Source organism: Lathyrus oleraceus, chromosome 7 (assembly GCF_024323335.1).
Source record: "Lathyrus oleraceus cultivar Zhongwan6 chromosome 7, CAAS_Psat_ZW6_1.0, whole genome shotgun sequence".
Lineage (NCBI taxonomy): Eukaryota > Viridiplantae > Streptophyta > Magnoliopsida > Fabales > Fabaceae > Lathyrus > Lathyrus oleraceus.
This window is the reverse complement of record NC_066585.1, coordinates 203,194,584-203,266,672: the sequence shown is the minus strand read 5'-3', so window position 1 is coordinate 203,266,672 and position 72,089 is coordinate 203,194,584. Positions and strand designations below refer to the sequence as shown.

The 72,089-nt window shown below is 36.1% G+C and overlaps 3 protein-coding genes across 4 annotated transcripts; 1 reads left to right on the top strand and 2 right to left on the bottom strand.

Annotated features, from left to right (window-relative positions):
• Window positions 1-44,707: 44,707 nt before the first annotated feature.
• On the bottom strand, window positions 44,708-45,169 carry LOC127102931 (uncharacterized). Its single transcript, XM_051040247.1, has one exon. It carries the CDS (start codon window positions 45,167-45,169, stop codon window positions 44,708-44,710), a length of 462 nt encoding a protein of 153 aa, XP_050896204.1.
• A 5,613-nt stretch (window positions 45,170-50,782) lies between these two features.
• On the bottom strand, window positions 50,783-51,503 carry LOC127100390 (pathogenesis-related genes transcriptional activator PTI5-like). The gene has a single exon (XM_051037540.1). It carries the CDS (start codon window positions 51,315-51,317, stop codon window positions 50,868-50,870), a length of 450 nt encoding a protein of 149 aa, XP_050893497.1. The 5' UTR covers window positions 51,318-51,503; the 3' UTR covers window positions 50,783-50,867.
• Window positions 51,504-57,960: 6,457 nt separating this feature from the next.
• On the top strand, window positions 57,961-59,860 carry LOC127100389 (rac-like GTP-binding protein RAC13). Of its 2 annotated transcripts, none has more exons than XM_051037539.1 (8): window positions 57,961-58,125; window positions 58,215-58,337; window positions 58,441-58,528; window positions 58,731-58,840; window positions 58,918-58,981; window positions 59,214-59,278; window positions 59,388-59,453; window positions 59,544-59,860. In XM_051037539.1, the coding sequence occupies exons 2-8, from the start codon at window positions 58,239-58,241 to the stop codon at window positions 59,640-59,642; spliced, it is 591 nt and encodes a 196-aa protein (XP_050893496.1). In that variant the 5' UTR covers window positions 57,961-58,125; window positions 58,215-58,238; the 3' UTR covers window positions 59,643-59,860. The 2 variants fall into 2 exon arrangements, with proteins under 2 accessions (XP_050893496.1, XP_050893495.1); XM_051037538.1 differs by having other exon boundaries at window positions 57,963-58,129.
• The last annotated feature ends 12,229 nt before the right edge of the window (window positions 59,861-72,089 follow it).

The following is a 72,089-nucleotide window of genomic DNA, read 5'->3' as shown; positions in this document are numbered from 1 at the left end:
GTGATGACATTAATTCCATACTTTGAGGAGATTACATTTGAACATATCCCGCGAGAAGAGAATCAGTTGGCAGACGCATTGGCTACCATGTCATCTATGTTCAGAGTCAGATGGGACGGTGAAGCTCCCAGGATCGCTATTGAACGATTAGATGAACCAGCATATTGTCATGAACTTAACACTGAGGGAGCACAGGAGAAACCTTGGTTCCACGAAGTAAAGAGATATTTAGAAGCTCAGGAATACCCTGAAGGGGCATCCATCAATGACAGGAAATTCCTGAGGAAGTTCTCCGCTAAATTCTTTCTGAGTAATGGAGTATTATACAAACGTAATCATGATTCAACTTTTCTTCGCTGTGTGGATAAAAAAGAAGCAGAAAGGATTATGGAAGACATGCATGACGGTATTTTCGGGACCCATTCTAGTGGACATACAATGGCCAAGAAGATTCTGAGATCAGGGTATTATTGGTCTACCATGGAAACTGATTGCCACAGTCACTCCAGAACCTGTCACAAGTGCCAGATCTACGCGGATAAAGTACATGTGCCTCCTGCTCCTTTAAACGTGTTGACAGCCCCTTGGCCCTTTGCCATGTGGGGCATTGATATGATTGGGGAGATTAAACCTACTGCTTCTAATGGACATCGCTTCATCCTCGTTGCTATTGATTACTTTACAAAGTGGGTAGAGGCAGCCTCATTCGCTTCTGTCACCAAGAATGTGGTGGCACGATTCATCAAAAATAACCTCATTTGTCGATACGGCATCCCCGAAAGAATTATCACTGACAATGGTACTAACTTGAACAACAAGATGATTACGGAACTCTGCACGCAGTTCAAAGTAAAACACCATAACTCTTCTCCGTACCGGCCAAAGATGAACGGCGTCGTGGAGGCTGCTAATAAGAATATCAAGAAGATCATACAAAAGATGACAGTAACGTACAAAGACTGGCATGAGATGTTACCATTCGCTCTTCATGGTTATCGCACTTCAGTGCGCACTTCGACAGGGGCAACTCCGTTCTCTTTAGTCTACGGAACGGAAGTCGTTTTACCGGTGGAAGTTCAGATTCCCTCTCTAAGAATCATGAAAGAGACAAGCTTAGATGAGGATGAATAGATTCAGACTCGACTCGATCAGATAAATTTGATTGATGAAAAAAGACTCGCGGCTATTTGTCATGGGCAGATATATCAGAAGCGCATGACCCAGGCATTCAACAAAAAGGTCAAGAGACGAGTGTACCAAATCGGCGACTTAGTTATCAAGCGTATCATTCTACCACAAGGTGATCCCAGGGGCAAATGGACTCCCACATACGAAGGGCCATTTGTAGTTAAGAAGGTATTCTCTGGTGGAGCCATGATACTTTCTACGATGGATGGTGAAGATTTCCCGCATCCGGTGAACGCGGACATAGTTAAAAAATACTACGCATAAAAGACCCGCTAGGTCGACGTGTCTAGGCAAAAGTAAGGGCATCCCGGCGAGCCGAAAAGGGTTCGGGCAAAAATTAGGGATAAACATATAAAAATGTACACCCGGCAAGTCGAAAACCTGAAAAGGCGGCTTGGGCAAAAAGGGGTATCCTGGTGGACTGAAAACCTGAAAAGGCGGTCCAGGCAAAATTTAGGGATCAAAGCGTATGACTATGTCCCGTTCTCAGACAGCTGCATCCAAGTTCAAAGGACTGAACAAGCTAATCACTTCTATCCAACAGCAGGAGATGAGAGGCTTGAAGACATAATGGCAGTAGGGGAATTAAAGTCAATAGGACGTTTTCGGCATAGCTTTCTCTTTGTTTTCTTGACAATTTCCTCTTACTAGGATTCTGTCTCCGTGTATACAAATTGCCTGTTTATAGGCCCTCTTTCAAATCAATATAATTTTATTTCCAAAAAGATGCTTTTTCTGTTTTGTTTGCATAAACGTCCATTGATTTATTTTGAATTGATATGTGCATTTGAATATGATCGATGTGTACCAAAATGCATGCATAAAATAGAAATAGCAATCACTACGAGACTTCAGGATCGTGGAGAAGGTCTAACCATGCTTTCCAATGAATCCGTTGCTAATTCTATTCCCCAGCAAAGCCAGTTATTCCCCAAAAGCAATTGGCATTACTAGACAAATTGGTAATCTCTTCCACCCCCAGCCAGGCTTCTGTTAAATATTTCTACCCTCAGACAGAATCAAGTATCCCCAGCTAAGAAAGGATCACCGATACCAGTATCTCCAACCAGAAGACTGAGGTTTATTTCCCTAGTGGAGTCCTCGGGAAGAACTTTCCAGATGCATAATTCATTCATTACAACATTTCACAGCATACGCATGCATACATCGTTCGCAGTTATTTTCGAAAGCATAAAACATCTCATGCATCATGACATGGCATGAAGCTAACTTTATTTTTCAGGTTAATTATTCCCCTGATACAGTCAAAACAAAGGTCCATTCAGACGGACATCCTCATCAATTACGTTCAGGATTCAACTACATCTTTCAGATATACTCCATGTCAACATTCATTGCAAATACAACATATACAAATACTATCAGATATAGCCTAACGTACGGTTCATTCTGATTCAGCTCAACATATGACTCTTTCAACTCAGATGCGATCTAACGTACGATCCATTCCGACCTTCAACAACTCCAATACGGTCTAGCATACGACCCATTTGGACCTTCAAGGCCTCAAATGCTACCTAGCGTATGGTACATTCTGAAGTGTAGTCTGGCGTATGACTACCCCCTTCATCATCAGGTACAGCCTAACGGACGGCTCAGTCTACAACTCAGATACGATCTAGCATATGATCCATTCTGATCCTTCACCCCCAGTAACGATACAGCCTAACGGACGGCTCGTTCCGCAACTCAGATACGATCTAGCGTACGATCCATTCTGATCCTTTATCCCCAGCAGTGTATGACTCATTCGGATTCTTATCTCATTTTGATTCGGCACAACATATTACTCCTCCAACAATACGGTCTAGCGTACGACCCATTCGGATCTTCATTCCTCAGATACTACCTAGCGTACGGTACATCCCGAGGTGTAGTCTAGCGTACGACTACTTTTCGTCAGATACAGCCTAACAGACGACCCATTCTGCAACTCAGATACGATCTAGCGTATGATCCATTCTGATTTGTTATCCCCAGCGGCGTATGACCCATTCTAACTCCCCAGTGAAGTCGACGGCCTAATGAATGACTCACTATACGGTTTAGCGTATGACCCAGTGACACCCCTGCCTTCGGATATCGTCTAATGCACGACGCACTCTGAAGCCCTCATCATCAAACTGCCTGGATGGCATCTTTAAGCCCATCTCCATCAAGACTAATTGACAAATGCAAATTTTTGGGCATTCTAGTGTTCAATAATCTTCCACCTCCAGACCACGAATGGCATACATGCCATCCTAACTCTCTTGGTTCAAGAATATTGAACAGGGGCAGCTGTCATACCCCAAAATTTGCCCATTAATATTTCAAGACATTTTTCAGGGCACTCCGACTCATTTTTATGACACTGATCTTAAAGGAACAAAGGCCCAGCTCACGAGTGGCCCAATCCAGAAAATGGCCCAAACTGGCCTGCTCGCTAGGCGAGCAAATCCTTCGCCTAGCGAACGTTCGCTACACGCTCGCCTAGCGAACGTTCGCTACACGCTCGCCTAGCGAATGTTCGCTACACGCTCGCCTAGCGAAGCTGGCAAATAACAGAAAATTCTGGGCTTCATTCTGAGCCCATTAGGTCACCACGATCACTATAAATACTGGTACTTCAGCCACGAAAATGGACAGACCAAGACGGACAGAGAAGGACGGATAGAAACCCTGGCATAGAAACCCTGCTAATCCAGAGAATTCAGAAGGAGGAAACCCTGAAGGCAGCTCATCCGCACCGGAGCTACCGCCGCCTAACTCAATCCGGTATCCAGAGTGATCAGTCCCTTTCAACATCGCAATTGCAAACAGGTTTGCGCATCACCACTGTTTTATGCTTCCAATCGGTATTCTTTACATGCATAATGCATTATGATTAAAGTTTTGACGTGTAATTTGATTTCACATGCGAGTCTAAGTATGCCTGAATATCCTGAATGTTTGTCCATGCTATTCATGCAACTATATGCCATAAAGTTCAAGGTTCCGGAAATAGTGTTGTTGTCAAATTCAAAACCCGTAGACGCTCGCTAGCACATCGCTAAGCGAGCCCGTAGCGAGTCCTCGCTAAGCCTTCGCTAGGCGAGGCAGGGGCGAACGTACCAGTAGCTGTTTTTGTGTTTTGTCTTATGTTTGTCTTATTATAATCATGCATTATTTGGCCTTATGACTGTTGTGTTCATTTTGTAGTGCAATTTCCAATTGCACTTTATCTCGGTATTCTCACCCGTGTGTTTGAATTGTGTAAAGCTCGCATATTCCCGAAGAAACGGCCGGCTAGGTATTCCACTTTATTTGTGGGATACCCTCATGGAGATGTATTCCGAATTGCTTAATTAACTTTAATGTGGAGATACATCCTAATGGACCAATTAATATGAATGTGCATCCTAATTTCCTAATTAATTTTAATGTGGAGGTTCATCCTAATTGATTGTAATACAGAAATTCATCTTAAAATATTGCCTTTGAATATGTGATCTTGGACCTCTCTTTGTTGCCTTCGATATTACGGTATAACGGTCGTGTCCCGCGAATGTAGGGATACACTTAGCAAAGACCCTTCGGTTAAATCATCATAAAATAAATCATGGTCCCTCGGATGTTGCCTTCGAAAATACGATTTTGTCCCTCGATGACCCTTCGGTGTAGCCTACGGTTAAATGATGATCGTCCCTTCGAATGCTAAGGTATCCTTACAACTGTTGCCTTCAATGACCTATCGATGACCCTACAATGACCCTTTTACATCCAAAGGATAAAACTACTTACTTCTCAATAGTAAGGACAGTTTTACCCTCATAAGGATAGGAAATGCCCATAACGACCTTAGGAAGGTATAACTCTCAATTACTGGATCGTAACCTAAAACATTTTCCACCCCTCACACTTTGCAAGTCCTAGAAAATCACCACTTGGTATACATTCATACTAGAATCATTACCAAGTTATATTTTTCTAAACTGTTTTTTTCAAAATCAAACGAGATAAATACTTTGTATACATTCATACGAGAATCATTACAAAGTTAAACTCTCTTTTCGAAACATTTTTAAACAATTCACCAACACTTTTCAGACAAAAATATAAGTGATCCAGCAATTAAGAGCCCATGGATAACCATGGATACAAAGGGTTCTAATACCTTCCCTTTGTATAATGTACCTCCCGAACCCAAAATCTATTGAGGTCTTTCCTGTTCTTTTCCACCTTTCCTTATTGGATAAAAGAAAAGTCGGTGGCGACTCTTGCTATCCGCGACATTGCGATAAAAAGCAAAATACCCCAAGTCAGTTCACCGTATGACAGTTATGTATATCATATAAAATGTAGCCTTTTCATACCCTCTCTATAACCAAGAAATATGACTTTCCTAGCTTTAGAGTCAAAATTTGTCTGTTGTGCTTGTAAAGTGGTGGCAAAACATAAACAACCAAAAGCTTTCAAATGAATTAGGGATGGAAGTTGATGGAAAAAATTTCATAAGGACACTTAGATTGCAGTAAGGAAGTGGGAAGCCTATTGATAATGTGAACATCACGCTGAATACAAAATTTCCACATATTCAAGGGAATATTTGAATGAAAGAATAAAGACCTAGCAACATTAAGAATATGTTGGTGTTGTCTTTCCACCACCCAATTTTGTTAAGGTGTCTCAACACAAGTCTTTTGGTGGATAATGCATTTGGATAAAAGAAAATCAGTCATGACAACAAACTTTGTGCCACTATCATATCTTAAACACTTAAGGGTTGTATGAAACTGATTTTCTATGTATGCCACAAATTGAATAAGGCTGATTTTGATTTGGTATTTAATTTTGAGAAAGATTACCTAAGTGTATCTTTTATAATCATCTACTAATGTTAGAAAAAATTTGTGTCCTAAAGTGGAAATAGTAGAGAAGATCCCCCACAAATCAGCATGTAGAATATCAAAAGAAGTAGAAGAGTAAGTAAGACTAGTAGGAAATGGAAGCTTTCTTTGTTTAGCAAAGTGACATAAGTCGCAAGGAAAAATATTATTTTTACATGGAATAAAAGGGAAAACTTTTGAAATAGTTTGTAATCCTATATTTGATATATGACCTAATATTAAGTGTCAAAGGTTATAAGAATTATTTACAACAGATGAATGGGTAAAATGGTGGTATGCGTAATCAAGAACGTAGAGTCCCCTTTGCAAGTTAGCTATACCAATTATTTTCTCGGAATGAATGCATGATGTGACATGTATTAGCATTAAATTATACAAAACAATTATTGTTATCAACTAGTTTGGCAAGAGATCAATTTAACATAAAATATAGGAATGTAAAGTACATTAGGCAAGGTTAATAAGGGAGATATATCAACAATACTAAAAATGGAGGCAACTACTTGTGAACCATCAGGTAAGATAACAAGAATATGGACTGTATTTTTGCATTCAATGAAGGATGAAAAATTAAAAGAGAAGTGATCAGTAGCACCCGTATCTAAGATGCAAAGGTTAGGGTTCTTACCACTGACATTGGATGAGTGTGAATTCAGGATAAAGGGTGAATTGGAAATAAAATTGACTGTGGGAGTAAGCTTGGATTGTTGAAGCAATGATAGGATGTTGTTGTACTTCTCCCGAGTAAAACTAAAAAAGGATGTTGAGCCTTTAGGAGAAGCTTTTGATTCATTGTTAACTGTACCAACTGTTTTGAAGTAATTGTAGTGCCCTGAGCCTTGCTTTTACCTTTGTAACCTGGTGGAAATCCATGCTTAAGAAATCATGTTTCAATAGTGTGATTTTTCATATGACAATGAGTACAATTTCTGTTATGACCTTTTTGACCATTGTATCCTTGAGCCTTTCCTATGAAACTGCTTTTACCATATTTTCCATTGTGATTTCCTTCATGAACTTGAACTTGCAAAGCAATAGCTTATTCATTGTTGCCAATGTTGGGAATCATAGTATATATAGACTATTCATCTCTCTTTCTTATTGATTAACAAGAGAAAAGGTTTTATTAGTGTCAGGTAATGGATTCATCATCATAATCTGTGACTTAGAGTGTGTGATTTTTTCATTCAATCCCTTGAGGAATCATATGACATAGTCTTGCTCCCTATACTTCAAAACATATGCAATTGCATCACAAGAACAAATAGGAATTGGGAGATAATTTTCTAACTCGTCCTAGATAACCTTCAATTGAGTAAAATAGTTTGAAACATCGAGAATACCTTGGAAATTATTTTATAAATCTTCTTGAATATCTGAGATGCAGAAAATGTCACTGTGAGAAAACCGAATATGCAAATTTTCCCAAACACCAAATGCACTATCAATCTAGAGCATTGATTTTGCAATAGACTCAGAAATTGAGTGTTGAGTCCATGCATAAACATTGTATTACAATAAATACAAGGCACATAAAGAGGATATGAAAAGGGAGGTTTAGTTAGGGTTCCATCGAAGAACTTTTCCTTGTTCTTGGATATCAGCGTAATTTGCATCGATTGATCCCAAGTGTGATAGTTATTGTCATTAAGCAGTAGAGTAACACAAACGGGTGATGGGTTCTCGTTAGAATGTAGTTAGTAGGGGTTAGTAGAATTGGTTGAAAAATTAGTAAAGCTCTAGTACGCCATTGAAGAATCAAGAATGCAATTGGTGAAGAAACTACAAAAAGGAAAAGGAGAAATGAAGTAACAAATTGAAACTTCAAGAGATTGCAGTGAAGAAGAAAATTGCATATGAAACACTGTAAGACCTCAATTTTGACCCTAAGATCCCTCATGTTATCTCATCATAGGCATTAACATTGGGATCACACCTTGGCATCCTCCTTACCCCACCATTCATTGGGTTTGCATTGGGAGAGATCACCAAGCACTTTTGATTGCATCATACTTTGTTTTTCATTATTTACTAACCAAAATACCAAAAATATATCAGTGTATAGTTTGTTGCTTTTGTAGGTAGTGTGTATGCTCACCTATGCTCCATCAAGCACATATCTAGGGTTTGAGACCCTCAATACAAGGAGCACAATCAAGAATTAGTTCAAATTGTCTCTAGACATAATATATGGATCCCCATTTTCTTCACATATCATTTTGGTCAAGAAATCATCAAGAGTTTGAAGTTTGTTTGCCTTGGAAACCCTAATTCATCTGGGTATCTTGTGTGACTTCTCCAACAAGTTTCTTCAACAATTGATCAATTATTTCAAGGGATACTTCACCTTACATCATCTCAAGAATATATGATCATCCACGATTCCCGAAAGTCAAGAGAATGTCAAGCTAGCAAGATGGTTCATGGTGGTTGACCAGAGAAAGTCAACTGGTCAAAACTGGGGTTCCCTAGACCATATCTCCTACAAGTTTTGTCATATGAAAATGATTCCAAGAGAAAAGTTACTCAAAATGACATTACAAACAAATTTCATGTTTAAGTCAAGAGCTATTTTTGCTTGGAAAGTCATTTTTTATGGTGAAATATTATAGGTCATTTTGTTTGAACCCTAGTTTGGAGGTCAACTTCCCAAGACCATAACTTGCTCATTGTTCATGATATGAAAGCCATTCGAGTTCCATGATACAATTCAAGATGTCTACTTCAACTTTGATGTTTGGAAGAAGTTCAATCCAACTTGCAAATTCATGTGCCAAGAGGAAACATTATAGGTCATTTTGGGCCAATACCATTAAACAAGTGATTTTCCTCAACTTATAGAATGCATAACTCCTTCATGCCAAATCCAAATGAGGTCAAATTTGTGACTAAATTGAAGAGGTATGAAAGAGCTACAACTTTTATGAATAAATGTTTCTCATTTTAAGTTCATAGAAAAAGTTATTCAAGGTGGAAGAAGTGAACATTTGACTTGGGACTTAGAATTTTTTTTAATATGTTTGATTTCCCAAACTTCCACCTCAAAATTCATCATGATCCAAACTTCAAATGAAAAAGTGTTCAACATGAAAGTTGTTCCCCTTTATCTCACCTTTCCAAAAAGTCCAAGATCATCTCATTTGACCAAAGAATGAAGGACTTGCGCATGGGTCCAACATGAAGAACCATTTGGATGATTTACACTTCCACTTTTTGTACACGATTGCATGGCTTTGTAACATGGTTTCAGCATGATTCACACTCAATTTTGGACCTAATTGCATCACTTGATGGGCCTATCACACGCGCATGCAAGCATGTAAAGAGAATTTCACAAAACTGCCAAATTTGGAAGTGTGTAGAAATCAATCTCATGGCCTAAAAATAAGACCCTCATTGCTCAGAATTAAGGACCCCATGCCCAAGCTTTGAACCTGCAATCCCAAAACCTCGCCATTGAAGGATAAGCTTGAAGATTTTCTTTGAAAATCGAGTTTCAAATCTCCATCTATTTTGAGATTAAAAATCCAAGAGTCCATACCTTTCATTGATCCTAATCACTTCTAACAAGCATCTGAAGCAAGGCCAAGCATAATTGAAAGCAAGATCATGCCAATTTGAAGCTCCATTGAAGGTGAATTTTCAGAATTTTCATCTTTACGATTCTCCCTCAATTCTTCACCATTCTTGTTGATTTTTGGTTGTCTTAAGTCCTATTAATGTAGGCAAGAAGATTGAGTTTCTTTAAGGTTAAATCAAAGCAACTTAGTTCATGATCCTCAAAATTCAAATCCCTGTATCTTTTTATATACTTGGAATTGAAGAAAATTGAGGCCAGATTCGTGCTCCTGTGCATTTTTCCTTCAAATTAGTGTATTCACTTTTCATTTTCCATTGAGTTGAGCTTGGACCAGACCGGTGGTGCTCACCGGAGAAGATGACCGGAGCTAGGGCTCCGGTGGTGGGCTGGATCAATCCAGGCCATCTGATCTGTTTGAATTGTTTTAATCTCACGCGTCCAATCTGATTACCATGCCTGCAACATGTTTGACTAAGGTCTTTGTGGAATGCGCGCTCCTGGCCATCTGATTTGCCACATCAATTAATGAGGGAGATCAGATGGCCCTTGTTTTTTTGATTTTTTTGATTTTTCCATTTAATCATTTTATTTTGATTAATTCATATTAATTTCATTTTTAATCCAAAAAATATGAGACTTTCACCAAAAAAATTCAAATATTTTTCTCTTTCATTTTGTGAATTAAAATTATTTTTTGGATTAATTTTGATATTTTTCATGATTTAATTGTTTTGGGCATATTTTTAATTGTTTAAAAATACTTCTGACTTTCAAAAATTATGAATTTTTTTGTCTAAGGTCCTTTGACCTTGTTTGACCTAGGACAAATCTCTTGGCCATTTATTTGATGTTTTGAAGAGGTTTTAGGTTTTTGACCAAACATAATTCAATATAAATGCATTTTAATTTGATTTTTAATTGATTAATTGTGTAGAAATTATGTTGAGCCATCTTCTCTTGACTTGTGAAGTTTGACTATGTGTTTGGGCTTGGTCAAGGTTGATTTGATTTTTGTTGGATTAAAATCATTGAATTTAGGGGATTGATGAAATGTATATTTCATCTCCCAAAATGAATGAATGATTTTAATTTGATAAAAAGTCCTCCCATGACCAATTTGTGTTTGTCTCAATTTCCCTCCCTCTTTATCTTCAATCCCATTCTTTCCCATCCCTTCCATTGACCAATGAAGTCTCAATATCCTAAGGCTAATTGGTTCATCAATAACTTTGTGTTAGATGAACCAATACAAGTATGGATGAGATATGTCCATCCTTTGATCTTTTTTCTTTTTGTGTGTGGTATGTTTTAGGAGTATGGTTCATTATACTATATCTCTAACATGCATTAACACCAAAATTTCTATTGCCCGGCCTCAGATAGTTATGACTTCTACATAAGTCAAATTACGATTGCTTAACATAGCGCTAAAATTTGACCCTAAAGGCATAACATTCTAGTAAGTGAGATTGTAAGTCTCCCCCCTTTCATGGTATTGTGTGGAAACTTGGACTTTTTTCCTTCCTTTGGAAGATGTCTTGGTTCAAGGATCCATGCTTGTGAATAGAGGGTTGAGTGTTCTCCAAAGAATGACTTAATCAATTGAAAAGCAAAACACCACTAACATCTAATCGACTAACATGTGACTAACTTTTATTATTCTTGCTTTTAATTTCAAGTCATTTACTTTATGCAATTTAAATTCAAGCCATTTACCATTTCATTTGTCATTTACATATCATTTAACTTGTTTATGTTTATGTCATTTTCACTTTGCTCACTTGAGCCATATATTGTGATTGTATATATTTATTTGTGATTTTTTCTTGTGTTTGTGGTCTTAGGACCTTAAAATACTTAATAAACAACAAAAACCCTGAAAAATGTTTGTGTGGACTGTTGGATTTGATCTGAACTCTTGGACTTAGAACTAGGCAACATTCCCTATGCAAAAGGACTTGGCCAATGCCAATATTTCTGAAACCAAGTTATTGTGATTTGAGCTTTCATCTGATGCAAGTATTGGGATCCACGTGAATTCATCTGCTACATGGTCTTGATACAACTGTTACTTTGAACTTGTGTTTAATACCTTATTCCGAGCCAATCAAGGAGTATGTCATCTGATACATGAGAAGAAGAAGACTATGAAGTTGTTTACTTAGATATGGCTATCTTTATTTGATGCCTTGCTCTTCATTTTTCTACTTGCTTATTGGTATTGCTTGATTTAAAGTCCAAAGGGAAAGTGGGTTTCTATATGACATTCTTGTCTATTGGATTGTATCTCATTGGTCAGATCTTTTCAACTCTTAACTTTTAAATTTCTGCTTATGATTAGTCTCTTCATCTCCTCCCACTTCTTAAATTTCAAATCTCTCCCCCCTTTCAAAAATTTATTTGCTTGTGATTTATAAACTTAGACCTTATTGCAAATTAGAAACTTTGACCTTATGCCATCGTATTTTTAAACTCTTTTCTCAACCAAACTTGTAAATGAATCTAATCATATTGACTTAAAATTTCAAAAGACAAAAATAACTAACACTCATTCAAACTTTTGGGCCCTTTGTGCCTCTTTTAAATTTAAACTTTTGTTAAAAGCAATCCACTCATTTTGAAATTGTTACCACGAACTACGAGGTTTTGATCTCTCATTTTTATGTTGGCACGTAGGCACAAGTCCAAAGGTGTCTAACACAAAAATATAATTAATGAATTTTTTTCTCATCCACACACTCTATTTGTTTCAAACATCTTTTATACCAAAATCATATACACACATAAAAAAAGGCTCCATAGGAGTACCTATGACACTTTGGGTGCTAACACCTTCCCTCGGTGTAACAAACCCCCTTACCTGTAATCTCTGGCATTTTATTAGTTTTGATTTGAAAACTTCTTATCTTTAGGTTTTATTCGTACTTTTTCCTTTTCCTTTGGAAACAATAAAAGCACGGTGGTGACTCTGGTTTTATTGACGTTAAGTTTATCCATAGCTTAATGGTCACAAATTTACCGCTACAAACATTACTATAAATAATACATTTCATGGAGAAGCTTTCATCCCAGCTATTGAAAAACCGAGGTCAAATGACCTGTAACGTGCCATTTATTATTTTATTTTTAAGTCAATCTTTTACCTCGGTTTTTCTAAAAACTGACATAACAAGTTGCTCAGGGTTTGAGTTTCGACTCTTAACGCCTGCAATTTTATGTTTTATTTAGAACTAAAAAGGAACCTTATTTTTTTTTATAGATTTTTCGTTGGATATGTTCCCTCGGTTTTTAAGAAAGTCGAGATAAAAACTCTCTAAACAATTTTTTTATTCTTTCAGATTTAATGTTAAATATCATTCACTTTTTGCGCCCTAGCTAGAAAACAAAAGGAACATTATTCTTCTCCAACAAATGAAACTGAAACATTATTCTTCTCTAACGAAAGAAACTGAAACACCATTATTCTCCAAGGAGGAACGAAACTGGAACACTATTCTTTGAGTCTCTCATCACATTTCAGATATGTACAAATTTTCAATTACTATTATTGTTGTTTGTTGTTGTTGTTGATGATGTTTTTGTTGTTTCTGTCATCGTCATTGTTGTTGTTGTTGTTTATATTATGGTTGTTATTGTCGTCGTTTTTGTTGTTGTTATTATGGTTTTTGAGACTTATGCGGTTCATTTTTGTTGGTTATGTACTACTTTTTATTTTATTTTCAGAAGTTGTATAAGATTAATTATGGATCGTAACTGGATGAAAGTCACTAGATTAAGTAAAGAGTATGAGAATGGAGTGATTCAATTTCTTGAGTTCGTGAAAAAAGAAACCTTCATCATGATAAGGGGAGTTTTTGGTGTCCTTGTAAAATTTTCCAAAATATGCAAAACATCTAAGGGATGATATATTCAATCATTTAGGTTGTGGTGAAATTATTCAAAATTACACGAAATGGGTATGGCATGGTGAAGTGACAAAAAAGACCTTTGTCACACACAGTTGAAGCTGATGATGAATTTATGAATGATACTCTAGAAAACATGATTCATGATATTGGAGTAGATGCTTTCAAGAAAGCTAGTGTGATAGATACTTTGCAAAGAGACATGGAAGAATCGTTGTATCTGACATGCAAAAGTTTTACAAGATTGTCAGTTATAGTAAGACTATTTAATCTTAAGGAAAGAGGTGGGTGGATGGATATAAGTTTCACTAAATTGATTGAATTGTTGAAAGAAATGCTTCTAAAAGGTAAGACGTTGTCGAACCGTAGTTATGAGGCCAAGAAGATATTGTGCCCAATGGATTTGGACTATGTCAAAATACATGCATGTAATAATGATTGCATATTATATAGGAAATAGTATGAAAACTTGAAGGAGTGCCCATGATGTGAGGATTCACGTGATAACCACATAATATTCCATATTTTCCGACTCAATCCACTTAGAATTTGATGTTATTTTGTCACCTTTTGTAGTCTTATGCTAATAGTTTATGTATGTTTCAGGTACTTTACAGGTAGGAGTCGGTACACGATAAAACAGGATGAAAACTGCCAAAAATGGAGGAGAAATAAAGAAAATGCACTAGTGCCGACCTCCATGGCGTCCGCCATGACGTAGTAGCCATGGGGCGCCAACCAGTTTGAAGGAAATACAAATAAAGTAGGCACTGAAGTTGATGGTGTTCTCCATCAGGGACATGGTATTCTCCATGACCACCCAACTAGCTACGTTCACCATTCCACACTCATGGCGTTTGCCATGAGGCCATGGCGTCCGCCATGGGCTTCTAGAGCTGGAAAAAATAGCAACTAACTTTCCCAGTCTCCTCCTACTTCAACAAAATTTTCTCCACGACTCCCACACGAATTGGCTCACTTTTCAATAATTTGAACATTATATATAATCTTAGTTTTTAGGTTTTCCATATCCAAGTTTTTAGAATTCAAGTAGGCAGAAAAAATACTCATTAAAAACACTTATTTTCCCACATCAAGTGATAATGGCACCCTAGAGTTAGGATTTGAAGAATTGTTGACTTTGCTTGGATAATTTGTTTTGTAATCGTGCACCCATATTAATTTCATAATTTTCATTTACAAGTTTTCCGTTTCCAATTCCACGATTCTCTATTTACAATACATATTCCTTTATTATTTTAATTCTGCATTTTATAGTTTCAACACATAGTATTAAAATTATTAGCCTTCATTGTTTTAGTAATTCAATTCCTATTGTTTTGATCACAAGTTTTACATGCATAATTGTCTACTAGTATCACTTGCATAAATATATATAATTGAATTAACATGTACAGTACTGATACATTCATATTGCATGCTAGTTACTACTACTACTCACGATAATCATTAAATCATTATGTTTAGATTTCTATTTGGTATGCATAGTAAATATAATATGAATATTATGTCAAATCTGTCCAGCTAAACCATTTAGGGTCTAGAATGTGAGGACCGTCGTTTCGATGATACTCGCATCTAAGTTAGAAATAAATTGGGACTCGTTTTTGGGATTGATTTTATAATGTTTTAAAATGAAATTAGTTATCGCGAAAGCGCTAAACTTAGAGATATCGGTTCCATTTCGAAAGAAAGGAACCCGTATCTGAGCTAGAAAATAAATATCAGATTTTAAATTAAAACAATTACGACAACAATGCTTATTTTAACATGCAAAAGTAATCATTTTCAAAAATAGAGTTTAGAAGAATAAATGTGTTGCGACAACAGGCATTTGTAAGTTTAAACTCTGGTGTTACGCGAGCGACAGTCGATATCGCCTTTAAACTTGTTTTTCGCTCAAAATGACTTTTTAATTAAGTAGAAGTTCTTGATTTTTAAAAACATAAGTTTTATATTTTAACACGCTAAACCGCGACAGCGGAAATATAGATATTTTAATAAAGCTCGGTTCCGATTTAGCGAACGTAAACGGTTTATTTAAATTAAGTTTCTTCCTATTAAAGAAAAATATTGTTCTGATTTAATTAATCAATCCGACTTAGCTGTGAGTACTATTGATTGATACAAGCCATATTTCGGTCTCGCTTTTATTAAATATTTTAAACCAACTTGCTTTACCTTCTTCTTTAATTTTCCTTCTCATCTAAATCTGATTAGCCTTAAATTTACATAGCGACTGTGATTAGTGATAAGATTGTTGATTATTCTGTGGGTTCGACAACCTTTTATATTACCCCGATACATTCGGTGCACTTGCGGAAAGCATCGTAGAGAAGGAACACATCATCAAGCTACAAGCAAAACGACAATGGTGTTGAAGACGATGACGCTGTAACTAGAAAGGGTGTTCCTTCCAAGGTGGTGTGGTACCTATCAATAATTCAAAGATTCAAGAGATTGTTTGCTAATATAAATGATGCAAAGAATACTAGATGGCATGCAGATGAAAGAGTGTGTGATGGAAATATTCGCCATGTAGCTAATTCATTGCAATGGAAGAAAATTGATTTCTTGTTTCCAAAATTTTCCCTTGAACCGAGGAACCTTAGGCTTGGACTTGCCACCGACAAAATGAACCCTTTTGGTGATTTGAGTACTAACCATACATCATGACTTATTCTTCTCATAATTTACAACCTATCTCCATGGTTGTGTATGAAGTGTAAATATATGTTGTTATTAATGATGATTTTGGGTCTAAGACAACCAGGGAGAAACATAGATGTTTATTTAACGTCATTTATTGAAGATTTAAAACTTTTATGAGAGGAAGGAGATATTGATGATGCGTATACATGTGATAACTTTAAGCTAAGTGTCATGTTGATTTTCACAATTAATGACTTTCTTGCATACTGTAATTTGCATGGGTACATCGTCAAGGGACATAAAGCATGTCCTATATGTCAATTTGGTACATGCCATCACCAATTACGAAATGGAAAATAGATTGTTTATCTCGGGCATGGAAAATTTTAAGACCTAATCATCCATACTATAGATTGCAGTAGACTTTTAATGGAGAATGGAGTTTGATATCGCTTCAAAGCCCTTAACTGGGAAGGAAATTTATAAAAGATAACAACACATTAATGTTGTCTTTGGAAAGAAACAAAAAGGTTCCATGGAGAAAAATATTCGGAAAAAGAGGTCGGTGTTCTTTGATCTTCCATATTGATCTAGTCTTAATGTAAGACATTATCTTGATGTGATGCATGTGGAGAAAAATGTATGTGATAGTTTGATTGGAACACTTCTCAATATTAAAGGCAAGACAAAAGATACTAAGAAATCTAGTGACGATACGGTGGTGGTGGATATATGACAAGAATTAGCCCCAAAAGAAATAGGAAATATAATATATTTTCCCCCAGTTTCTCACACTCTGTCTAAAAAAGACATTATTTTTTTGAGATTGTTTGCATGGTTTCAAAGTTCCCCAAGGGTACTCATCAAATGTGAAGGAACTTGTGTCAAAGAACGGTCACAATTTAGTTGGCTTAAAATCTCATGATTTTCATGTCTTGATGCAACAATTTCTACCAATGGCTATCCGTGGCATTTTACCAAGGAATGTAAGGGTAACTATAACAAAATTATGCTTATTCTTCAATGTTTAATGTAGTAAAGTCACTTATCCTTGAAATTTATATGAGTTGGAAGATGAGACTGTAATTATCTTTTGTCAATTAGAGATGTTTTTCCCTCCATCATTCTTTGACATTATGGTTCACTTAATTGTTCATCTAGTAAGGGATATTAGAATTTATGGTCCCGTTTATTTACAGTGGATGTATTTGGTAAAGCAATACGTGAAGATCTTTAAAGGGTATACAAATAATCATAATCATTTGGAGGCTTCGATCATTGAACGATACATCATAGGAGAAACTATTGAGTTTGTACAAACTATTTGTCAGAAGCGAACTCTATAGGAATTCTCGAGTCTCGTCATGATGGAAGATATGATGGTAGAGATACTCAATGTTTAAATGTTAAGAATTTTAGCCGAGATGTATTTCTTCAAGCACATTTTTATATATTGCATAACATGGATGAAGTTCAACCTTACTTGACCTCTCACAAAAGTCTTATAAAAGAAAATTTTCCTCGAATGAATGAAAGATGATTGTTGATAGAGCATAACAAAGCTTTCATAACTTGGTCTAATGAAAGTGTTTCTAAAGAGAGTAGTGCATTAGAGACAATTAAATTGTTGTCTTGTATGCCTAAGTTTAATGTAATTACTTGGAGTGCATACAACATTATTAAATTTTAATTTTATACAAAATCAAAGGATGATCGTAGCACCATGCAAAATAGTGGGGTTATGCTTGAAGTTGAATCCATGTGCTTCTCTAGTTTTAAAGTTAACAATCATGTACTAGCATCTAGAGCGTACTTTTGGGTCATTGAGGAGATTTTAGAGATTGATTATGTTGCTTTTAAAGTGTCTTTATTTAAGTGCAAGTGAATTAACAGTGACATTGGTGTAGAAATCATAGAATTAGGATTCACACGGGTTGATCTTGGAAAGGCGACTTATATGCACGAACCATTCATCATGGCATCACAAGCAAAGTAAGTTTTTTATGTCATTGATTCTTCTAACACTAGTTGTTCAATTGTTCTTCACGGGATTTAAGTGCAAGTTTTTTAGTACTAATGAAAATCAAGATTTTAACTATGAGCCCCCTTACTTCGCAACACATGTAAGTCATTCATCTGAAGAAAATGATTAAGATGATGTGCATGATATTCGTCGTGATCATAAGGAGGAGATATGGGAAAAGTAGTAAGTAAATGTTTTATATCATTTAGTAATTTATAATTATTCATTTTACTCATTTTTATTTCTTTTACTGAATATTTAATGTTGTTGTTGATTATCCTAATTGATTTCAAATGTTGTTCAAATTATAGGTGTTTAACGATCAGTGACAAATCTTAGCATATAACTTTTGAACAACCAACAAGACTTTTTATTTTGGTTATAGTTTTGTTGGTTAATCGTTTGTTTTAGTTTTGTTGTAAAATTATAAGGTGTGTGTCATTTTAGCTTCGCATTTGGTGTAAACAATGAATATTTGTGGTACAATGTTTTTGTTTGAGAAATTGACAAAATATACAATATTTTTGTTTTTTAAAAATTTGTTGTGATATTATTTTGTAATATAGGTACAAACGAAAGTATAAAAAAATTTAATGTTATCTCCTCGGTTTTTACTTATAACCGAGGTAAAAATATTGTGTTATTACCTCAGTTATACACAAAAATGAGATTTAATATTAGCGCGCCACCCAATTATGAAAATAATAAAAATGCAGATGATGCGGTTCGAAATCATATACATATAACTTTACTCCTCGATTTTTAAATAACCGAGAGATAAAGTCAGTGGCAGAGCCAGATAAAAAAATTTGGGATGGCCGCTAACGTAAAATAAAGATTATAAATAAAATGTAAATAGTATTTTAATTAAAACATTAAAGTTAAAATAAATACAAAGTTAATTACTAAAAATTTAAATTACATGACTTAAAACTACCTTAAAGTAATGCTTTACGCGTTCCGAGTGACTTGAAATCGTCAATAATTGACTCCGAACTAATACTTGCACTAATCTCCCTTTTAATATATACTGTCATGCTATCTCCAAGAAACTCATCATCCATCTTGTTTCTCAACTTAGTCTTAATAATTTTCATTGCTGAAAAAGACCTCTCAGTTGTGGCCGTAGAAACGGGAAGAGTCATGATAAGACGAAGTAGTCTATCAATCAAGAAGTAAGTTTCAGCCTGTCCAGATGCAACCAAACATGAACATAGTTCTTGAATAGTTGATAAATTATTCAAGCTTGATGCTTGACGAGCAACAAATAGAAAATGTTGGAGTTGAAATTGCAAATTATTCTTCTCTTGATCACTAAAATCCATAGGATAATATTTTTCAACTAAAAAACAAATAGTATCAATGCTAAAAGCTTTATATCCATCCTTAGGAGATAAAGAACAAGAAAGAGTTAACAAATTTATTGCCTGCTCACTGAATCTGCTATTCAACTCTTGTAACTGTTTGTCAATGGTAGTGAAAAAGATTTCAACTTTAAAGTAATGTTGAATTGTGACTTGATTCTCTTCAAGACGGGAGCGTACAAATCTTGTTGTTGAATGAACATCATTAAGATTAGGAATCTCAATACCATGCTTTTCACAAAAAGATACCACTTTAGTAAACAATATATCCCAACCATTTTCTCTCAAACCTTGAATAAGATGTTTTGTTGAACGAACCAAGTTCATAGCATTAACTACATCTTGATTTTTTTTTGTAAGGCTTGACAAAGCATATCTGTTATTCCCATGATTTCTTTCATCAAGTGCAAAATAAATATAAAATCAAATGCCTTCAAGTAATTGTAACAACTATCTGCATCTCCATGTGTAGCATAACTCCCTCTATCTTTTGCAATTTTTTTAAAAACTAAACAAGTTGCTTCATACATGTTTATCAAGCTAGAAATTGAATCGTAATGTGAACCCAACGAGTATCTCCAGCTCGTTTCAATCTACCAACTTGATTTGCACCTTTACTAGTTACAATCTCATCAATATCTAACAAATAAGCAATTTCTTCTAATTGGGCAGCTTGTAACTCATCATGATGCTCTGTAAAAGAACAAACAACATTCACAACAAAGATCAGCTTCTCAAAAAATTTATGAACAGGTTTGACTTCTCTTGATGATGTAACTAATGCAAGTTGCAATCGATGAGCAAAACAATGAACATTATATGCATAAGGACAATCCTTCATAAAGAGGGCTTGTAAACCATTCCATTCTCCTCTCATATTGCTAGCACCATCATACCATTGGCCACGAATGTTAGAAACATCAAGGTTATGTCGAAAAAGTATATCACATATTGCTTCCTTAAGAGTTAAAGATGTGGTGTCTTTAACATGTGCCACATCAAAAAATCTCTCTTGTATTAAACCAACTTTATCAACAAATCTTAATACAAGAGTCATTGGTTCCTTTTTTGACTCATCACGAGCTTCATCAACAACGATACAAAATTTGGAATCACCAATTTCCTCACGAATACTCTTTTTCACCCTACTAGAAAGAATTTGCAAGAGCTCTTTTTGAATTTGATGTGAAGTATACTTGCAATTTTGTGGAGCATTTTCCAACACAACTTTTGCAACTTCATCATTGTAGGATGCTAAAAGTTTCAATAACTCAAGAAAGTTACCTTGATTTCTTGATTTGCTACTTTCGTCGTGACCCCTAAAAGCACAAGCTTGTAGTGTTAACCAACGAACAGTGTCAATTGAAGTCTTGAGTCGTAACCGATTATTCATTCTTTGACTTGAACTTTGCACTTGAATAACATTTCTAATATGACCATCTTGATTCAACAAGTCTTGACAAGCTTTCATTGCATTGTTGTGTGGTGAGCAAGGATCCTTCCCTATGTGTTTAAGAAAGGAACAATGTTTTCCATTCCTAACTTTCTTCCAATTTCTAAAACCCATAGAAATAAAGACAAGTGATCTGGGACGTCCACTTAGTTTTTTGCTAAAAAGGTAACATGGTAAGCAATATGCGGCATCTTCAGATGGTGAATATTCTAACCATGATGGAAATATGCTAAACCAAGTATGTTGAAACCTTCTTAGATGATCCTCGTTACCGGACAAAGGATATTTTTCTAAATGAATTTGATATGGACCCCATTTTAGATAAGCTCTTCGTATTGCATCCACTTGATTTGGTGGATATTGCCAAATCGGAGGACGCTTTCCAGGATCATGTTCCAAAGAATTTTCAAAACCATGATGCTCTTCAATTGTTGGATTCTCAAGAACTGTTTCAGATTCGGATGTCGGGATTATAATTTCTTCATCTCTCTCTTCTCTTTCAATTTCACATGCTTTCCTTTTGAAAAAAGAATCAATTTTCCTATTATTCATCTTTACTCCTCCTATAATATCATATCAGATCCAAAAATCAATTTAGAGAACATAAAAATTAAAAGAGAAAAAAATTAATAAACTTAATTAATCAACTTTAATCCGTTTTCAAATACTGGTAACTTCACTATTAAAAATTAGCAGCAACAATTATTAAATAAACCTTATTACAGTGTATAACTATATTTTTAAATTACAGCGTTATGAATTGGCTTAATAAACCTCATATAGATTATTTTAACACATCAAGAAAGAAGAACCCTAAAAATCTCAAAAACACAAATCAAGCAATCACTTTAATTTGTTACTTTTTATAAAAGAAGAATGAATAAAAAAATTTACCTGTTAGATGCCGATCACTTTAATCTGTTCCGATTCCGGTGCCGATAGCAAACCCATATGAGAAAGAAATGGAATGTATGAGTTTTTTACCTTATCTGTATTTTAACCTAACTTTGAATGAAAAATAAAAAATAAAAATTAATTTTAATTTAAAATAAGAATGTTTTAGTAATTTAATATATATGAATTAAAAAAAATAAAAAGTTGAGGCGTGGCCGTGGCCTTCCCACATCCACCATCGGTTCCACTACGGGATAAAGTGACATTTTTGTTATGATACATTTTCTTACCTCGGTTCTGTAGTCAAAATTAAATGTATTTCACATCCCACATTAAATACATTTTTTGTAATAATAAAAAATGCATATGTGAACTAACAATGGTTACCGGAGCTCATTCACATCACTGAAACAATTAATGTTTTCACGCTCTCCATTATTTATTTTTAATTCCAATTTCTCCTCCTATTTTAACATTTTTTATCGATCAACGTGATATAAGAGCTTAGAGTTTAATATATATATATATATATATATATATATATATATATATATATATATATATATATATATATATATATATATATATATATATATATATATATATATATATTTCCAATAAAAGAATAATCTCATCTCACCAACTGCGTAACTAACTATAGAGTATATACTTAAGATTAATACTCTACACATTTAAGCTAATAATAAGCGCTGGTACAAATGACATCGTTGTTAATTATTTTACCGTTCCAATACGAAGAAGAAGCTATAACGTCGTAAATTACAGTCACTTCTTGCTTCAGCATGTCATAGATTTCATACAAGGTAAATAAATATTTCCATTATAAGCTCTTTTTGGCGTTTTGTCACTATATTCAATGACTTTTTCCATACCAAGGAAAACATATATGGTGAAGGTAGCTGTTTTTCCCTTCCTAGCTTAATTCTCATATACCTAAAAAAATACAGTGAAAGTAGCTCTGATTGGGTGTATGGTAGCTTTGACAACTAATGAAAGCATCAAGAATTCTAACCTAACAAAAATTGAAATAGCAAATGTCGTTATAAGACACAAAAACGATTAATTACTTACACACACAAAAAAAGATAAATTAAGAGAATCAATATTAATAATGCTATATTTGGTGTACATAATGTGTAAATAGTATTAGTATTACTATCACAACATTGAGTTCGTTTAAGATAAACGTGAGAAATAATAAAAAATAATTTTTGATAAGTTCAACACAATTTAACCATCTAATTTTTAGGTGTCAAAAAACTATGAAAGAGTTTTTAAAAGAAATAGAAATCATTAAAGAGTTTCTAACCACAAGAAAGACTAACTTTTGTCACCTACCTACGTAAGTGCAACATCCTTTAGTATAAATTTTTAGATGGGTGAATTTGAAATTTGTTTAATTTTGGTAGTTGGAGTTGCCTTTTGAATTAATTAGGTATCTAGGAACTACCTCGTTCAAAGTTAGAAATGACTTAATTTTGATTTGATATTACGTGGAGTGAGCCTTATAGAAATCTCAAAATGGTTTTATTTGTTAAGATTTGACACCTAGTTAATTTATGATATTTGTGAGTTAATTTCTCTAATCCTCATTATTATGCTGCTAAGATCTCTTACATCGACATATCTTGGTATGTTATTCAATTTTTAGTATACATGCATTATTAGTTCGTAAGTACAAAAGTGGATAGTGTTTGTTAGAGATAGAGAAAAATGTGTATGCTTTAGTCCTCTTAGTAAATGACAATTAGTAAAGGTGTTAGTGGTTAAGTTTGTTAGGCTGGTAGTTAGCAGTTAACTCTAGCTGTAAGAGTAAACTCTGTTGGGTAGCTTAGTATTCATAGCTGGTATAAGTATTTATCCACTGTAAATGTTATTCAATCAATGAAAGTATCACTTTTCTTGCGGTTCGTTTTTCTCTCTTCCTATACTATGCTTAGAGAATGATGAACACCAAAGTTCTTCTTCAATTTCTTTAATATGGTATCATTTGCATGTTCCGATCTTCCGTGCTTCCTTTATTCTGAATTTTTTATTCATTTTCTTCGTTTCTACATGCACGGTTGATTGTCACAGAATTGGTGGTCCAAAGTTCTAGTGCAATCTCAAAAAATTGTTACAGTTTTTGCTTCGACTAAATCCAATAACCTATTCGGACCAAAATTTTCAATCAAGCTGCAAGAGAACAACTATTTGCTCTAGAATCAATAAGTTGAAGGAGTAATTTTAACGCAAAAGATACATAAACTTGTTGTCAATCCTCAAATCCCTCATAAATACAAATTGACTCAAGATCGCATTACAGGTACTTTCTCTGATGAGTATGAAGCTTGGATCGTTCAAGATCAAACTGTGTTCATATGACTTTTATCCATTATTTCTGAATTAGTCTTGCCTAGGGTTTTAGCATGCAAACACGCTTTTGAAGTTTGGAATAAAAATCATTAGTATTTCAATGTCCAAATGAAGGCTAGGGTTCGTCAGTTGAGAGTTGAACTCAAATCGGTAGAGAATGGAAACAACTCAATCACATAATTTGTACTGAGAATCAAAGCCATCGCAAAATCCTTGTTGGTCATTGGAGACATGATAATAGAGCAAGGTTAGATATATTCAATCTTAGATGGACTTTCCGAAGAATACAATCCCTTTGTAATGTAAATGTATGACAGTTCTGTATCACCAACACTCTGCAATGTTGAAACTCCTCTTTATGTACAAGAAGCACAATTAGACAAATTCCGTAAAGAGCTTGATGTGTCAACCATTGTTGCTAATATTTCTCATACAAGTCAAGAAGAAAATAGCTCTAGAGGAACGTTTTCAGGTAATAATGGGAGAGGTAATAGGTACAATTGTGGTTGTGGTCGAGGCAGAGGAAGGCATCCAACTGGTAACCGTTCCACCTGTCAACTATATGGGAAGTATGATCACACTGTTATGACTTGTTGGAATCGTTTGGATGAAAATTCCATGCCCCATAGTGTTGTCATTGCTCAATCTAGTTCTACTAGCAGCTCAGATCTCAATCAAGAAACACCTCAAGATGGTTCACAAATTTCTCAGGCTATGACTATGATGGCTACCACAAGTCGACCAATTACTTCTACTCAGGAGTATTCTCTACCTTCAAAATTAGAATCTCAAGCTTGGTTCTCCCACTCAGGTGCTTCCCACAACTTAACCCCCTATGATTTTCATTTACAAAACATTAAGTCATATGTAGGTTCCAACAAAGTCTATGTGGGAAATGACCAAACTCTTACAATAAAGTCTGTAGGTGTTTACCTTGAAAAATGGTAAACAACCGCTGATCTTCCAAATTTCTAAATTTGGTCACTTACAAGATCGATCAGATTGATCCTAGGACATGTGCTAAATTTATCATAAGCGTAACGTTGATAAATGATCGAACTAAACGTCGAATCAAAGCGTTAAATAAAAATTAAAGACAAAAGAGTGACTTGAACAAAAGAAAAATATTAAATAAGTATTTAGAACTATCAAAGAAGAAGTAAATGATGAGAAATGTAGAAGGATTGAAAGCAATTGAAAAGGTTGGTAAGTGCTGGAATCTTTAAGAATGCAAGGTAAAAGTTCAAAGTAACGAAAGGAGCTAAAGATATTTAAACTTGTAAACGACGAAGTAAGAAATAAAGTGTTTGAGAGTAAAGAGCAAGGAAAGATATTTCTGAAGAGAACGTAAAGATAACTTTGTAATGCTTTGAAATGATTAAACAATGGTGTAGACAACGTACATTCTGCGTTTTACAGTTCTTCTTCACACGAATACTTAGTAAATTTACAGGTTTTTGTACACACTTTCACACCCTTTTCTAACTCTAAGACCCTATATTTATACTGGATCGAAATAACCGCTCTGAGGGTTCTTCAATCACGTCGATACACGTGGCGTCCTGCCTGTGTATGTTCGATCACTCTGCTTCCACGTGTATCCTTGCGGTTTCTACCAAAGATACTCCTCCCTCCTTTATTTAAATTTAAAATCTTTGATCGAAACCGTTTTTTAACCGCTCCTTAAGGAACCGCTAAGAAATTCCAGCTATAAGCTTGATCTTTATTTAATCAGCTAAGCCAGTCTACCTTCAGCTGGTCGAATCACCTTTTAGTCGAAGCCATGTACATGCTTTCCAATTTGTTAATGTGAAATGGGCGTCGAAAATTTGAGCTAACAGATTGTCCCCAAAAAAATGTCATCTTCGACATACAAGAGAAAAAGACACATTTCCTGTTTTTTGAAACCTTACTCCGACGCCTCAATGGCTAATACTGCCACATGTCTCAATGTTGGCAAAACCTTTCAGTTCCTCCATTTGTATGGTGACGTCAGCGTCATCATTGTTTTTTCCTACCCACGTCTTTTCAGCCCACAACAGAATCTTTTCCACTCATCATATTTCCTAGCTTCTAGGAAATCATGGCTATAACATTAATTGCCATTTTCACTACACTGTCCAAGGGATACACGTGTCCCATTAACTTGTCTACCATTAATGTTGATTTGAAACGTCTCCCTGTAGGTCTATAAAACCCAATTACTTACCCATTTCAGAACTTCCTCACATTCTCTGCATTTTCAAACGTTCAAGCCTTCTTTTCTCCCAATCTTTTCTAACTGAAACCCAGATTTTCGCTTTTTTCAAACCTTAACGATGGATGCTTCAAATAGAACTCTCAAGGGAATAAGAGTTTCTTTCAAAACTACAGCCAATAGGTCCAAACCTCCGAAGAAAATTTCTGAACTTCCGCCATTTTCTACTTTATTCGCCCCCTTTGTTTTTGGTAATCGTCAGTACCTACCAGAACCTCAGACAGAGGAACATCACCAGATTTATGCTTCTCAGATACTCATTCCTGTTTCTATCTCTAATAAAACTTATGCCTTATTTGGACCTCTAGCAGATTTAGACACTGATACCAGCAAGCTTAGAGTGTTTTTTCCGTCTTATCATAAATGCAAATCCATAGGACAGGCTAAAAACCCTAGGACTTCTTCTTCCGAAAACACCCCGGCTGAAAACGCTATAGATTTGAGGTTTATGAACAATGGTTTTAAAGCCTTTCGGGCCACCCCAACTTTCAAAGATCCCACCGATTACTCCAATTGGTTAAACAAAATAGAGAAACAAAAATCTTAGGCTTGGAAAGATATAGGGATATACGACCTTATTATGCTGTCGAAATTGGACCTAGATTACAGTAACCCTATGTTAGTTTCTTCGCTGTACTTTTGGGACAACACACACTATACCCTCCACCTGCCTTGTAGAATGGTCACACCCATACTTTTCGACATGGCCGCTATCACAGGGATGAAACCCATTGGCCACACTTATGATCCTGATGTTGACTCCATAGATACCATTGCCTTTTCGACTACAAGAGCAGTATATTCAACACATATAGCCCACTATCATGATAAAGACATCGAAATTGTCTCTGATGTGGAGCATATAGCTTTCCAGGCTTTGTGGCTGTCGCACTCCATGTTTTGCTCGAAATCACTACAAGTGGCCAAGAAATATCTCACCTTGGCCAATCAACTGCATGTAGGGCATGATGTCTACTTAAGTGAGATGATTTTGACCAGCCTGTACGAATCCTTGAGCGACGAAGTGGCTCAACTAAATAATTTGGGGGACAAAGGGAATCTTCTGTTGTCTGGCCCTTTTTGGTTATTACAACTTTGGCTCAATGCCATGTTCGAGGCTAATCTGCCCAACAAGGGCCTCGTCGACGAAGATATTGAAGAAATACAGCACAGGAGAGTCGAAGGACCGAGGTTAGCTCAACTAACCCCCAGGGATGAAGGACAGGCTCTTCAATTAATCTTCATGAGTTACATCACGATGTTCGCTAAAAGTCATAATTTTACTTCGAGTATGGCTCCCTTTGCTCTCAGGAAAGTTGGCCCTAGATGGTTTACCAGGACTTCTCCTTCCTTATCTAAAAAGCAAGAGACAAAATCCTTGCTAATTTGGGAAGCCTTCTTGACGCCTCAGATCCTTACCCTTCGACTTAACCCTTTGAAAGTCCAAGTCACCCTGATAACTTACCAGCCCAACCTTGTTGCTCGAAAATTTGGGTTGGTCCAGGTCTTCCTGAAATACCTATACGACAAGAAGAGTAGCCTCGTCCTTCACAATGCCGTTCATACTGATGTTGACTCCATTTCATTTCGAGCCTAGCTTCCTTTGTAGTTCAGAATTTGGGAAGTGGTGGGCTAAATATTACATCGAGGAATTCTGCGATGTTACCTCCTTTATTCAACTGTTTTACAAAGCTTTTCTCCTTGTGAAGGAAAAGACCAAGAAAGGTACTTATGCGCTTATAAAAGAAATTCAAGCTTTTCAAAACTACTTTGAAATTTGTCGCAACCTGAAAAATACAGTGCGCGAAAAAACAACCGGCGAAAGAAAATGTCAGAAGAGTCGCCACCGTGCGTTATTCATCCCAAAGGAGGGAAAGGAAACGCTCGAAGTAAACCTGAAAAAGGAAAGGACAAGACGGGGTCTCGCAACCAAATCTTGGGTTTGGGAGTCGGTTATGCGAAGGGAAGGTATTAGCACCCCTACGCATCCGTAGTACTCTACGGGATCCACTTGTGTAGTTCTTGTCTAAAGGGTGTGGGTTTATCTAATGTGTTATTTACTAAAAAAAGGGGGTTAAATGAAAATGACTCGCGCGGATGTCGCATCCACTGCATACGTATCTCATCTGAATATGAGAATCAGAGTCTTTGTAGCTCGGCTACCTATGGGTTGGGGGGATGTGTGCTCGCTAAGACATCGCGTCTTATGCCTACGTATCTCATCTGGCCTGAGAATCAGAGCAAAACGTAGTTCGGCTAACTACGGGGTTATGGATTGGGTTTTGGACGAACGACGTCACTACGCAATCTACCGGATGCTCGACCTTTGGAGACTTACTCGCCTGTAGTAGAAGGAGTTAACGTGTTGCTTTGGGTTTTAGGGTTTGGGATGCTCAAGGGCAAAAAGGCAGTCCTTGACGAAGGAACCGCGCTACCTGCAGGGATACGAACACATACAAAACAAACATGTATAAAGTAAATGTGCCAACAAGGGGCTCAGAAGTAAATAAACAAAAGAAAACAAATGCCTCCTATCGAGGTCTTCCAGCTAAGAAAGCGATAAAATGCGGAAAAGAGGTAAAAGTACCACACGGATAAAGATCTGAAGTAACAGCAATTAAAGGAGTAAGAAACCCAGGGATCTCCCAAGCTAATGCCATCAAAGAAAGGTGAGTCAGTATAGGTAATCGGAATGAAACCTCCAGAGGGTATCCCACAAATAAAGTGGGAAACCACGCAAGTTATCCCTGTAAAAGTCATGTGCCTGACTGGAGAGCTTGATTGAAATTGAGTTGCACCCGTGAGGTTTACAAAACAACCTTTAGGGTTTATGTGAGGCAAATGTGATTCTGTGCAGTTGAGTTCCCTTTAGGGTTTGGAGGCTGCTCTGAACTTTGTTAGCTCTTCTCTCACTATCTTTTTCCTCAGGGTTTTGTTCCAAGGAAACCTCAGAGTATTTTGCTTCTCTTCCTTTTTCTCAAGTGAAGCCTTGGTATTTATAGACTGAATTTCATGGTTTTGTGGGCTCAAATAAGAGAGGTCCAAGTCCAAGTTTTTTTCTATTATATTTTATTTATTTTTTTATTATTATTTTTATTTATTTATTTATTTATTTATTTATTTTGTAAAAATTATTATTATTATTTTTTTTTTTTTTTCGTTTTTTTTTTTTTAAAGTTTGTTGGATCTAATTCTGATTGACATGATGAAATGCAATATGAAATGCTAAATGAATGCATGAACGAGGAGGGCAAATTTTGGGGTGTTACAGCTGCCCCTATTCAATCATCAGCTAACCCGAGTAGGATGAAAGCGAACAGCTTATCAGACAAACAGGGTGAGCTGTGATTGAATACCAAAGACAGACCGAAAATTTGCGCTCCGAGAACACCACAAAAACGCGGAAATACACTGCGCTGTTTATTTTTCTTCCGATCCTCTAGCTTAATCTGGAGTTTCGATCCTCTGGCTGACCTATACTCAATTTAGTCCTCTGGTTGGATATTAATTTTGATCCTCGGGTTGGATACGATTTTGATCTTCTGGCTAGATCTTCTTCGATCTTCTGGCTACATCTCCTTCGTTTCGATTCTCTGGCTGAATCTATTTCCTTTGATTCTCTGACTGAATCTACTTCGATCTTTTGGCTAGATCTGAATTGTTGCGATTTTCGATCTTCTGGCTAGATCTTCTTTGTTTCGATTCTCTGGCTGAATCTACTTCGATCTTCTGGCTAGATCTGGATTATTTTGATGATAAATTCCCATCATTAGGATCCCGCATCTGAGGCATGCGCTGGTTGACCCTCTTTTGAAATCTACACCCAACCTTCATATTAGATACGCAGCTTCGAGAATATTCCACTTTTGGGCTTCGTACATATTCTTCGGGCTAGAACATGTTGTAACGACTCCTCAATTAGACTTGCTGGGGAAATAAAGCTTGTAGGCGATTTCACTGGGGAATCTTCAAATTGAGCCTTAGGCTGGCTTACTGGAACACGATTCTCAGGCTGAATCTTCGAAATGACCCTCAGGCTGGATCACTGGAAAACGATTCTCAGGCTAAATCTTCGAAATGAACCTCAGGCCGGATCACTGGAAAACGATTCTAAGGCTGAATCTTCGAAATGACCCTCAGGCTGGATCACTGGAAAACGATTCTCAGGCTGAATCTTCAAAACGACCCTCAGGCTGGATCACTCACGCTTGATCCTCTGGCTGGATCTCATGACCTTGGTTGTAAAGTAATTCTTTAGCCTGCTTGGAAGAACCTGTCTATCAGCTTATGTGTATGCTTGGTATGATATGCATGCAAATGCAAATGTTATGCATGGTGTAAAAAGAAATCTGCTTGGGGAAGCAAACTCCGGTAGGGAACAGATCGCTGTATCAATCCTTGAATGCTCTGTGGGGAATGATCCGTCTGCCGGGACCAATGAGCCACCAAAAATAAATTGGATGCTTGAAAAGTTGACCTTGCGGGGGGAGTATCAACTATGGAAACTTTTCTCGGCGAGGCTCTGTGAGGAGAGTCTATGGGGAAACACTTCCTGGGGAAATGTCGTAGGAAACGACCTTTGCTGGGGATATGAACTTGCTAATCGTCCTCAAGCTGGGGATTAACAAATCTGTTAGAAATAATCTGTTGGGGATGAGATGAACACTAGGAACGCCACCCTCTCATCTGTTGGTTATGCAACCACTCCTTTGTTGCTAGGAAGATACAGTCTGACACTGTCAACTCCGCTGGGGATATATAGTCTGGATACTGTCAACTCTACTGGGGATAGACAGTCTGGATACTGTCAACTCTGTTGGGGAACATGCTCTGCTGAGGAGAGACTTTGTCAACCGCTTGGGGATGAGGATTCATGACTTGGCATCCGGTTCCTGTGACCTGCAACCAAAAATACACGTATGCCTCGGGGGAATTACTCGGTTTGAATTCACCGTTCGGGATTAAGCACATTCAAAGCAATTTTAAATGTTTTCCTGTGCAAATCATATGCAAAAGCCACCATTATGTTCATATGCAATATGTTTTATCAAAAATTCGGACATTTTTGCAAACAAACTGATAAATGAAAAATAAAGAGGCTCTTTAACTGAATTATTCGACTCTTAATGGGGAGAAAATTTGTGCCAGGAATAGGCGAGGGTATCAGGAAGCTGATCCCTGAAAAGAGGTGATCGCTATAAAAACAGAACTATCCTAATGACAACGGGGATACGGGGTCCCACTGAGTTTCGACTCTGCTATGACTCGTATGTCCTCAAGACGCTCTGCTCATCTTGCTTTCTGAAGTGGACGATTAGTCGATCTTTAACCTTCGAAGATTGTCGGATTGAATGAAACGGTGATATAACACTGATGAACTCAGATCACAGTCATTCGCTTATTCCCTAACTTTTGCCTGGATCGCCCCCTTTTCGGGTTTTCAATCCACCGGGATACCCATTTTTGTCTGAGCCGCCCTTTTGGGTTTTCAACTCACCGGGTGTACTCTTTTTTTATATCCCTAATTTTTGCCCGAACCTCTTTATTCTTTTTTTTTGGTTCGTCGGGATGCCCTTTTTTTGCCTGGACTATTCTTTTCATCGTCCAGCGGGTCTATTTTATGCGAAGTATTTTTTTTTAACTGCGTCTGAGTTAATAGGGGACGGGAATCCTTCGCCATCCATGGTTGTTAGCATCAAAACTCCGCCATAGAAAATCCTTTTAACAACGTACGGACCCTCATAGTTCGGTGTCCATTTGCCCCTGTGATCTGTGTTGGGAGGAAGAAATATTTTGAGTACCAATTCACCGACTTGATACCCCCGAGGGCGCACTTTCTGACCAAATGCTTTCTTCATTCATCTCTGACCGAGATACGTTAATTCTGGGTACGTAGTTCCAGCATAGCACCATTTCCCGTTGGTTTGATTGATGACCAAAGCTGAATCCCCGTATACATCCAGGGTTTTAATCTGTATATTGACGACTTCCTCAAGTCTTAGGATACAAGCTTCGTATTCGGCTTCATTGTTGGTGCAGGGAAAAGTTATTCTGGCACCAAATGGCATATGAACCCCCTTCCGGTGTGATCAACACTATACCAACTCCGCGACCATTGACGTGGACCGCCCCATCAAACATCATAACCCATTTGGATTCAGGGTCAGGCCCCTCCTCCGGGAGTGGTTCCCCTCAATCTTTCGATTTGAGAAACATGATGTCCTCATCAGGAAAGTCAAACCTCATAGGTTGGTAATCATCAATCGGTTGCTCTGCAAGATAGTCTGACAAGACACTTCCCTTTTTGTGAAGTGTATTGGATGTCATACTCTGTCAGTATCATTTGTCACCAAGTAACCTTTCTGGTAAGTGATGGCTTTTCAAAAATATACTTGACTGGATCCATTTTTGATATCAATAGAGTCGTGTGAGTCAACATATACTGTCTTAGTCGGCGAGCAGCCCATGCCAAAGCGCGGCAAGTTTTCTCAAGCAATGAGTATCTTTGTTCACAGTCGGTAAACTTTTGCTAAGGTAGTATATTGCATGCTCTTTTCGACCTGACTCGTCATGCTGACCGAGCACACAACCCATTGACCTTTCTAACACAGTCAAGTACATGATCAACGGTCTTTCCTCTCGGCCTGTAGCCTGGCCCCGATCTTGATCTCTTTCTTGTCGTCTTCGGTACCAACGTTGATGGTCTCAACCACCTCCTGATAAGGTGTAATAGCTCGGTCCTCCTATTTCAACAATCTGGCTAACCCTTCAGGCAATTCACAATCTTCCTCAGCCCCTTCTTCGGCTTGATAAATAGGATTGTCGAAGTCATACTTGGCCATAGCAGTGTCGTTAGCAGTGAGATCCGAGTGGTCGGCTCTGCATGATGGAGGATCATGCTTTACCTTAGAATGAGAGATTTTTTTTTGGAAAGAAAGAAAAAACGAAAAAAGAAACATTGCCATTTTTTTTGTAAAAGTAAAAAAAAACTGAAAGAAAGAGAACACAAAATTGTTTGCAAAAGCCGTCCTTTATTGATGATAAAAATAATTGCGAAATGTAACTAAATGGATGGCCCTACAAATGAGCCGTTACACCTTGGGCAAAGTGTAAGACTTTATTATGCATGTAATAAAGGAAAACAATAAAAATCACTCTTTCAGCAGAGTAACCCGGACGGTTTTTTCAGACGACCAATTGTCGAGCTTTTCTCCCGGGACACACAGGCGAATCCAGCTATCTAAGTCACAGTCGCTGTCAGCCTTGTCTTCATCTGCAACATTGACGATGTGGGGGGAAACCAAACCCCCGCTGGAGAGAGTACCGGTTTCATTCTTCTGAGATCCCGGAGCATACCCCAATCCAAACTTGTCTTCTTTGATGACTTTCTGCCCCTGGCAGTAGATATCAGCCCCATAGTGCCACGGGATAGCACTGTCTTTCTCATACGGAACAGGTCCTGGTACCGTGATGGTGATTGGACCAACCAAAGTCGGTTGAGGGCTGTCAGAGTAAATTGCGATTGGTGCTGAACTTTCGATGTTCACCGCTGCTGGTTCTGTACTTTCTGGGAAATATATTGTTGTCGGAGCGAGTCTCTCGGGAACATATATTTCTTCAGGAGTGAAATAAAACGTCACCGTCGATACATCATTCTTCACCGGACGGGCCTGATCGAACTGAAGACAACCTTCATCTATCAGCTGCTGAATACCCCTTCTCAAACTGTCACATCCGTTTTCGGCAGCTTGACAATTTCTGCATTCTTCCCCACAGCCCGGGAAAATCTGTCCTTTCAGAAGTCGGTCTTTAACCACCGATAGCGAAGTCTTCACCTTAGTCACATCAGAAACCAAATTCAAAGTTTCCCCACTATCAACAGCATTAATCCTCTGCCCGCCGTGAGCCGGCATCGGGTTCTGGATAACATTAGGCACCGGAGCAAAATTGATAGCCTGGGCATCTCTCAAATCTTGTACCTTTAACTGGAGAGCCTTGCAATTATCTGTAGTATGGCCAGGTGCGTTGGAGTGAAAAGCACATCTGGCGTTGACATCATAACCTCTAGGCAAATTATTGGGATCGATTGGTGGGGCCAGAGTTCTCAACGTAACCAGATTCATGTCAATCAGCTTGGGAAGTAATACTGAATAAGGCATTGGGATTGGCTCGATGACCCGGTCCGTCTGCCTTGGACGTTGTTGATAGTGTCTCTGCTGACCCGGATTACCTCCTTGTTGTTGATTGTTGTACCTGGGTTGTTGTTGCGGATGATATTGCGGTTGAGGAACAGGTGTTGGAATAGTGACTGCGGCCACTTGATCTTGATAATAATTAGGGCGTCCTCTACCCCTGCCTCTGCCGGCATACACAACGCTTGCCTCGCCTTCTTTTCTTCGCTGACCGTTACCAGCAAACGGTCTCTTGGGACCTGATGAGTTGGAAGCACTATTGTCTTGAATTCGGCCCATCTTCAACAGACTCTCGATTCTTTCTCCAGCAATTACTATCTCTGCAAAGCTGATTGACGGGCAAGCAACCAATCTCTCAATATAATTGCCTTGAAGAGTGTTCATGAACATGTCCGCCATCTCCCTTTCAAACATAGGGGGTTGGACGGACGCAGCAATCTGTCTCCAACGCTGAGCATACTCTCTAAAGGTTTCCTTGGCAGTCTGAGACATACCTTGCAACAAGGTCCGATTTGGAGCCATGTCCAAGTTGTATTGATATTGCTTGACAAAAGCCTCTGCCAAGTCTTTCCAGCTCTTGATGGTAGTACGAGACAAATGAGAATACCATTCACGAGAAGCTCCAGTTAGGCTGTCTTCAAAATAGTACATCCACAGCTTTTCATCTTCCGTGTGAGCTCCCAACCTTCCCAGATAAGATTGGAGATGAGTGCGTGGGCAAGAAGCCCCATTGTATTTCTCAAAAGTAGGGGGTTTGAACTTGTGAGGAATCCTTACTCCCTGAACCAGACCAAGATTTGTGACATCAAAGCCTAAGGAATTTTGAGACTCCAAAGATTTGAGCTTCTCAGCAAGCTCATCCATACGGCGAGTGGTCTCGAGGGCCTCGTCGTGCAAAGAAAATTGATCACACTGATAATCTTCAGTAACGGGGTGCCCGTTAATCCGAATTCCTTGATTCACATTGTACCTTCCGCCAATACCATTTCCAACATTCCCTGTGTTGCCAACATTACCCGGGTTTCCATCAGCATTTGCGTTACCCGCGTTACCAGTGTTCACAGGGTTATCAGCGTTCCCAGGGTTACCAGGGTTTCCCTTAGCATTTGGTATTTCCACCTCCAGATCGGGTCTCGGTTGCTCAACCAATTCCCTCAGCTTTTCCTGGCCTTCTGCCATACCAGTCATCAATGTCATGAACTGATCCATCCTTTCACGCATATTAGCCAGCTCTTTCTGTACTTGGTCCATCGCTAGCTGTGGACGATTTTCTTTTGTCGGGTACCTGTGGACTCGCTTGGGACCAATAACTGCCTGATACAGGGAACAAACATTAGACACTGCGGTGACACCTGCAAAACAGACAAGGGTTAATATGCATGGTATGCGATGCACTGCTTGTTCAGTTTTAAGGCACCCCGGTTTTGAAAGGGAATACCCTGCAAATGAATAAGCATGAGATGTTGGATGCAAATATGCAGATGATGTTATGCAATACAAAGGCATGTCAATCAGAATTGATGGATCCGCTTGAACATCTGTCAGGTTGCACTGCCTGGAGAGAAATTCACTGAGGAATATAATACAAGACCAAAACTCTCCTCCAGAAAACCGGGTTGGTTGGAGGTTAAGGTTTCCTGAATTTAGCCCACCCCTCACTGGTAGGTTCTAAGAACAGAAGTTCGTCAGCTTCAGTCCTTCAGTCGCGAATAATACGTTTACCACTGAAGGTTTGGCATTATTACGGGATAAAAGACCTCCACTGACTCCCCTCAACAGGACATCCTAAAGCAAGTTCCCAGTCTCGGGGTCCTCGGATTGATCAGCGAGAATGCGCCCACCAGAGCTAACATAATCACGTCTCGGAGGAGAGGCCTCGACTGAGTTCTCGGGAAATGGTCACCAGAGTCGACGATTTCTAAAGGAACACCATGTCGTTACGGAACATCCGTAGGACATAATATATCCAAAAGAAACCTCGTCTGGGTGTGGTTCTTCACGAACGACTTAACGTAGCAACACGCCACACAAGCCTCATGATTATCCACTCTAAAACCTGTGTGTACACTCAAGCCTGGGTAATGGGCTTATCTCTCATAGAACACCCCATCCCAACAAACAAACAAACAGATCCAACAGATACAACAGATGCATGCAAGCAGGTAAGCAAATAAAGGTACAAAAGCATGAACACCCAATAAACAAGAAATCACACAAGCTAGGAGGGACTCGCTTAGGGAAGATGGACCAGCAAGAGGTCAACTTCTTTCAATCCCCAGCAGAGTCGCCAGCTGTCGCAACCTGAAAAATACAGTGCGCGAAAAAACAACCGGCGAAAGAAAATGTCAGAAGAGTCGCCACCGTGCGTTATTCATCCCAAAGGAGGGAAAGGAAACGCTCGAAGTAAACCTGAAAAAGGAAATGACAAGACGGGGTCTCGCAACCAAATCTTGGGTTCGGGAGTCGGTTATGCGAAGGGAAGGTATTAGCACCCCTACGCATCTGTAGTACTCTACGGGATCCACTTGTGTAGTTCTTGTCTAAAGGGTGTGGGTTTATCTAATGTGTTATTTACTAAAAAAAGGGGGTTAAATGAAAATGACTCGCGCGGATGTCGCATCCACTGCATACGTATCTCATCTGAATATGAGAATCAGAGTCTTCGTAGCTCGGCTACCTATGGGTTGGGGGGATGTGTGCTCGCTAAGACATCGCGTCTTATGCCTACATATCTCATCTGGCCTGAGAATCAGAGCAAAACGTAGTTCGACTAACTACGGGGTTATGGATTGGGTTTTGGACGAACGACGTCACTACGCAATCTACCGGATGCTCGACCTTTGGAGACTTACTCGCCTGTAGTAGAAGGAGTTAACGTGTTGCTTTGGGTTTTAGGGTTTGGGATGCTCAAGGGCAAAAAGGCAGTCCTTGACGAAGGAACCGCGCTACCTGCAGGGATACGAACACATACAAACAAACATGTATAAAGTAAATGTGCCAACAAGGGGCTCAGAAGTAAATAAACAAAAGAAAACAAATGCCTCCTATCGAGGTCTTCCAGCTAAGAAAGCGATAAAATGCGGAAAAGAGGTAAAAGTACCACACGGATAAAGATCCGAAGTAACAGCAATTAAAGGAGTAAGAAACCCAGGGATCTCCCAAGCTAATGCCATCAAAGAAAGGTGAGTCAGTATAGGTAATCGGAATGAAACCTCCAGAGGGTATCCCACAAATAAAGTGGGAAACCATGCAAGTTATCCCTGCAAAAGTCATGTGCTTGACTGGAGAGCTTGATTGAAATTGAGTTGCACCCGTGAGGTTTACAAAACAACCTTTAGGGTTTATGTGAGGCAAATGTGATTCTGTGCAGTTGAGTTCCCTTCAGGGTTTGGAGGCTGCTCTGAACTTTGTTAGCTCTTCTCTCACTATCTTTTTCCTCAGGGTTTTGTTCCAAGGAAACCTCAGAGTATTTTGCTTCTCTTCCTTTTTCTCAAGTGAAGCCTTGGTATTTATAGACTGAATTTCATGGTTTTGTGGGCTCAAATGAGAGAGGTCCAAGTCCAAGTTTTTTTCTATTATATTTTATTTATTTTTTTATTATTATTTTTATTTATTTATTTATTTTGTAAAAAATTATTATTATTATTATTATTATTTTCGTTTTTTTTTTTATAAAGTTTGTTGGATCTAATTCTGATTGACATGATGAAATGCAATATGAAATGCTAAATGAATGCATGAACGAGGAGGGCAAATTTTGGGGTGTTACAAAATTGCGTATCGATCTGATAATCTTAGTTGAACCATCCGCGAAGCAGCTGTTACGCTCAAAGAGAAGTTTTCAAAGAAAATGGAAACTTTAAATATTCCCTCATACGTTCCTCGTGAGAAACGCTATGAAATGACTCTTGAATTATTTCCCCCAAATTTCCTCCACTGCCAAATGCTGACTTCATAGTGGCTCTTGCACCCCCATTTCCAAATTGGTTCATTTGTGGAGACTCTATTAAAATCCTTCGACAACAATCTCAGAAAAAGGCTCAGCGGGTGGTTGCGACTAAACACACTTTAGGCAGTTTCAAAGGACACCTTCATATAGGAATCGAAGATGTCTGAATCGAATCAGACATATATGAAGGTGTGATACAGGGGACTTCCCTCGAAGTATATTCCCTTTGATTTTATTTTAACTAACGCTGACCGTTTCTTCTTGTTTTTGTCTAGCTATCAAGATTCTCCCCAAAAAATATACCAACAAAAGACCCATTGACTCAAAGGTTGAAGGAAGTAGAAAATCTGCAAAGGTACCTCTCTTTCTTTTTTCCTTTATCCTCATTATACATTGATGATATAACATTTAATGTTTGGTTCAGGTTGCTCGGAAACCTCCGGTGAGTCCCCTGAAAATCCAAAAACCCGTTGCTACCCCCATCGTCGTGGACTCTGACGAAGATGACTTGTCGCCTGTTCTGGATCTCACTTCGAGGAAGAGGAAGCCACAACCACAGCCAAAACCCATTGACCCCTCGAATCAACCGAACACAAAACTCTCAAGAAAAAGGCCTGTTGCACTTGTTATCCAAGAACCTACTCTTGAAGAAATGGAAAGAGTAGCAGCAGCTCAAAGTGAGAGCGACATTTCTAGCCCCGGTGTCGAAGATTATAAGGTACCCCCCCCCCCCACTTCTCTTCACTTTATTTCACTTGTTTGCTTCTTTTAGTCATTTTCACTTTCTGCTTGTATTAACTTTAGGGTGACTCGAGCACCATCATTCCTCCCAAGAAAGCTGCCTCCTCCAAGCCTGCCTCTATGCCAAATGTTTTGAACAGCGCTGACGAACCTGCCTATCGACCATCCTCTGAAAAGGGGTGCATGAGCAAGATTAATCAACCTCCAACCGGTACCCTCGACGCTTCGCCACCAAAAACCACCTCTCAACATTTTCATACCAGTGACTCTAGTCATGAGACTGACTCGAGCGAGAAAAATGAGGCCCAAGGTAATCCAATCCCTATGGTCGAGGATGAACTAGATGATGATGAAGAAACCCTCGGGGCTGGTCTACACACAACGACAGAAATGAATGAGCCTTAGAGTGAGGGATGGGGCATCGAAGACATGGTGGTAGAGGAAGCGACTGTAGGAAATCTAGCGACTAACCCTGATAACGTCGAGAGCCAAACAAAAATAAGAGCCAATATGGGTAAAGAACATGCTCGAACTCAAACCCCTGTAATGGCCGACAATCCAACGGTTGGCGTTTTGCCAAGTAGCATTGGTGCCCTTTCTGCAGAAAAGTTGGCTATCTTAAAGCAAAGTCAACCACTGGAGTATTTAAAGGCGATGCTAAATTGCAGGGAGAGTTCTTCTGATCAGAGTCATAACACTTAAATGTCAGAAGATTAGCCTTCGAGCACCTCTGCGGGTGAAATCCTTTCTAAAATCAAGGACATAGTCTTTAAGGGTGACTTGCTTCTATTGTTGTTGGCTGATCCTTCTTCCCCTTTAAATCTGAAAGCTCTTCTTAGCCAGGTTAACTTGCTAGAAACCTCCACTGAAGTGGAAAACGTTATTCTAGAGATAGGGACCATGATCGACCAAGCTGTCGCTGATCACAAGCTGCTACCTCACCTTACGGGAGAGATAGATAAAAAATCTGGTTTTGAGGTTGCAGCTTGGGATGCTGCTATTGAATATACCAATAAGGTCATGGAGTCGGAATAGACGAAACGAAAGAATAAAGAGGAAGTCGATGCTCATGATCGTAACATTGCTTCCTGGAGACAGCAAATAGCAGAACTGCAGGCCAAAATCTCTGATGCTGAAAAGGACAAGCAACAACTGTTGGAATTTGATGATGCTTCGATGGCTCAAGATCTATCACTTGGCATGGAGTTTGTCGAAAAAGATCGATAGCTTGAATCTAACGTCAAACTCCTTCGCTCAAAAATATCTTTGTGCGAAAAATGGTTGGAGCTCCTCAAAGCCAAGTATCTTCAGATTAAAGTCAATCTTCCCTTTTAATGCTATTCTTATCTGTCTGATGATGTAACAAAAATTTCTCTTTGTAGTAAATATTGGTCTTTTGGCCTTATGACTTTATTATTACCATTTTGGCATTTTTACCATTTTGGCTTTTGCTTTATTTACGCGGTTACTCGTCTCTTATTTTTACCTCTTGGGTTGTTAGTTGGTATTTCTTCAAATACTTCCCGTTTATTCTTAGAATCCTCTTATCTTCGCTGAGCTCTTCGATCTCATAGGCACCATTAGAAAAACTCTCTAGAATTTGGAAAGGGCCTTCCCACTTTGGGGACCACTTCCCCAAGGCTCTATCTTTTCGATCCATTGGAAGGATCACTTTCCAGACCAAATCTCCAGGCGTAAAGCTTTTAACTTTAACTTTCTTATTATAAGAGACTTCTATCCTTTTCTTTTGTTGTCTTAGCAATTCTAAGGCACTTAACCTTTCCTCGTCCAAATCAACCAATTCATCCAACATCATGCTCCAATATGATTATGTGGGGAGTTCATGCTTCCTCTGAATCCTTAGTGATTGCGGGTGGATTTCTACTGGCAAGACAGCATCATGGTCAAAAGTGAGGCGGAAAAGGGTCGACCTAGTAGCCCCTTTAGGGGACGTACGACATGCCCATAAAATTTGATCCAGAGTCTTGCACCAATTCTTATGTTTTTTTCCTACATGTTTTTTAATCAAACCAATGATCACCTTATTGGCAGCTTCAACTTGTCCATTAGCCTGAGCATAATAGGGTGTCGATGTTACCAATTTGAAACCCATGTATGTGGCGAACTCCTACATCTTCCGACCAGTAAATACTGATCCTTGATCCGTTGTGATTGTTTCTGGAATTCTAAACCTATAAATAATATACTTTTGAATGAATTTGATCACATCCTCTTGGCTCACATTTGGTAAAGGTTTGGCTTCAATCCATTTTGTGAAATAATCAACTCCTACCAATATGTATCTTTGACTTTTTGATGAGGGAGGTCGAATTTCTCCGATCAAGTCCAAAGCCCAACCTCTAAATGGCCATGGTTTGATGATAGAATGTAATTCATTTGCAGGGACATGTTGTATGTCTGCATGCACCTGGCACTCTTGACATCCCTTCGTGAATTCAACGCAGTCTTTCAACATAGTATGCCAATACACTCCTTGTCGAAATGAAATCCATTTCATCTTATGACCGACTTGGTTTGCCCCACATGTTCCACTATGTACAGTTGAAAGAGCAAAGTATGCCTCTGACTCACTAAGGCATTTCAGCAAAATTCCTTCTAGAGATTTCTTAAACAACTCTGAACCCAAAAGAACGTAACTTAATGCTCGATACCTGGTTTTTCGATTAGTAGAGGTTGTGGGACTCTGTAGGTATACTACTATTGTTTTTCTCCAGTCTTCCTCTGCCAAGCTATCTATCGCCAATATTTCGAAATTTCCCTCATTAGCACATCCTAATCTTCTATGTTCTAAATCCAGGGGAGTTAATCTGGTTGCCACTACCTTTCCTCTGACTTCTATGACTTTGTGCAACTTTCCTCTCGAAATTTTATACCCAGATGCGATTTGGGCCAGGTCATTAGCTATCGTGTTCTCTATTCGTGGTATATGTCGAATATAAACCATTTCAAACTTTTTCAACAATCGACTGGCGATTATAAAATACATGATTAGATTCTCCTTAACACACCTATATTCTTCCGTGATCTGTTTTATGACTAGCTTTGAGTCTCACATTATCTCCACCCGAGTTGCCCCCAATTCCAACAACATTTCAAGTCCTGCTATGAGGGCTTCGTATTCAGCTTCGTTATTTGAACAAATATCTTCTACTTTATATTGGAATATCGTTGGAATTTCATTTGGAGAAATAATTACGACTCCGACACTTGTGCCATTTTTATGGCTAGATCCCTCGAAGTATAGCTTCCACGACCCTAATTCAACATAGTTCAAAGCGGCGACATCAATGGAGTGATCGATTATAAAGTCTGCTACTACTTGGCCTTTCACAGCTTTTAATGGCATATATGTTAAGGAAAATTCAGTCAATGCCAATGCCCATTTCCCAATTCGACTATGCAAAATTGGTTTAGATAACACATGTTTAATAATATCATAATGAGATGAAACATACACGTCAACATGTTTGATATAATGCTTTAATTTTGTACAAGAGAAATATAAGCATAAACATAACTTTTCGATCATGCTATACCTAGTCTCTGCATCGTTTAAAACCCTACTGAGGTAATAAATAGCTCTTTCGACACCATTATCATCCTCTTGCGCTAACATGCTCCCTAAGGTTTTATCAGATGCAGAAATGTACAATCTCATGCTTTTATTTCTACAAGGTGGCGTCAAAATTGGTGGGTGACTCAAGTATGCTTTGATCTTATCGAACGCCACTTGTTGAGCTTTCCCCTATTCAAACACTTCCTTGTTGAGTCGAAGCAAAGGAAAAAATGTTTGCGTTTTCCCACTAAGGTTTGAGATAAATCTCCTTAGGAACTTGATTTTGCCCAGCAGTGACTGCAAACCTTTCTTTGTTGATGGCGCTTTCGCTTCCATGATGGCTTTGGTTTTATTCTGGTTTATTTCGACCCCTTTTTTATGGACCAAAAAACCTAAAAAATCCTCAACCTTCACACCAAAAGCACATTTTAGAGGGTTCATTTTTAAACCATATTTTCTCATTCGTTCAAAAGATATTCGAAGGTGTTTTATATGACTCTCCCCCGGAATAGACTTAATAACAATATCATCTATATAGATTTACATAAAAGTTTCTATGAAATCATGGAAGATCGAATTCATTGCCCTTTGGTAAGTTGCCCCTGCATTTTTCAAACAAAAAGGCATCACTACCCATTCGTAGGTACCTAAGGCTCCAGGGCAATGAAATGCCGTTTTGAGACATCTTCTTCAGCAATGAATATCTGATTGTACCCAGAATACCCGTCGAGCATGCTTAAATATTCATAACCTGCGGCAGAATCGACCAACATTTCCGCCACTGGCATCGAATACTCATCTTTTGGGGTTGCAGTATTCAAATCTCTAAAATCTATGCAAACCCTTAACGTACCATTCTTTTTTACAACTGACACAATGTTAGCTAACCATTCGACATACCTGGCAGTACGAATGAAGTTACAACGGAGAAGTCTTTCAACTTCCTCCTTGATTTTCGACAATATTGCTGGAGCAAATCATCTTGGATTTTGCTTCACCGGCTTCTTCCCAAGCTTGATCGGCAGTTTTAATTCGACCAACTCCCTACTTAAACCAGGCATTTTGTCATAGTCCCATGCGAAACAGTCTTTAAACTCTCTCAGCAACTGGACCACTTCGATCTTGAGTTGAGGATGAATGTTGGCACTGATGTAAGTTGGCCTTTTTATTACCCCCTCTCCCAAGTCTACTTCTTCGAGTGAATCTTGAGCCAGCATCTTAAAATTGGTTGCTAGCGGGTCCTTCTCGAAACCCAAAGACTTGTCATCGTAGATCACATCAGGCCTTTGATCTCGCTCTTCTTGACCTTCGCTAGGTGGTCTTGGGTCAAAATCTTTTCCAGGACCTTCTGGTGGAGAAACTTCACTGGCTTCGACAACCATGTTTTTTATTTTGGCCTCTAAGGCCAATTGCTGCTTGTTTTCGGCTATGTAGGTCGAAATCCTCTTTAACGCTGCAAACTCAATCATCATCACTGAATTCACTTCCCCACCCTGCGGGGTCAATTCCAGATACTCCTAAATATTTGAAGTTGTCTTCGCCCACTACCTCTCTGTCCCACCAGAAACCATAGTGGGGGTGGAGCGATAAGGAACAATAGGCGTTGTCATCAGGGATGAACGAAAACTCAGCTGAATAACAAGGGGTTATGTAGCTAAGTGCTTGTCGAATTGGCGCATGTCGACATGATTAATAGGGGTTTTGAAATATCCCTGATCCGTCTCTATATTTTCAACAATTCCATCTGGATGCCAAATTATAATCCTCTGGTTCATCGAAGACGGTACTGCTCTGACTCCATGAATCCATTCTCTTCCCAACAGCATGTTGTAGTTTGCCTTAGTTTCCACAATCATGAACATTGTGGGCCTAGTAACCGTTCCTATGGTTAATTCAACTTGGATAGCCCCCAGGGTGGAGCCTACTTTTCCTTCATAATTGGTCAACACCATATTATGAGGTTTGGCATCAGTGTCATATTTGCCAATTTTCGCCAACATGCGATGGGGCATCAGATTCACAGTCGCCCCATAATCTACCAGTATTTTGTTAACTGGGATGTTTTCGACTTTTCCGGTGATGAAAAGGGGTTTCAAATGGCTCTTCATGGTGTCACTGGGTCTTTAAAAAAAAGCATTTTGCTCTTCGACACAACCATTATTCATTATATAGTAACAAACCGGTTTGTGGGCGGCCATTTCCCTTTCGGTGATACTGTCATTATCATCAACTTCGGTGATCCGATCGAATTCTCTAGGCATCACGGATACCACTCCGACCAGAATGTCTAAGGAATCCTCCGAACCAGAGTCGAAGTTGTCAGTTAATAACTCGTCTTCGGCAGCCATCTGATTTTCTCCGGCCGTCTTATTTGAAATCTTGGAATCTCTTTTGGTGAGGCTAGGGCCATCCTTTTTCTTCACCATCACGTTGGTACTTGATTCAGCCTGGTTCATTTCGCCAGCTTCTCTTTTGGCTTATCTCCTTCTCTGCTCTCTTCTCCACTGGGAGTTCGTCATGGGATTCTGTCCTTTATAGTTTTTGAACACATGTGCGGTCCTTTTGTCGGATTGGAATTCCTGACGATAAGCTAACGATGAACCTCTTTCAACCTCAAACTTATGCCACTTGCCATGGCCACGTTTTCTCCCCTCAACCTGCTTGACCCACTCCCCTCTGACCCTTCGATGCTTGGTTTAAAGGTCATGGGTTGGATGTTTCGCCCAACTTGTTTGGTTTCATTCTTCACCATAGGGCGCCTAGGATCAGGATATCTTCTAGGGTCAAAGAACCTTTCTGGCTTACCCGCTTGATTATTATGGATGGCTTTATGGCCATTTTGGTGGTGCACTCTCCTAATCCCCTCTAGATTTTGAGCTTCCTTTTTGTCGAAGACAGCACTGCACTTGGGGCATAGCATTACCTCCGATTTCTTCTTTTGGCATCTTCGAAGGAAATCTGATAATGTTTCTTCTTCCTGAGGAAAGGCAACCTTATTGTATTCCTCTTGTTTGCCTTTATCATCGACTTCCATTGAAACTTCTCGAGATACCTCCACCATATTAACTTCCATGTGGATATCCTCCGTAATAGCCAGCTTTTAGAATTGTTTTTGAAGGCCGTCAGTAGCCTTATCCAGCTGAACAAAAGTATCAGTAGTCTCTTTAGTGATCATTACTAACTTTGACTCGAGGCTTCAACATTTTTATTCTTGATGTCCTTTGTACCCATTAAGGACAAACCATCATGAGGTGCCTGCTCTAAGTGCTCATGTATTTTAACCATGACAGGCTCATGGACGAAGTCTTCAGTAACTTCGGTCATACAGAAATCATCAGCAGTTTCAATGAAATTCACCTCCTCTAGCTCAGTATAATGAGCTTCAACAATTTGTAGAGGGTCGGAGTCGATTTTCATCTAGCTCCGTGGCTTATCACCAAACTTGAGTCTTCCCTCCTGGATTGCATTCTGCACCAGATCCATGAAAAGAAAACATTGAGACGTTTTATGACCCAAAAAACTATGGTATTTACAAAACCCTTGTTTCTTTCTTTGTTCTAAAGGAGGTACTTTAGCACCCGGAGGTACTATCATTTGACCATCTTTGACCAGTAAGTCGAAGATTTTATCACATTTTGTAACGTCGAAAGTATATGTTTTCTTAGGAAACCTGTCATTCTTTTCAGGTTCGACAGGGTTTCTCCCGTTTGAAGGGGCCAAAATTTTGCACGCATATGGTGACCCTTGTGTCAACTCAGCAAGATCGATCTCAGTATCGTCGAAGTCTGGAACTTCAAATCCTGAATCTTCATGATCTTTCCTAAAATTGACATAGGCTACCCTTTTACCTTTGTTTGTTCTAGCCTTTTCCTCTTTTAAACGTTCTACCTGTCGAACTCTATCAGTCAACTGGGCCATATCCCTTAGGTATTGAGTATCCAACTTCTTTCTAATCGAGTAATCAAGGCCCCCAACGGCCATTTCGACTAACTCATGCTCTGGCACTTGCGTAAAACACCTGGCTTTGAGTAGTCGAAATCTATTCAGGTAGTCGTCAATTGGCTTTGAGTAGGTTATACTCGTTTCTACTCTAAACTAATCCCAAAATATAAAAATTAATCCTAGCTAATGTCCTACATATATCGGATACCACGAGGAACTTGCTATCTGTTTCAAAATTCTCTAGTGATAATAATGTTATTTTTGAATTCCTATCTGAAAAATATTATATTAAATCTCAGGCTTCTAAACAAGTTCTTATTGAAGGAGTTCTAGATACTAGTGGCCTATGTTACTTCCCTCAACTATCCTGGGAGCTATCCAGCTCATACCGCTTGAATAACCACTTGAGTACTTAGAAGGGTATTCAAAATTATGTTGTTTCTGATTCTCATAAATTAAATAGTTGTAATACTAGCATTTTATGGCATCATAGTTTAGGACATGCCAATTTTAATTATGTTGCTCATATACTCAAGTTGTGTAACATCTTTAGTTCTAATAAACATAATTATTTCTTTTGCACTTCCTCTAATCTATGTAATCTAGATAAAGCTCATAGATTACACTCTCATTTAACTAATATTGTTTATCATAAAGCTTTGATTTTATTTACACTGATTTGTGGGGTCCATTTCCATCTCCATCTAGTTCTTATTATAGGTACTACATTACCTTTGTAGATGGGCATACCTGATACACATGACTATACTTTCTCAAATAAAAGTATGAAGCCCTACAAGCCTTTAAACTGTTTCATTTGTTTGTTCAAACATAATTTAGTGTAACCATAAAATTTGTGCAATCTGGATTTGGTGGAGAGTTTGAGTTTTTGACCACATTGCCACACACCTGAAATGTTATTCCCGAAATGCCACCCTCTGAATAAAATATCCCCAATTGCCACTATTTTTGTCCTATAGTGTCATATTTTTATACTTTTTTTTGCACCCTCCATCCTAGATGGTGGACACCCCAGAAAGGCAGTTGGGGTACGTCATCTGGGATGGAGTCCCTTTTTTTTTTCGTTTTTTAAATTCTGAAATTATTTTAATGATTAAAATTAATTTTTAGTATTAAATATTAATTAAAATATAATATTTAATATAATATTAATTATTTTTTTAATAAATTAAATAAATTATTATATAATATTTTTAATAAATAATTAATGCTAATTAAAAAATAATATTTAATATAATATTAATTAAAAAATATTTTAATAAATTAAATACATTGTTACATACTATTTTTAATAAATATTAAATATTAAATAAAAAATTAATATTTAATATAATATTAATTAAAAGATCTGCTCTTCTTCGACGAGTCAAAATCTGCTAACCCCACTTTTCGACCTGTCATGTGATTCGAGCAGCCTGAGTCGAGGAACTAGATCTTGGATTCGACATGGTCATATGCAACTGCAACCATAACCACCATATATTCAGAATCATCTGAATTTTGGCGTGCAAGGCTCACTTCTTCCTCATTGCCTTTCGTCGACCCCTTGTATTTATTGTACCAATAATTCTTAGCCACATGACCCTACTTTTCACAGTTATAGCACTGCACACCTTTTTTCTCTTTGTCTTTCTGATAGGAGTTTTCTCCTCCTCTTTTCGAGGATTCAGAAGTCATATCATCGACCTTGTGCTTTTGAGGGTTCAACCAAGACTTCTTACTCTAAGTCTTGTCTCCTTTGCCTTTGAACTTGTTGGAACCATCATGTTTCTTCCATGTCTGAGCCTGTAATGCTTGTATTGAATCTTGAACCCATTTCCTTTCGACAATCCTAATCTCATGCACCTCCAACGAATCAACCAAATCTTCTAGTTTCATGGTTTCAAGATTGTTGGGTTCTTGAATAGCTACGATAACGTAATCAAAGTGAGAGGTCAACGTACACACACTAGTAAAAACTTCGCGTTTAGTGACTGAATTAGAGACCAAAAAAGCTTTAAAATCGGTCACTATAACGTTTAGCAACCAATAAAGCGACTACAATTTTTGTAGTGACCGAAATCGAGACCGATTTAGCCACCATTTTTAGTGTGTTAAAGAAATTAAAGTTAAATGAAAATAATTTCCTCGTACAAGTATCAAACCCATGATACTTTGATTGTAGAGTACCCGCATTACCACTAGGACACATCATAACAATTGTTAATTTCATATTTAAACTGATATATATTATTAGAATATATTTAAATTATCATGATGTCACTTAAATTACATTTTTATTAAATTAATAAATTTATGTTTATCAATTTTTTTATATAAGTATATGTTTTATATGTTATAAAAATAAAAATGTGAAACTTTGACTAAAACTTTAAAATTAGGATGAACATAAAATATTTAAAAATAGAGAAAATTAGGAGGAAAATAGTAACTTAAAAAAGAAAACCATCAAAATTATTAGTGACCGAAATTTCAGTCACTGAATTTTTTTAATAAATTAATTTTGTATAAAAGTATATTTTGTGATTGAATATTATGGTCACAAAACTTCAGTCACTAATTCAGTGGCTAATTTTATTTGGTGACCGATTTAGCGATTTTAAAATTTTTATTAACATGATGTCAAAGTTTGGTGGCTAATTCGGTGACTAAAGTGACCGAAATTTTCTACTCACTAAATCGGTCATTAAAAGCGAATTTTCTAGTATTGACATTACCTTCTCAACTATCAACTTATTAGTTAGGGTTTCACCACAACCCTTCATGAGATGGACGAGATTTTTCACTTTCGACACATCCTGCAATCTTTTCATCTTCTCTCATCTGCATCAATTCATATTGTCGTCACAAAATTTGCAATTTGACGACTTTGACTTTCTCACCTTATTCATAGTACTTGAATAGAATATTGCATGCCTTCTTCGCTGATTCAGCATGAGAGATCTTGTCGAAATTCGTCAAATCTACCGTCGATTGAATACAATATGTGGCCTTGTAGTCTTTCTTCTTCTCCTCCTTGTGCGCGACTCTTTGAGTATCAGTTGCATTCTCAGCAAGCTCAGGGACGTCATTAGTAACTACTTCTTGGGTTTCATGAAAGTCGAACAAGGATTGCATCAGTTTTCTCCATCAAATCTAATTTTTGTCGTCAAAATTGGAAGAGAACTCAGAGTATCATTTGTGTCATCCATCTTTGCAGCAAATGTGATTAACAACCCACAATCCCGGAAACACGATCACTGACATGTGATTCTTGAAAACACAATAAAAAATCTAACCAAAATTTTAGATACCAATTTGTTAGTGCGTGAGACACTTTTGTGAGGAGAGAAAAGAGAGAGAATATGAAAATAAGAATTCTATTATTGAAGAATGATTGTGTTACAAACTTATTTACATATGCATGTATTTATATACAAAGTTACTTAACTAATAAGTAATAAACTAATCAACAAACCCTAAACCCTAATTGACTTTGGGCTTGAACCACACAAAACTTTGATTATATCTTTTTATATATATATATATATATATATATATATATATATATATATATATATATATATATATATATATATTTGAGTTGGTTTTCAGTTTTATTTAGATTAGAATTTTGATTAGTGTTCCAACCATCACATGAAAATCATTTAAAATGTTGAAACTGAATACTTATTAGCTAGTATCCTTGTCTTAAGGACCCCAACGGTGACATGATAAATTTGAAAAATAAGGAAAACAGCATATGACTAGATTGGAGATTATTGGTAGTTTTTAGTCTCTTATTTCACATTTCTTCACAAACATGCATGCACATGTAAAATCACATATATGACATACAAAGCTTTAAATTGAACAAGAGTTACTAGCACTTGACTCAGAGTTTTTATTGTTGATTTTCCCTGAGCTCAAACCATGCTTAGAGGTTGAACTCAGTTGCAGAGAAGCAGAAAACTCATGTGGAAAATTCAACAAGGCCTTAGAACCCCTCATTCTAAAAGCAGCTTTATCATAAGCAATTGCAGCTTCTTCAGCTGTTTCAAATGTACCAAGCCATGTCCTAGCTCCATTTCGCGCCGAGTCACGAATCTCCGCCGCATATTTCCCCCACGGTCGACGCCTTACGCCTCTGTATTTCTTCTTTTTAATGTCCTTGTTCTGGTCTAGGCCATTTTGGTGCCTTTGTTGCACCATTGTGTTGCTGAGTTCGTTGCCTTCTTTAAGAATTTGGTATATGACCATGTCTTGAGAATCGTTTTCATCGAGAGGTAACTCTGGTTGTGAGATTAAAGCCATGGAACATTGGGGACTTTTGAAGAAATATTGGAAGGTTGTGTTTTGTGGCACTAAACTTGAGTTTCTCTCAATATAATCATCGTTACAAAATATTGCACATGTTTATAGTGTGGTTTTCTTCCAATAATAATTAAGGTAGAGTCAAAATTGGCTCAACCCTCATTACAAGGACATGGAGTGAATAGTTTTGATTCTTCATAAACATTAATGCAAAAGCATGTTTCACATTTATGATAATTATTTTTCTGATAATACAGTACTTGATTGGAGAGTTTGAGATAGAATGAACTCTCCATTCGTAATTCGTGTCTATGCTAAATCAGTTAGGATGAAAATGACTTTATATATATATATATATATATATATATATATATATATATATATATATATATCGTTTAGATAAACAGTTTATTTACCTTTATAGTTTAAGTTTTTACCTACCAATTTAGTTTAGATGATAGTTTTTCTACACATTTCTAAAAGTTGGGTAGTATATTTCCAATCAATAATTTAATATTATTTGATTTTAACTTATTTAATTATCTATTAACTTGTTTAAAGTTGAGAGATTTTAAAGATAATTTGTTTTATGGATAACTCTACCAATTTTTGATAAGTAGAATTCTCATCAATTTAATATAAACACTTGTAAATTTCACAAGTTATTTATATTTTGTAAATAATAAAATAATATTATTTTTATTTTTGTTATAAATTATTTCCATAAAATATTTTATAAATTAAAAAACAAGCTAAAAACAAGTTGAGAAAGGGGTGAAATGGCAAATAAAAGTATAACTTGCAATTTATATATATATATATATATATATATATATATATATATATATATATATATATATATATATATATATATATATATATATATATATATATATATATTAATTGTGTGTATATATTTTTTAAATGAAAGCCTCTTATACTAAAAAGAGAAGTCATGGGAGTCCAAAAGTGGTCCATCAAAAAGAAAAAATTTATGAAAAAAAATAATTCAAACCTATTTTTTACAAAATCTTTTCTAATGTCCTTGAAAATGGGTTCAAAAATGCTGAAGGAATTATAAGTGAGACTCAAGTTGGCCCTATGATCAGCACATGAGTTTCCTTCTATATAAATGTGAGATATGAAAAGGTAATTATGTGTAAAATAAGAGATATTTTCAATCCAACGACGTTTGATTTGTCAAGGTACCAAAGAATTCCTATGAAAAGCTTGAACCACTTTTAACGAATCTATTTTGATATAAATTTTGGTCCAAGCTTTATTTTTAGCAAATTTCATTGCCAAAATGACAGTCAAAAACTCAGCAGTGAGGGAGAAAGACCAACGAACTTGATCTGTGAATGCAAGGAGGAAATAGCCAATGTTATTGAGAAAAATATTGTCCCAGATAGCTTGAAGGAGGTCTTGGTTGTAAGCGTCATCACAATTTCACTTTAGCCAACCGGGAGGAGGCGGGATCCAAATCACTTCCTTAATTTGAGGGGCTCTATGAGGTTTAGTCACTATGCCAAAAGCTTTAATGATTTTGAAATAATCCAAAGAAGGGGAGGAAATGGTTTTGGAGTTATTTCCAACTAAGAGAATCAGACCTTTGATTTTGTTGATAATGTGATGAATAGTTGGAACTTTATCTCTGAATCTTTTAGAATTTTTGGCTTCCCACAAATTGTAAAGGATGTAGGTAACAACGCCTTAAGGATTAGAGATCATTGCTTTGATATATTAGAGTGACAAAAGTCCCACCAATCAACAAGGGTCACTGGGGGACTAGAGATGTTGATGGACTTGTAAAACCAAAGCCATTTTTTTAGAGAAACCATAGTTGTAGAAAACGTGTTGAGTAGATTCTTGATGGTTCTGGCATAAACTACACCTGGAAGTGATGTGGAAGCCTTTATGGATCAACTTATCGTCTGTAGGAAGTTTGTCCATCATGAGCTTCTAGATGAACAAGGATTATGCAGGATGTATGTCCTTACACCAGATTGTTTTGGCCCAATCTAAAGGAATAAACATGGAAACAAATTGATATGCTTGCGTTATTGAAAGAACACGATAAAGCGAGTGAGGCCATATGATAATATCCTCATGATCATAGTTGACAAGCATTTCCTAGTAGATTCTTCTCTGTATAAATGGAAAAGGAGAGGTCCAATTATCAAGAGAAGACTAAATGCCACCAGAGATAAAGTTTGTAACCTTTGGATAAAGAGGGATGCCAAGATTCAAGAGCCTTTCCTGACTAGATCAAGAATGAGAGGGGTTCCACACCAATTATCCTGCCAGAATAAAATGGAAGAACCATTTCCCAAAGACCAAACAAATTGACTATTGATAGTAAACATAACACTTTTAATTGATGACCAAATTATTGAGAAGATGTGATAGTTGATTGTGCCATAATTCTTGAGAACTCTTCCTCTAAGGATAATAGCTCAATGATCAGTGCTAGAAGTCAGGTCCTAACTTAACTTTAACTTGGTTGCTTGATTAAGAATAGTGAGAGATCTTAAGCCTAGCCCTCCATGAAGAATAGGTCTGCACATGTTTTTCCAAGAGACTAAAACTAACTTTTTTTTGTTGATGGCACCACTCCATATAAAATTTCTAAAAGCAATCTCAATCTTTTTTAGAAGAGCAATTGGCCCAGAGAAACAAGTGATAATATGATTTAACATGCTCTAGATAACAACTTTGACTAATTGCATTCTACCACTCCATATGCGTGTTTATATTGATGATTCTTCATATTTAAGACATGTCCAACCATCCAAAGTTTTCCATTTTTTATTGCTCAAAGAACAATGAAACAGTAAATGAGTTAAAGTTTCCTCTCCCTGGTGGTAGAAGACACACATTACATCTCTACTATTATAAATAATCCTTCTTCTTGCCAGCTGAGATTTGCTAGGTAGCTTGTCTTGTATCAGTTTCCATCATAAAAGCTTAACTTTATGTGTAACATTTGTTTGCCAAAGATCTTTGATTATAGAAAGTTCCCCTTCACCTAGCCAATCTCCTTGATCTTCAATAGTTAATTTTTTTTCATCCTTGTAGAAAGACCTGACCGGAAATGATAAGTCTTGTTCTAAAATCCAGTCAAAACAACTAGGCTTCTCTTTAATTGGTCTTGCATTAGTTAGGTGGCTCCACAACTTTTCTCATTTTTGTAATGGTTTGGTACATTTCAAATAGTCGAAGAAGACTTATATGTACTTTTGGTAACTTATATAAATATTTTTTATTTTTTGATCCCCTATTATTAAATTCAGATTTTTGGTCCTTCAATTTTATTTCTCTTTGAACTTTTTTAGTTCTCCTTCAATTTTATTTCTCTTGGAATTTTTTGATTAATATTTTTCGAGATATCTTTCTTCCATTCTACGTATCTATCTTCCTCTTTGAGAGTTAGAATTTGGTTTAATGCTTGTAGCTCTTCAATCGACATTCTCTTCTTTACTAATTCAATGAAATAGTAGAGAATAAAGTGTTGGTGGAAGAGTCACAAGCATTGAACCTAATTCTAACACTAAAAAAGTGAGTGAGATACAGAAAATGAAAGGAAAAAAGATAGGAAAACAATGATCATTATAATTTGTTATTCTACTATAGCGTAATTTGTCAAATTATTAATTTCTATATCACATTGAAATGTTATATGTTTAGGAAGTAGTTAATGAAATAAGCATTCCACATTTGTTATGATAAACTCAAAAGATCATATCACCACGGTTGAAAGATAAAACTGTAGTGAAAAGTTGTGCGCTGAGCCTTTCATTACGGTTGGAAAGAAAAATTATGGTGAAAACTTGAGAAAACAACTAAAATGCAGGCCTGAGAATCGAACCTCTGACCTAAAACTTTTACTACAGTTATCACTAAAAAACCATGGTGATAAGTAAAATACTATAGTGTTTTTTCCACAGATTCATGTTTGTGGTGGTAAAGAGTGTACTTACTACCACACTCTACTTACCACGGTCCTCCACCCATGATAATATCCTTCATCTAACCATTGTTAAATGTACTTTCCGTAGTAGTGGTTCTTTAAGACAACCACAGTCGACGGAGTTTACCTTTTTGGACCGATAACACGTTCATGGAGGTTATCTTTACATGCTTTAAGGCCTGCTTGGTATTCTTCTTTTGGAATAGAGATTGTGATTTTGTCCCCTTGACGTACGAATAAGGGAGCTTAGATATTGGTACTTGGTATATGTTTGATATTACATTCAAAGCTTCCGCAAAAGACTTTGTTTGTTTAGTATGATTTTGCTTTAATGGAGTTGTTTTTTTGGATGTTGTCAAGGCAGGACCAAGGGATTTGAAAAGTTTCCATTAGTGAAAACCACCTATTATGACAGGGTTGTCAGTTGGTCTAGGAGCATAACGTTAACATTGATGAATAGTGGCCAAATGATAGAGAAGAGAGAATCCAAAGAGATATAGAGAGATAACATTTCTTCCCTTCTCCATACGAATTTGAACTGATGTCTTTATAAATGAGTCTCTTACTAATCACGTTAACATCCATTACTAATTACATTACATTAATCCATGCATAAATAATATGTTTTCATTTTTATATATATATATATATATATATATATATATATATATATATATATATATATATAGACTTTATTCTATATATACATATTAGAACTTATATATATTAGAGCCCTTAATGCATGGTTATGTATATGTAGTCATGTAATGTATATATAACCATGCATTAAAGACTCTAATATATATATAAGTTCTAATATGTATATATAGAATAAAGTCGGTCTAAAGGTAAGCTCTCATAACAGTGTATATATATATATATATATATATATATATATATATATATATATATATATATATATATATATATATATATATATATATATATATATATATATATATATATATATATATCAATTGAAAGATATAAATCATATAACAAGAATTTATCAAAACATTACTCACATTACCTTTTGTTGATATGATATCAAGACATATCTTTTATTTAATAGATATGTTTGTCACCCACTTCATTACAAATCTTATATCTCTACTATTTAAAATAGATTAATCTCTAACATCATCTTTAAATTCAACTAATGAGTTAAATTTTATACCTAATTTAAACTCATATTCTTTCTTTATCAAATCTCGTATGAACTTATCATATTTGAGAAGTCTTTCATTGTCGTTGTCATATGGGTCTGACTTGTCCAATTATTCATTTGCATAGTCACCGTCTTCATCTCCATATGACTTGGATTTAGAAGATTCCCCATCAGAAAACTTTATCTTCGAAGCAGATTTGTTGGCTTTTAACTTCTCTGAGGTACTCATGTCTTTATCTTGAACAGATGTGGAAACACTATCATGTTATGATGCATATGTATACAGTATTTGGTGTGGGTACTGATACCGGTACGGAATATAACATTTTTAAAAATAATTAAGATGTGAATACATTGATCAGAAATAAGAATTTTTTAAAATGTATGAATAAATAACTAAGTTGTTAAATTCATAATAAAGCATCACTGTAAAAAATTCAAAAAATCAAAATTAATGTTAAGATACAATAACAAAAAAATTAAAATACATAAATATACTATATTGACATTTAAGAAAATAATAAATTTCATTCAAAATTGAATAATAAAAATAAATAAAACACCATGAATATGGTACAAATATCTAGTACGTATATACTTTGCCATTTTAAAAGTACCATACTTATCATATAAAATTGATTTTGAAATTGATTTTTTTAAAGAAAATAAAAATTTGATTTTAAAGAAATCGGTTTTAAATTGTTTTTTTTTTAAATTGATTTTTTTGTGAGAAACCGGTTTTAAACTGAACCGATCCACTTATAAACCAGGTTTTAAAAAAATAAATTGGTTTTATGAAAACAGTTTTAAAATCCAAACAAAATCATACATATGGTTGAATTTATTTTGATTTATGATCCATGCACACCCCTAACCACCAGCCGTTGAAGAAACAAAAAGAAGTCACGAGGGTGAAAAATAAAGAAGTGGGGTGCCATTAGAAAGAGGCAGGGGATGCAAGTAGCATGGGCCCAAACCAAATTTAGGTTTCAAAAAGCCCAAATAATCCTCAAAAGCTTCTTTCACATTATCAATTACTTACACAATACTAATTGCTTTTCTTAAGTAAGGACATAATGTTCCTATGGTCAAAGACTGTACGATGAACAGAAATTAAGATAAAATACACAAATTAAACTAAATCATGATAACTTTGTAAGTAGCAACTCTCTTCAATACATAAAAAAAAACATTGCTTAGCAATATTTTCCATTGCTCTTTCTGTTTTGCTTATGTATGTGGAGTAAAAAACATTCATTTTTTTAGTACCTAGCTCCAATAAGAGTGGACCCAATGAAGGATAAAGAAATCAATGTATACTAGCTCAATCTGTTTAACCATAACCACCAACATACATAATTAGAAACAAAGACATACCCAACAAACATGTCACAACAAACTTATTTGACTTACTTTACATCACATCACACCTCAACAAAAAATAATCACTTTAATCTCATCATAGTGCATTAGCTAATTAAGCAAAATTCTTTGCTTTTCATCATTCATTACCTCCCTTCTCCTACACTTAACCAACTAACTAACACCACCACTATACCTACTTTCTTACCATATCTCCTTTTCTCCTTACACATTAAGAAAAGTAACACTTTTCTAGTGGAATCATTATATATTTTGATCAACTTCATGAGCCACAACAACAACTAAAAGTAGGTAATAGACTTGCTCTTACTCACCCTTTACTTTAACTTGTTTTATAAATATTGTTTTTAACAACTATAGTTTGTGTTCATTATAGTTAAGTAAAAGAACAAGAGAGAATATGAGTACAGCTAGGTTTATCAAATGTGTAACTGTTGGAGATGGTGCTGTTGGAAAGACATGCATGCTTATATCTTATACAAGCAATACTTTTCCCACAGTATGTTTCTTTTTTCTTGTTATGGATAGAAAGTTCAATATGTGATAGTAGTCATGATTGATGAATCTAACTTTTTTCTTGATATGTTTTCTCTATCATATAGGATTATGTTCCAACTGTGTTTGATAATTTCAGTGCTAATGTAGTTGTGGATGGTAGTACTGTTAATCTTGGTTTATGGGATACTGCAGGTTAGTTTTCAAAACCAAGTTTTGCGAGTTTTTTTTGTCTGTAGACGAAGTGGTATTAACCACTAGGAACTCAGATATACATCTGCCAGGGTTTGAATCCTGGTGATGGCTTACAACTATCAATATCGGCTTCTACCAGTTGAGTTAGGATTTGCGAACACTTTCTGAGGTTATTTATTGGTGTGATTTGTGTGGTTTGTAGGACAAGAAGATTACAATAGATTAAGGCCATTGAGTTATAGAGGAGCTGATGTGTTTTTGTTGTGTTTTTCTCTCATCAGTAAAGCAAGTTATGAGAACATTTCTAAAAAGGTTCTTGCCTCTATATCATCACTTCAGATTTCTATTGTTTTGTTACTTTAATAATAACATTTTCAGTTGAAAAACAGTGGATATCTGAGCTGAGACATTATGCACCAAATGTGCCTATTGTGCTGGTAGGAACAAAACTAGGTAAGCAAATTCCATCAAAGTAGAATTTCAATCACCATCATCATTTAACAGTAATGAAAATCATCTTTTTCTTCTTTGTCTTTTTTAGAACAAAATGACAAATAATATAATTGATATACCAACAACAAAGGTTACAACAAATTTGCACCTTCTTAAATTTTTTCTCAAGGATAAAACAAAGCTTTGTTTCTTTTGCTTGTGTATTACTCGACTCATTTTCAACCCGTCGCAGATTTGCGAGATGACAAGCAGTTTTTTCTTGATCATCAAGGAGCCACACAGATAACTTCTGCTAAGGCATGTCCTCAATAAATTAAATTATTCAAATGATGTCTATATGTGAAAGTTGAAACTGATTTTTTTCTTTGCATGTATAATGAATTTAATGAATGATTGTGGTGAATAGGGTGAAGAGTTAAAGAAAATGATTGGAGCAGTTTCTTACATTGAGTGCAGCTCTAAAACACAGCAGGTAAAATTGCATTGAAGCATTTGTATTTTGGATTTGATTATCTTTTTATGTCATATTTTGAAGTAAATATGGTTTTTGTTTTGGTTACAGAATGTGAAGGTAGTGTTTGATGCTGCTATAAAGATTGCATTGAGGCCACCAAAGCCAAAGAAGAAACCACGCAAGACAAGGACATGTACTTTCCTCTAGTATAGGGGGTGTGAAAATAAAAATAGCTACTCCATTTTATATATTCAGCTATGTTTTACCTAGTGGCCCAACATCATTTATATAACAGAATTAAAACCATGTGCTTCAATGTTTTGTTTGTGGTTCTAATGATATATAGAGAGAGAGAGAGAGAAATCTAAGGGGTTATGGATGATCTCAGTGAAAAATTATTAATTAATTTTCTTGTATTATGACTAGTTGCTCTTGTTTTTTTGTCATATTTTATTCTGAATTTAATAAGATAAGTGGAATAAATAATAATTGCAAACAAAATTAAATAGGTCTAGCATATAAAAATTCAAATTACAACAAACTTAGAATATAGACGTATAGCAGTGATATGGCCATTTGTGTGTCGAAGAAATCAAAATGAAATATCAGTCTACGAGAAGCTACTTTCAAGCCTGTCCAGAAGTTCTTCTAACTCTTCACCCAACTAAATACATGGAGGGAACAAATCCAACACTATAAATCAGTTTCTCCAGCAAGGGCATGGGATGGATAATTCCCCTTGAGGATGATCCAATGATAATCAACCTTTAAATTCATGATTGAAGTGTCAAAAGAGTCTTGGTAGATCCAGGAAGTTTGACCGACGTTTTTTACTAGGATACTTTTGAAGGTTTGAAGATAGATTCCAAGATCCTTCATCCCTTTAAGGGCTCATTAGTAAGTTTTTTGGGAGAGTAAGTGCAAATGTTAGGATACTTCACCATTCTGAAAACTTTTAGAAAATGGGGCAGCTCAAAAACTGTAAAGTAAGATATATGGTGGTAAATGCCTTATCCCCGTGCAATATCATCATTGGTCGGTCGACTTCCAACGCTTTGGATGCTGCATTATCAACTCTATATCTGACAAATGAAGTATCCCCTAAGCAACGAGCGAGTAGGGGTAGCAAAAGGTGACCAACAAATGGCGAGAATATGCTACAGTGACAGTTTAAAGCTAAGAAATAAGGCTAGTACATAGCTCTCCTGTTCATCTCACTCATGCAAAGTCAATTATATGGATTTGGACCCACAAGTTAACCCTTTGGAGGAGAGGAAGACACCTAAAGAGGAATTTAAGACCATTCAAATAGGCCCTAAAAGTCATCCGACTCAAAAATAGGAAGCATACTTACTAAAGAAGAGGAAGCTAATGTTAGACAAGTGACTTAAAATACAAGAAGATGGAGGGTGAATTGCGGTATTCAAAATTTATGATTAATTTTAAAGTTTTATTATTTAAGAGATAAATATTATAATCAAATCTCAAAAAGATTTAATAGGGGCAGGAGTAAGTCAATGTTCGTCTGAACCTGGATAATTCGCTTGTGCCATCTCTTTAACCCTTATCTTTTAATTTCTGATATTTACTTTACTGCTTTTATTTTTTGCTACTCTTTTTACTATGATCTTAAAATATACTAACATAATTTTCTTCTTAAGTAATAAATACTCTAAGTTAATCGTAAGTTTTGAATACCATAATTCACCCTCTCCTCTCTTTTGTTTGAAGTCACTTGTCCAACACTCCTCACACTTATTTAAGACTCCTAAGGGAGCACTACCCAAGAACCCATTAGATCATCTTGCATCATCTTAAGAATCTAAAGAGAGCACTAAGCTAAAACCCACCAGGCCCTCCTTGCATCTACTTAAGACTCCTAAGGGAGCACCAAGCAGGAATCCGTAGGACTTTCCTTGCTTTTACCCAAGACTCTTATGACTCCAACACAATATTTCCAACTCTTATTTGGCGGTGTCCTCAATACATTGCATAAGTTTTAATATAACAAATAAAATTAAAAAAAAAATCATTCAAAAACACCAGACATGAGCATAAAATATATTGATCAAAGAAGATAAAAATTGCAATTATGAAATCACCATGTAGCATGGAGTTGATTACGTAGACAAAAAAATAAAAGAAAATACAATTAGGAAATGAAATTCCTAAGTTTTAGGGGCAACCTCAAAAGGGTTTTTTCTAGAGGGTCTCCCTCTTCCACACTAGTTACCTCGGTAGGCACCCCCGTGCAGGGAAGACATGGTTTCAAGCTCATCTTCTAGGTTCTGATCGACCCTAAGGTCAGTTTCCTCTATGAGGCGACCATCCACCACCACCTTGAAACTATCCAACTCACTAAGGTCTAGTTAGAGGGTAAAGACATACAGCTTGGGATTTTTTCTTCTCAAACCCTTGATATCCAAAAATGAGACCTTCCATTATAACCTTCTCAAGGTTGGTCTTAAGTGTCTGAAAAATAAAAGTACACTCCTTCATTGCTTTCATGAGATAACTTACTTTGACTTCTGTTTCAGTGAGCTTGGCATGCTAGTTCTGGCAGCTAGTCTCCAAATGTTTATTTTCCCTTTAAGGGAGTCCCTTTATTGCTCCTTCTTTTTCAAGTCTTTTTCGAGAATATTTATCCTCTTGTTGGCCAAAGTCAACAGGGTTTGGTTGACATCTTAGTTTTCCTTCATCTTGTTTAACCCACCCCTCAGCTCATTCCGTTTCTCGCTTGATAAGCCTAAATCCTTGAACAGAGCCCGCCCAAGAACGACACTCCTAATCAGGTAAGTTCTGAGAAGTTGAAGTATATTTTGAGCCCCTAGTTATCAAATCTTTGGTCCTATAACTAGAATTCTTCCTCTCCTTGTGCATAGGAGGAATCCCCTTTTTGAGGCTTACCCCCTCTACAATCTATAGCGTTGCCACCTATAGATCAATCAAGGAGATAACATCGAAATCTATGGGTGATTTTCTAGATCCCACCTTGATTTTTTTCGCTAGAGACAATTTTGTGCCTTCTCTAGCAAGATTATGAGGTATGGTAGTAAAGGGAATAACTTTTACAAGTGTTCACTCAAATGGTATAAAACTACTCCAAAAAATAAATTTTCTCTCTCTCTCTCTCTCTCTCTCTCTCTCTCTCCCCATGTCAATCAATTTGTTCGGGTCATAACCTGTGATGGCAAGATGTTCATCGATCTAATAAATCGATATGACCCATTATCCTCAAATATAACTTCATGACAATGGGACATCCTCTAACTTGGATGAATTTTTCTTTCCAATTCTTATAATTGGGAGTATATGGGAAAATGATAGCTCGCTATGGGATAGTGCTCAAAGAAACCCATCCACTATGAGCCACAAATTTAGTCTCCTAAAAGAAAACGAGATCCCGACCAAAGGAATAATGTTGATACCCTTGAGAATCTTGAATCCTCAAGTGAAGGCCCAATTTTTTTGGTGTAGCTGAGAGATGGTGACATTGAGTGCTCGAAGAATATCAGACTCAAAGAAAGTAAAAGGGATTCCCACCCCAAAATTGTTAATGACCCCGACATAGAAATAAAAATACTCATTAGGTACTCTAAGAGGCCGCCACATGCAAACTTTTCTCTTCTAACACAAGACTTCATACCCACTAGGAAGGCATCCACCCAATTATGATCAAGACAAATCAATTCAAGACTCAGAACTTCATCGCTAAAAGAGCTGGGGGAGAATTGGAGAGCTCCATTATATATATATATATATATATATATATATATATATATATATATATATATATATATATATATATATATATATATATATATGTGTGTGTGTGTGTGTGTGTGTGTGTGTGTGTGTGTGTGTGTTTGTGTGTATGTGCGCATGCGTGTGTGTGTGTATGTCTGCGTGTGTGTTTTCTTTGAGTCTTAATATAATATTGTTTCCCAGGCTTCCATTCTGGTTATTCATACTTCAATTGGTTTAATTTCTTTTCCATCCTTATATTTTAAATCTTTCACTTTGACATTCAACTTACATCTTACTCTAACATTTTTTATGAGATATGTTATCAACGTGGTAAAGCAAAAGACTTAGGAAAAACATTAGCAACAACATTAATCAAAATATTATCTCAGTGAAACGTATTTACTTGGTATTACTATATGAGGATTTCAGCAAATGATGACACCTCTATGAATCCAAAATGATATTGTCTTCCTTCTTAGATATCATATAAACAACTACAATTGAGTATGTCATTTCAATAGAAGTGAAACGAACAAACTTAAACAAAGACAAGTAATACTTATTGGTTTTATAAGTGAAGTTCATAACCAAAGTACTTGCAAAATTATTAAACAACTTAATTGAATTTGGATGGGCCCAAATTATGTTTTTATAGTTTTAGAATCAACAACCAATATATAGCTATAAACATATGTATATTCAACCCATCATTTTATCATATGTTTTTATTTGATGATCTTAAACCACTGATAGACTATCTTAATATGTGATATGCATCATAAATTTGTTTGATTGTGGTTGCATATAGTATATTTTGTTTTCTTCAACATCTTCATAATGTTTCTTGAAAAGATCATATCATTTATCATCTCACAAACAAGCTTTAACTTAATATAAAAGGACACTATGATTTCAAGGAGAATGTATCTTTGTTGTTTCACTTTTTCATATATTGTTTATTATATACCACCAATTTCACAATCCAACATTCTATTTTTTCCATCTGATCGAATTTTGTAATAACAATATGAAATCATGATTTATCAGCTTGACCTCAAATTGTTTCCAACAACTCATCTCTTGAACTAAATTGTATAACAATTGAGAATTATAGGTGATATTCATTGCAATACACAACTCGGGGAACAATGTCCATTTTTGCATCGGAGGGAGAGTAGTCAGAAACATCCATATATATATATATATATATATATATATATATATATATATATATATATATATATATATATGACGATGCAAACCAATTTAATGACATAACTACTTCAGTGAACACTTATTTCAAATTTAGGATCTTAACTTGCATAGTGTGCATACTCGTATTCTACAATCTTAATTATACTAGTACATGTTATTTGACGTGACTAGATCGTAAATGCTAGTAATAAAAATGAAATTACGAAGGTGTTATTGTCACATTATATTTTCATTCACACGAAAATAATGTGTGTCGAGTCTATTGATAATATGATCGTCATTTGAAAACTATATTTCATAAATATTATATTTTTTGAAAGGGTTTGAAATGAATAAGAAAAAAAGGGATGAATATGATTTTCTAATTATGGGCACTCTGTACATTGGTATTGCTAAGATTCTAGAATCTGAACACTTAAAAAGCATGTTCCTTATTCTAGATTGGAAGAGATTTTTTTGTCAATTCTATAATCTCATTATTAAAAATCAAATCGTCACCTCCAAAGGATTAAAAACATTCATTTTATGGTAGACCGTTATAGATTTTTATCTCAACTTATTAAACATTTCTCCATTACGAACCTCATGCTTTGGGGGTTATAGACTATCATATTTTTTTGCATTTTTATTAAAATAAGTTTCGTGGGAAAATGTAAAAATAACTTTAATTGATTATTGGTTATGGAGAAAATGAGAGAGAATAATCTATAAAACAAGCTTCATTATCCCTGATCAAAGTACATCCACACGCCAATGAAGTATTAGTTGAAGACCCATTATTATAACACTTAATCGAATTGACAATATGAGATTGCCACAATATATCTTTGATTTGAAAAGATTTTGGGTATGTAGATTATCTTCTAATTTCTTAATAATAAAGAAGTAATCAATGGAAGAGGAAAATGTATTCTTAGTTAAGATATCTAAGTTGGAAGCTTGCAAAATAAGAATGTTAGTGGCAATCTTTCAATGGATTTTCTTGTTGTAGAATCTATATTAGTTTCTTAAAAACCATATGGTATGAAGAAGGTTGATAATGTCTAACTTGACCATCCTTTTTCCCATAGGGTTCCATGGTTTATTGCAAATATGCCAAATTTCCTAAACCTGGTTTAAGGGAAAACTAATGCCAAGTGAAGCAAAAATCTCGGTCCAAAACTTAACAATAAAAGGGCATTCAAAGAATACGCATAAATATGTTTCAATGTTGTTAAGCATAAGCAACATTGAGAAGGGATATTGGAATCTATACTCATCAAGTTCTAATCATTAGGCATCTTGTTATGCATAACTATCCATGCTAGAAAGAACTTTGAAGGATGAATGTCATTGCACCATATAACTTTGGCCAAATCAAGAGGAAAATGGTCTTTAGCTATGAAACTCTATATATTTCAAATAAATGTCCCTTGAGGTTGATTCTTTCTAAATAATCTTGTCTACTTTAGACTCCAGAGGAATAACTACAATATTCACAATTTCTACTGGTTTTGGGAACTGGATTAACAACTCAAGAATAAAGGCCATATATGATTATGGATGGATCTGACACCTTGAAATACACCAACACATGGTATTGGGTCTATTGGTAAGAGGAATAACACACTAACTATCTCTCAAAAAGTCTATTTTTGATCCATCACCAAGCAACCAAACTAAGTTCTCCAAGACTCTATGAAACTCATTACTAATACAACTCCACATGGAAGAGAAAATGTGATGTTTTGATTCCTTTATTATTTATATTGCATATATAGAGAATTATTGCCCAAGATTCCCTAGAATGATTAGGTCCAAACATAACTTCAAGATGGTTGCCTCATTCAGAGTCACCAATGATCTCAGACCCAAACCATCACTATCCAAAGGTTTGCATATTATCTTCCAAGCCAATGTGACCAATTTGAACTTAAGAACATCACCTAACCAAAGAAAGTTATTTATACACTTTTCAATATCTTTGATTGATGAAACAGGACAACAATAAAGAGTGATTGTGTGTATTAGCATTATTTGAATTAAAAACTTAACCAACCATGTTTTTCATACAAAATACAGAAGATTAGCCTTCTAATTAGCTAGTTTGTTTTTAACCTTGTATCCAATTGCTTGAAGGTTGATCACCTTAGATTTCCCTTTGAAAATAGGAGCACTAATATAAATGAGTGAGAAGAACCCAACTGTGAAACCTAATAAGTGAGAAATAAGTTCTGGTCTTCTATGCATGTCCAATAGTAGTTTCAAGGATACTAGCCCAATCCGCATACCTTTGGAATAAAACTTTATACCATATGGATGAAAACAACGACATGGACACTGACATTCATGTTTTTCTTCATTATCTTAATCACACCCTCATTGGTTAACTTTGAGATGTTTCTACTTAAAATTTCCTCAGAAACAGATAAGTGGAGGGGTGAAAGAGGATCATATTGCCTCAAACTTCTATAACAACCAATATAACCACACATTCCACCATTGATATATATATATATATATATATATATATATATATATAGAGAGAGAGAGAGAGAGAGAGAGATTGACTTGAGAATTCCATCAATCTAACTACACAAGATTTCATTGAAATTAAACAAAGACATTAAGTGTAAATGGAAAATTAAAGTTTCAAAGGACTTAGATATGTCCATCTTCAAAGCTAAGTTTCCACCATAAGACTTATTGTGCATAAGGATGGTTGCTTCGCAAGCCAAACAAAGACAAACTTTAATATTCTTGCCCTAAATAAATCCTCTTTTTTATTTTGAGATGATAAAATAAATGATGCTTGCTAGCCTATTAGCCAACACTTTAAAATAATTTTGAATTTAATGGTATGAATTTTTTCATTGTATTAGTAAGGGTTTTAGGAAAAAGGATCAAAGAATTGGCATTGTAGTTATGAGCCAAATTTCTCGTTGTCAAGAATTCCAATACTTATGTTGTAAAAGCGATGCTCGAAAAATAGAGTATAATCAGTTTATTGATAAACAAGAAAATCAAAAAGTAAAAGAAAAGAGAGAAGGAACATAAAGACAATTCAAAGTGGTTTAAAACTCTGTATTCTTGATTCAATTACACATTAGGGAACAATGTTTACAATTGAATCTCAACCACACCACTTTATCCTTCTATTAGGATTATGAGAAATAAGGACTAGTATGATATTTATATAAAAAAAATTTCCTAGATTTCAACTAACATACTAAATAATTGGCCCAACATACTGGCCAAATTTAACATGCTAACTTAAACAACAAGCTAACTAAGACATCGACTACGACATGCACATCTTCAAATACTATTAAACCATGAATTTGTCTCTGTCGAGGCTAGAGTTTGATCCAAATACCACAAATTTCCACCTTAGAGCAAACTCTACACCAACAAGGGAGCAAACTAACTTTGATCATGCAACTTTATCTACTACATACAGTGGAAGAAATTGCTACTTTGCATTGTCTTGGTAATTATATCAACAACATTATCACCCAACTTTGACCATGAAACTTTATCTACTACATACAGTGGAAGAAATTGCTAATTTTTTTTAAAAAATTAAGAATCTTTCAACTTTTGAATTTTTAAAAAATTTCATCCTTAGCTTTCTGAATGAATACCCATAACTTCCGTGGGTAATCATCAACTACGAATAGAAAGTATCTTGCAGCTGAGTGTGAAGGATTCTTGTAGGCCTCCAAAGATCAACATGGATATAATCCAGAGATCCATGTGTTATTTGTTTAACTTTGTTAAACTCCATCCTACAAGAATTACCAAATACACAAGGTTCACAAAAGTCCAATTTTTCGACCTTGTCACCACATAGCATATTTTTTTCGATAATTCGACCAGGTTTCTTTCACTGACATGGTCAAGTCACTTGTTCCATAACTCAGTCTTCAATTTAGGTTTTGTGGATGCCACATCTGCTGAACCACTTACAACCCCAACCTCAAGGGAATACAGGTCTTGCCTCTTGATGCCTTTCAAGACTTCCTTCGATCATTTCATTACCCTTAGGATACTTTGCTCTCCTTTGAAAACATATAATTTCTTTTCGAATTCACAAAGAGAAATCAAATTCATCTTAAGATCAAGTACATACCTGACATCCGTAAATAGCCTTATTGACTTATCATGGAGCTTGAATCTGAAAGATCCAATTCCTATAATTTTTCATGCTCTATTGTTTCCTAACAACATTGATCAACCATCTTGATAACATAATTCTTCAAACATATCTTGGTTTGGAGTCATGTGCCCAGTACAACATGGATCAATAATCCACTCCTTTCTAGAGTTACTGCTTGAAACTACCAGGACATCAGATGATTCATAATCATCTTGCACATTGGCTGCATTACCATTACCATTATCGTTACCACCATAATTATTCAGTCGATCAAGGCACACCTTTATTGTATGATCCTCCTTCTTATAATGATAACAACTAATAGCTTGAGCATTACCACCATAAGAATTATGTAGAACTTTACCCTTCTTGCTCTCATACCTACCACATGCCTTTGACAACTTTCCTTTACGGACAATCCTTCAACAATAGAAGATGGTTTATACACCTTCCTTTCATTCAGGTCCTTCAAGTACAAGGCTAATTTAACTTCTTCAAAGATCAGGAACTCTCTTCTATACAAGAGTATTTCTTTGAAGTGAGCACACTACTACAAATAACCCCATTTCACCTCAGACACGAAAGGGATATAACCTCGGTTACATAGGCGAGATAACAAAGGGAGACATGAAAATCTATAACTTTTCCCCTCAGTTTTGAATAACCGAGGGGAAAAGTGGCATTGGTCATGGGCTTGATCCCCCATAACTGCATTTTTTGGATTTTTGAAACTGTGTTACTTCTTACTCCGATTTTTAACAATAACCGAGGGGGTAAAGTCCTGTTTACAAAATTTTATTTTAACTTTTTTTTTGTTTTAATCTGCAAAGCATCACATTTTTTGACAAATTCCAAATCTTCATATCATCACCATTAACATCAGCAACACCAATAACTACAATAAAAACAAAATCAACAGAATCCTGAAACATTAAATTTCACCACCAACAACAACAATAACAATAAAATATATGGAATCTTTAAACATTAGATCTCGACAACAACAACAACAAAAGATAAACAAAATCAATACAATTGTTAAATACTAAATTTTAACAATAACAACAACAACAATATTAAACATTTTACTTGATACGACTACAAATAACATTAATAAGTCATTTTCATGTTTTTCTAACTAACAGTAAACATTATTAACAAGAATTACTAGAGAAAAGATTACGTTAAGAAACTAACCATGAAATATTTTCCTGCTTTTGCTTTCATTATCATTGTTTTCAATATGTTAAGTTTAAATTTCAGCACTTTGGATTCAAGATGGATAGTTGTGGTATTCACGTTTTGATTGGCTAGTGAGAGTTTCATGCGGAACACTAATGTTTTTTATGGATTGATGATTTGACAATGTCTTGACTATTATTACTTTATAAATGGACGACAAAGATTCGCTCCTTAATTATTTCATCAAATTTGTCATAAATAAATAAAAATATGCTACTTTACCCATCGATTTTCATCAAAACTGAGGTAATAGGTTATAACAAAATTAAAAGGTGATAAAATGTAGTTTTAGGATTCGAAGACGTGACCTCTAAATACTTTATCCCTCAGTTTTAAGCAAAACCGAGATAATAAGTCATAAAAAAATTTAAAATTAAAAGGTGATAAAATATAGTTATTGGGATTCAAAGACATATCCTCTAAATATTTTATTCATCGGTTTTCAGCAAAACTGAGGTAATATGTCATAAAAAAGTTTTAAAAATTAAAATATGCTAAAATGTAGTTGTTGGGATTTGAATGTGTGTCCTCTAAATACTTTACCCCTCAGTTTCCAGCTAAATCGAGGGAATATATAAATTTTTTTTTTAAAATAAATTAAAATGTGATGCTTCTATGGTTTACATCTCGATTTTTTGTTGGGTAAGGTGAAAGTTTCATCATAAAATGTATTATTTATAGTAGTGACATGATATCTTGGTAAAACACACGACAACAACAACACTTGATTATCATCATCAATCTTAACCTCGATATTCTCAAGATCAAGATTCAACTTGTTGAACATATCCAGTTGCTCAGCCAAGACTATGTCTTCACTCATCTTGAATGAATACATAACTTGCTTTAGGTAGAGACAATTGACCAAACATTTGGTCATATACGAACCCTCGAGTTTGCTCCACACACCCGCTGATGTCTTCTCCTTAAAGACTTATCGGAGAACCTTATCACCAAGACTTAATATGATGTCATTGTAGGCTTTCTCGATCGTCGTCATCTTCTCCTTCTCCGTTAGGGAAGCATCCATCTTCTCCGATTCTTTCAACACTTCTAACAAAACTTGTTGAAGCAACGCGGCTTTCATCTTCAAGCGCCACAAGCCGAAATCATTCACACCAGTGAATTTCTCAATCTCATATTTTGTTGACAACATCTTCTCATCCATGCTTATCACGCCAATTTGTTGTGAAAGCGATGCTAGGAAAATAGAGTATGATTGGTTTCTTGATTAACAAGAAAACCACAAAGTAAAAGAAAAGAGAGAAGGAAGAGAAAGATAATTTAAAGTGGTTTAAAACCCTATATTCTTGATTTAATTACACATTAGGGAACAACATTTACAATTGAATCTCAACCACATCACTTTCTCCTTCTATTAGGATTTTGAGAAGTGAGGACTAATATGTTATTTATAACAAAACTAAAACCCTAACTTTCAACTAACATACTAAGTAATTGGCCAAACATATTGATCCAATTCAACATGTTAACTTAAACAACAAGTTAATTAAGACATCTGGATGCAAGAACAGACTTCGACTACATCATGCACATCTTTGAATATTATCGAACCATGAAGTTATCCCTGTTGAGGCTAAAGTTTATCCAAATACCACAATTGTGTCACTAACCTCCTTCTTGATAATGTGCCATAAAGATTGAAAGAAAATGGAATCATATCCATAAAGGCCAACAATACCATTTCTATTGAGACTGAATACTACAACTTTAATCTCTTCATATGAAGGCATCAAGGTTAGCATATCATTCATCCTTTTATCCAATAAATAAGGAATCACATCATCAATTAGATTCTGGTTCTACATAATAGCCAAGTTAGAATAAAAAAGGATTTTGTAGAATTGCATTACATGTTCTGGAATGTGTTGAGGCTGAATAATCATTCCTCCATCAACAAGAATTGAGGATATCACCTTAGTCTTAATTTTATTTTGGAGTACTTTGTATTCCTGTCTCCCACAAAAAAACTAGTTAACTATGGATTTCTTCTAGAGACTCCTTGCTTTAGAAGGGAACTTTCTAACTTGACTTGAGTCACATTCTCTTTATCTTCGAGCACCTCATTATCACGACAATGTTGTAAAACATCTTGAATATGCTCTAACTCCTTATCGACATACTGAACCATGGAATGCACATTACCAAATACCTCCTTATTCTAGCACTTTAGTATAGCCTTAAACTATCTTTGTATCCACTCAAGATGATCATGGGGAATCCTATGAGGTTAACATTTTAGACTTATTTTATCACCATTTAACAAGTGTTATACAAAGTTCTCATTTTAA

What these genes read in the sequence shown, in the direction of transcription:
- LOC127102931 (XM_051040247.1), bottom strand. Translation starts at nt 45,169, where the DNA reads ATGAAGAGCCATTTGAAACCCCTTTTCATCACCGGAAAAGTCGAAAAC.
- LOC127100390 (XM_051037540.1), bottom strand. Translation starts at nt 51,317, where the DNA reads ATGGCTTTAATCTCACAACCAGAGTTACCTCTCGATGAAAACGATTCT.
- LOC127100389 (XM_051037539.1), top strand. Translation starts at nt 58,239, where the DNA reads ATGAGTACAGCTAGGTTTATCAAATGTGTAACTGTTGGAGATGGTGCT. An exon ending in CACAGATAACTTCTGCTAAG is followed by an intron (nt 59,279 to 59,387) that starts GCATGTCCTCAA and finishes TGTGGTGAATAG; the next exon opens with GGTGAAGAGTTAAAGAAAAT. An exon ending in GCAGCTCTAAAACACAGCAG is followed by an intron (nt 59,454 to 59,543) that starts GTAAAATTGCAT and finishes TTTTGGTTACAG; the next exon opens with AATGTGAAGGTAGTGTTTGA.